Source organism: Ixodes scapularis, unplaced genomic scaffold, assembly GCF_016920785.2.
Source record: "Ixodes scapularis isolate PalLabHiFi unplaced genomic scaffold, ASM1692078v2 PGA_scaffold4__175_contigs__length_147842914, whole genome shotgun sequence".
Lineage (NCBI taxonomy): Eukaryota > Metazoa > Arthropoda > Arachnida > Ixodida > Ixodidae > Ixodes > Ixodes scapularis.
In genome coordinates, this window is record NW_024609879.1 from 92375875 (window position 1) to 92436822 (window position 60948).

A 60948-nucleotide genomic window follows, 5' to 3' on the forward strand; every position below is an offset into this window, starting at 1 on the left:
GACCATCAGCGCTACGTCGAGCAGCGCCAGGAAAAGCACGCACAGAGCAGCAGAACAATGAGAGAATTCTGCCCCGGCGACAGCGTGTTCGCTCGCAGCTTTGCGTTGGGACGTCCACGCTGGGTTCCCGCCGTCGTCTACTCTCGCAGTGGACCGGTATCATATCAGGTGAAGCTGCAAGACGGCACGTCTTGGAAACGGCACGTTGACCACATTCGCCGACGAACGTCGGACATGCCGGACATTCCTGATACGCGTGATCGCGCTCCGGATTCTGGTGGCGCGGACCTTGATCCACAGGAGACTCGTGACGACGCCGGGTCGGCTGCAAGGCGCAGCATGCCGGGAACGTCTAGGACCGAATCTGAGGAAACACCTGCCGAAGCCAGATTGACCCCGGCCGCTGCTCCTGGGTCACCCTCGCCCGCTGCTGCGCGATCCACAGATTCATCCGAGAGCAACAGCACCTCACCGATCGCACTTCGCCGATCAAGTCGGACAACGCGCCATCCCGCCCATTTGAAAGAATTCGTTTAGGGGGGAGGGGTGTTGTGTATTCGAGTTCTCGCGCCCCGGTCCTCACCGAGGAGTCGCGTATATTGAGGTTCCCCTGCGTTGTACCAGATGGAACCACGCGTCCGGAGAGCACCGAACCGGGCGCGTGTCAGGTTTCGTTTTCGCGTGCCTCGCGCGCCTGCGGACTCTGCGCCCCCGCGAGACCGCGCACGTCCTCGCCGAGCGTTGGAGCGACCCTCCACAATGTAATCAATGTAATCTCGGCCAGCCACACGGGCTGGATATATTCTATAATAAAGTTGCGTTCTTACGTATCAAGGACTCAACACAGAGCTTTAGTGTGCACTATTCTAAAACACCCCACTAGTGGGTTTCAGAATAGTGTGCACAAACAATACCGTCGTCGCCACTGCGCTTGCGCTGAACGCTAAAGTATAAACCACATGCAAGCGATTTGGCGAGCAACGAGACAAGCGATGGCGACCCGTTTTGCTGTCGCTCAATCAGTCGCGCGACGAAGCAAATCGCATAAAAGCGACGGGACTGAGCGACCAAGACAATGAGCAACGTTTTCTAGAAATTCAGAAACCAAGCGATGCAACGAACAACAGTGAGAAATCTCTGTCGCTCGTCGCTGTCACTGTTGCTCGTCCTGTCAATTGTAAAATTGCTTACATGCGATTCAATTGTTAACTGCGGTTTGCACTTTGCATGGGCTATTTTGCGGAAATCGTGTGCATACAGTCTTGACACTCCTCCAAGGAAGATTCGTGGTTATAAGTTGGCTAAAACCAAGAGGAGCACAGTGAAAAAATGGTGGCTCCCAGGACCGTGGCTGCAGCCGATTTGGCGGTGTCATGAGCGCGACATCACGTTAGTGGTAGGGTGCGTACATGTTTCCGCACCGCTTTAGGGTGGCGCCAACTTCTTGTTACCCTTTCCCAGATCCTCTCCCACCGCCATTTTTTCCCACTTCTTATTTCGCTAAACGTAAACAACGTTGAGTTTCTGTAGTCTCGACACACCGGCAACACTGTGAGGCCACTTCCGTTTCCGTTCATGAGAGGAGTCGGAGGCTCAGCGCGATGGCGGTTGTCGTGGCTGTCGCTCTCTTTATTCGGGTGTTTCATATATTGAAGTTGCGAGCAGGAAGTGTGCGTTGCTTTTATCGAAACGCGAGTTCCCGCGACAAAATGGAACGCAGCAGACCGGCATTGAACGCCGAAACCTCGCCGTCGGAACGAGAGCGGTGATCGCTCCCTAGCCCTAACGCGGATTAGCATGAGGTCGAGCGCACGACCGGCGAGTGTGACAAAATGGTCGACGAAACCAGCGGAGGTTGCCATGGTGACGAGGTAGGCAACACTGGTTTGTCGGCAACAGGTATCACAAACGTTGTCGCCACCCTAAACAGCGGAGCGGCAGAAGCATGTAGGCACCCTAGTTAGTGGCATCCTTGCAATTGTGATTTTCAACATGAGACGACATTGCACTCCTATTCCACCATACTCCTCACGAGGTGAACGTCACAAGTAATTTGAAGACCCAGCAAGGTGGGCAACAATCGCCAGCAACTTGCTGCTTGCAACGCGCAAACGTTTCTCGGAGAAGGTATGGTGTGCGAAGGTCAGTACACGAGACCCCTCTTGCCGTTACGATGCAAGCAGACGTAACCGGTCGACTGCTCCCGTCGCATTTTCGTATTTAAATGAATCTAAAATGTTACCTTGAACCAAACAATTCCAGCATTTCGTGTGCGAAATAAAAATTGTTACTGTATCGTGGTCGCATTACAAGTGCGAGATGCTTGAGCTTTTGCGTCACGGCGGAAGAATTCTATTCTACAACACACGCATAGAGTACACTAACGCAAGCACTAAATTTAGTGCTAGCGTGCGCTAAATTGCCTACATTATTTTAAAACTCTCTGTTGTGTCTTCGCCCCTCAAGTTGCTTGTGTGATCAAAGCGCAGATGGCGCTTTACGTTTTGCAACAGGTCTATTCTTGGGCCACTTTCATCCTTGCATGCGAGTTGCCGACAAAGTTTTAAACCTATTAGCCTTACCACGGATGCCTAACTCGACCTCATGCTTGTATTTTATTCCATTCAGCAGCGTAATTGACACTTGTCCTGTACTTATTTTTAGCAACTGTGGAGCTAGGCCAAACAGTGCTGTCCTCGTGTTGTGTGCGACAGAGCATGTAATAGAGCAAGTATCAAAGCAAGCAAGCGGAGCTAGAAGCCCTGAAATTGGGGAAACGTAAAAAGGGGGCAATGTAATAGGCGAGCTACAATGTCATGAAAAGGCATCTCTTAATGGCGCATCTGTTAGTTGTATGCTACAGTTTTGCTGCCTGTGCTTTCAGGTATGGCAGGTACGAGATGAAAACGTGTTCTGCACGCAACCAGGGGCCAGCGGAGACTGATGGTGAAAACCAGTATTTTTCTCTTTGGTCCCTAATGTTCAGTGGGAACCAAACTGCGCTTTTACACTGTGCAGCAGTGTTAGCATAAACATGACATCGATTTATTTTCTCATTTTTACTTGTGTATTTGCGGGGACAAATATTTACCGCTTGTGTTAGTGCCCGAAATCAGCACTTTCCATCACACTAGTAGTTTTTATGGCAGGGTTTTGATTCTAAATGAAAAACAGAAAAAGAAACCAAGAAAGAAAAGTGATTGCTTGTTTGCACAAGCAGCATCATGCTGTTTTTATTGCCATGTCCTAATATTCATGTGAAAGTGATCCATTGCCTCTAGGCCTCAATCGCACTGACTTTGACATCCATCATTGTTTGTAAGGAAAATGTTCTCAATACCCCTAAAATGCCATCATGGGCATGCATATAATTTTTTTGTTGTGTTAATTTATTGCAGATTCTTTTACACTGGACAAGCCATTAGGAACGCTGGACTTTCACATTTGTTGATCATCAAACATATCTTTTGGACTTGTTAGTCTCACATTGGCATTGCAGACGTGATTTTGACTATCTTAGTTCATAAAAATGTTTATTTGCTATGGGACATTTTAGAGCGCAGCTCTCAGGGGCCCGTTCCCGGCTTGAGCGGCGTCGCCGTCGGCGTAATCAAGGTCACGCGACCCCCAGGGTCACGCGAACCCCAAGGTAACCGCAAGGTCACGTGACCCCCAAGGTGTGACCCCCCGAGGTCACGTGACCACCCCCAGGGTCACGTGACCCCCCGCCGAGGTCACATGACCTCCCCGATGACGTCATTGTCACTGATGACGTCACCGGCATCCGCATCGTCATCATCACTGATGACGTCATCAGTGACGTCACTGATTACCTCACCGGCATCCACATCGTCATCATCGCTGATGACGTCATCAGTGACGTCACTGATGACGTCACCGGCATCCGCATCGTCATCGTCATCATCACTGATGTCACTGATTACCTCACCGGCATACGCATCGTCATCATCGCTGATGACGTCATCAGTGACGTCACTGATGACGTCACCGGCATCCGCATCGTCATCATCGCGGATGACGTCATCAGTGACGTCACTGATAACGTCACCGGCATCCGCATCGTCATCATCACTGATGACGTCATCATCACTGATGACGTCATCAGTGACGTCACTGATTACCTCAGCGGCATCCGCATCGTCATCATCGCTGATGACGTCATCACGAATGACGTCATCAGTGACGTCACTGATGACGTCACCGGCATCCACATCGTCATCGTCGCTGATGACGTCATCGGAGTCCGCATCGTCATTGTCACTGATGATGTCATCAGTGACGTCACTAATGACGTCATCGGCATCGTCACGTGACCCCCAAGGTCACGTGACCCCCCCCCCCCCAGGTCACTTCACCCCCCCAGTACCCTTCCCTCCTCCTCCTCCTCAAGAGCTGCGCTCTAATTCGGTGTTACAGGGAGTTGTAAACGGCTTTCACTTTTTTTTTATCTTTTTCTTTTTTCATGTCGAAAAATGTTTGCAGTTCTTGTACTTCATAAGTTTCAGCAAACCTTAAACTTTCTATTTTGGTTAAGAAATCTCACTAACCATTGTATTCGTCTAATTTGCCAAATCACACACACACAAAAAAAAAGTGGGTCTTTTAAAATTTCATAGTTCTAGAGGCAACCATTTTATATGCTACAATGTCAAACTTTTCCTTGAGCATCAAGGTTTTGGTTTCAGCTAATGCATTCATTATGTGAAATAACCAAAAAATTGTGTTTTACAGTGTGAGCAAAGCAAGGACGACCAGAGACACACCCACGACAAGGGTAGCTTGAGTTGGACAGCTTTGGTAGCTTGAGTTGAACAGCAAGCAGAACCGTGAATCTCCACTGGCTAAATGCGCAACTTTTTTGTTTGTGTGTCTTTTGCGTTTCACACTCTTGGTGATGTTTGCAGATCAGGTGAACCTCCAGACCACTACGTGGACAAATTATTGTAATCCTCGATGGAAGAAACATTGAACCATCGCCACTTGTCACCTCAGTGTGACAGTGGAATGACATTGTTACGAATGTGTTATGCAGTCATACACTTCAAGGCATGGGGTGAAAGCTTTTGTGGGGTTTTGTCCTCTTGTATCTACAACTGGCATCACTGGTCCTGGCCATACTTTTTTATGAATAGACGCGGTTTTCTGTCGCGTTACGACAGTCGGGCAACTTGCTTGGTGCGCAACAGAGTTGGCGCAAACATGACAGCGGAGTTTTCTCACATTCTGTTCAGACAGGGTATTGATGAGCCCCAAATTGCAGTGCTCAGGTACTGTCCAAAATGAGCACTTTCTTCTAGATTAGTAGTTCTGATGGCAGCTTTTTGATTCCAAAAGAATAACGGAAAAAAACCAACGACCGCTTGTTTGTGCCAACAGGGCCGTGGTCAGTATAGGACTGGCAGTGAGTCAGTTGGCAGTCCATTCGGGTATCTTATCAGCAGTATGTGCAAAGCTAATTCCATGGTGTTTATGATATGAGGGGATCTCTCATTGTACGCTATTTGTGGCTGGCTTACTCTGGTGTCAATTTCAGATGTGTTCTGTTATCATGTTCACTAGGATGTTCTCTCGTCTCATGGTCTGTCTCTCATTGTGCTGTTTCAACATGTTTAATCTGTGGTATGTTTATGATGTGAACTCTGCTATTTTGAATGTGGTCTGCTTCTTTATGTTTTTCACTTTCTGTCAATGCATTGTAAGTCATGTGGAGTAGTAGTTTACTTCTCTGCCTTTATATGGCCTCTCCTTCTCTCAAAACAATGCATTTTCAGGAAAGGTCGTAATTTTGTGTTTTTATACCTTTCCCCTTTTATATTCTATAAGTATATGATGATTAAAAATTAAAAGTGAAGCATAAAGAATGAAAGGGGAAGCACTAACTGAAAGATAATGGTAACTCCCTCCACGCCCAAGCCCATTGTAAACAGTTGAAGGAAGGACATGCATCCTCTCCGAATACGTGGTAAATGGCTTTCTAAAATTTTGTATTGCATGTGCATCCTTAATCTATTCAACTTTACTACAAAGGCATTATTCAGAAATAGTTCTTCCCTAAGTAAGAGGGATAGAACAAAGAAAAACATGTGCCTACTATGTGAACAGGGTGCTGTGCTCTGGGACTTTGCATCCCTCAAAGTAACACCCCTCCCCACGCAGATGACTTGCAAATTTCACCTTTCCATACACAAGACCCAACCCACCCATATTCTCTTTGTTACGATTGGCCTTCTCCGGAACACGCTGCCCAAACTTATCAGTAACATTAAAAAAAAAAAGATCCACCTATGTTTGCCATTTACCACCCTTTGTTTTGATCTTTATCTGATCATGTTTATTGATCTTTCCACATACTGGCTCATTGTTCCACTTTTACTGAATTTTGCCCCCTTCCTTCCTAGTTTATGAAAGTCTGGCAGGAATGACACATGCTGTAAACGACTTAATTTTCGTGGGCTCAAATTTTCGCGAATCGGGCCAAAGCTGAAAATTTTAAATTTTTTGCGGGTTTTAATTTTCGCAAATCGAGTGTAGCTTCCGTAGTGTTCACATATTGCCCAAATTGTTCGCGGGACGTGTTTTTCATGAATTTTAGGCGATTCGTGAAAATTGGGTCCTCACGAAAATTTAGTCGTTTACAGTATTTGATTAGAAGTATGGCCAGAAATACGAGATGGGCTCGCAGCCTTACAAAAGACCTTTTTCGAAACCCCGTAGAGCAACATTGGCAGGTCACCATTTCTTGGGCACGAAACACGCGATTGGAACCCAGTCCTTGCCGAACGCTGTTGAAGCCCTCGTGTCCAATACATACTCACAGTGGGTGATTGAATTATGGTGGTCTCAGATGATTGGAGCAGCAGGAACTGTGCCCTGTTGCAGGTTAAAAAGGCAGTGCAACCTCCTCCCCAAAGCCCTAGACTTCTTCCACTTTAGCAGGGTGAACATGAAGAGGAGGCAGGTCCCGCCTTGCATTTTCTTGCCTCCTCTGCTGCGTTCGCTCTGACAAAATGGAAAGAGTGTAAGGCTGTGGGGGGGAGGTTGTCCTACTTTTCTCATCCTGCAACTTAACCTGCACATTCTTGAAAAAGGTCTATCGAGCCAAGAGCCAAGCTGATTGCCCTTGCATTGTGCCCTTTGGGCTCTCGAGGAAAAATTGATGACGGTGATGACGATGATCTTTTACAGCAAAGCCTAGGGCCATCCTCTTCCCCGCGGCAGTCGGTCTCTTCCCGTGCGACGACTGCGGCGGCCAGTTCTCGTCCCAGACCTTCCTAAGTGCCCACTGCAAGTCTGCGCACACGGAGGTGGAGCCACCAGAGATGGGCCTGCTCCGCCACCCCTCTTGCCCCTATGCCACCCGCAGCGAGTACGACACGGCGAACCATGAGAGGCTTCACCCGGACGAGAGGCCGTTCGTCGCGCAGAAGCGCACGCTCTCCGAGCATGTCAAGACGCACTCAGGCGTGCGGCCGTACGGGTGTGGCGTATGTGGCGACACGTTCGTGCAGAGGTCTGAGCTGCAGTGTCACGAGAGGAAGCACATGGGGAAGAGTCTGTATGTGTGCGAGGAGTGCGGCCAGGGGTTCTGCCGACTGGGCGACTTCTTCATGCACGAAGATACGCACGCGAAGGACTGCCCCTACGTGTGCGGGGTGTGTGGCAGGGCCTTCCGCCATCCTTGAGGTCTGCCCTTTGTGCTTCAATCGGAGCCAATCAGAGCTCGGCGTTCTGACGTCACCGCAACCTCCGCAAAACAAGCAGATGAAATTGTGCGCTGCCCGAAAAACTTTTTTCAATGTTATGAACGACTGTGTCTCGTGGATAGTTCGCACATTTGATCTCTCAGATACCGCAGAGCCTTCGCCCTAGTGAAGTGTAGTTTCAGGGCCACCTCATAGATGGTGCCATCGTGCCAGCGTGTTGCCCCGTTGTTGGAGATTGCGAGAACTCGGTCGCATGCAAACGGAAGCGCGTTTATTCAGTTCTCAAATGTGGCCCTTCGATTTCTGCCCGAGGACGTCGTGGAGGCGCAATACTGTGATCCCGACGGCGGGGCAGTTGGAGTCTGCTGATGCCCATTTTTCTGGGCCAGTCCACGGAAGCTTCGGCTGCCGGGAATCGGGATGCCACGACGACGGCGACGCTCGCATTCGTTGCTTTCGCTCACACTTTTTGCCGGAATTTCCACGACCGATCGCTGGGATCGCGACATCCAACAGCACGACCGGCTCATTCCGGCAACGTCGCTAGTTGCCACTTCGGAACCACTTTCGAAGCACGGGCGGGATATAGGACGGTAAACGCACCGTTGTCTCTCCACGTTTGCGGATTATTAGAGACGATGAATGAGACGTAGCAACCCGGCAGCCACGTCGCACGAGGAGCTGTCCCAGTGCGAGCGTGCAGCCCCGTGCGGCCGAGAGGAACATTTATTAACTGGAGAACGTAGCTCGTGCCAGTGGCTTACGTATCGTGCACACTTTGAGGATGTGTTTTGAGCACCGTAACAGGGCCCCAAATTATGTTGCGGGAGTGGGCACGTTGCACCGTTGAATGCCGCGATCCCGGCGCTTGGTGCCAAAATTTCCGGCTGAGAACACGAGCGAATGCGAGCTTTGCCGTTGTTGCGGCATCCCAACTTGCAATCACAGAAGCTTCTGTGGGCCGTTTATAGCTGGAAAGTGGTCTGCAGTCGCCCTCCGGCTTGACGGTTGACAAAAATTGCAAGAGCCACAGTTTCGGACGTCACGGCAACAGCGACCCCTCTATATTTTTCAGCGCTTCAGCAACCCACCTCCTAAATTTTGAAAGCCTATGGCGCGTTACCAGGGTGGCCCTAATGACTTAGTTTGTTGCTTCCTCGGGAATCCGTTGCATGGGCAGTAGGGAACACTAGTGCCACTAAATAAGCTACACTTCAGAGTAACGACACTTGGCCATATTGTGGCTTAAAATCACGGCTGCCAGTTATCTGAAGATCTATCTGAAACCACAGGAAACGCTTTTCCGTCCTCCACAAATGTTTAAACAGTTTGCGACAGAGTAAATCAATATTACAAGAGCTTCCTAACACCGAATATTATGCTGAGGAAGTCGCACTTCCGAATCAAGACGATCGGCAGTTGCGTCTGCTCTGCACAAGCCCCAAAATGGCGGCGCCCACAACAATGTCGGGGAACGGAGTGCCGATACTCTAAGCGCAGCTCATTTAGTGGCTCTAGGGAACACTACAGACACTAGTTGGAGATACGTTTCATGCACCATGGTTGTACTGTACTATATATAGTCCGTTGCAACTCAAGAATGTAATGCGAGGGAAAGGAAGGCCGGGGAGGAGGAAGCAGACAAAACGCTAAAGAGAGGACAAGGTTTCCCCCTCTCTCCAGCTCTTCGTTTGCTTCTTCCTTCTCGACCTTCCTTTCCCTTGCCCTACCTTCCTGAGTTGCAACGGACTATAGCCAATCTACAGTGGAGATGAACGACTTTTTCAGTGCAGGTGTACTTCTTACTGTATTGACATTCCCAAAATATTTGACTCGAGGCAGAAGTCACAAGCAAGGTGCATGTGCTTCATCAAGGTAAATAAAAGGCCTCCAGTTAATTACTTCAGTCTGTTTGTGTACACTAACTGGGTTCCTCTGATTCGTGTCTGTGTGTGTTTGTGGGGGAGGAGAGGGGATGTGTGTAGACCTTTGCGAAATTCTTCATACCTGGAGTTTATTTTGCTTGAGTTGCAGGAACTGTAACGCATGCTCGAGTCTTGCCTAAGTTGGCACTAATCTATCTTTTCGGTTTTTGTGCTTTGTCCTTTGGTTAGCCATTAAAAGACAATGCTTAGCTCATTCAGTTTCTTTGCCAAATTTTCTTCTGACATGTATTTTAATTTTAAGGGCTTTGTTCTGAACCTTAGCAAAGAGCCAGAGTGGAGGGTGTAGTTAGGGTCCTTGCATTATCGCGTGACTTGTTCCAAGGTCTGTTGGGATTGGGACACTGAGGTAATTTCGTCCACCATTTTCTTGTGAGCTGTCTGGCGTCTGCCAAACTCGAGCATTCCAAGGTTTTACATAATCTCTCGAATGTGTAGTGCACAGAAGCTTATGTCTTACCACGCTGACATCTCCTCAGCCGGTTGCGATGTAATCCTTCAAATTAGTAAATTTGAAAGAACAAACTCGTAACAAAATGGCAGATTGACGTCGTATGCAAACGCCAAGCTGAGATCGCACTGGAAGCTACGAGCACGGTGTAGCTGTGGCTACGAGAGCGTTTGACTAGTCGTACGTCGATCCTTCTCCACGTGATCACGCCCTCACCCACATCCTCGCGCGGGGTCAGGTGATAAAAGGGAGGTATTTGATTGGTCCGGCCTCCCCAAACATCAGCATCGTTGCCGCAAGCGCGTTTCGCAGCGTCTCACGAGGTAACATTTCTGGGAAATAAAACAGGAAAACTAAAACGCGCAAAGTAAATAATTGACTTAGGCCTGCAAATTAAATGCTAGATTTTTTAAAACTTTCGATATAAGCGCGAAGTCATGGGCGAAGCCCGTAATAGCAGTTTTGATTTTGTCTCATTTCGAAACCGAAAGCATCGGAACTTTTCTTCCTTCTGCTGGCCGGCGTCTTTCGCCCGCATCCGGATAGTCACAAATTCAATCCGATCCAGTAATTTGATGGGGCTTGCGGAGTTGCGAGGTTTGCTCTGTCGTGCGCGATAACGCGATAACGTCGCAGGAAAAGATCAAAGTACGGTACGCCTTTACGCTGGACGATAACCGTGAGTAGGATGCCGTGGCTTTATGCCGTGACTAAATACGGAGGTGTCTGGCGTGTCGGAAAAGCGCACGGACAAATTGACGCGAGAGGTTAGCCATGTTCGGTGACGGTTTTCTGGGGGTGTGATCGGGTCAGATTATTTGATGCTTCGTTGATTTGTTGATCGACTGCAGAGTGCCTCTTCTTTGGGCGTTATTTTAATCGGAGCTCTTAACGTGGTACACGGACGTGCATGTAATAGCTCGCTCGCGTTTTTCGATGGCCAGAGACCTGACTATGGTGCGCCGGATGCGCACTTGCTGTTATTTTTGGGGGGATTTGCTACGGCTGTTCGCGGATCTTTCAAAACAACCGATTTATGTTCTCATTGGAGGTACGAACAACAAGCAATGCTAGCGGACACGCCAAACAGAGCTTGTTGGCAACCGTTTCTAGGCGAGTATCGCCGACATGTCCCCACACACTAAAAAAAAAAAAACTACGATTGTATTTCTGACCAAGCGATATGACTAGCGCTACACGCACGACGCCAAACTTTTTGCGTCTCGCCTGGTTTACGTGTTTGTGTGTGTTTTTGTGAGTGGGAGGGGGGAAACGCACTTCAGTGAATCGCGCGCTAGCTTTCAGCCGCAACCAGATATGATTATGCACTTAGCAAAAAATATTGTACATAAAACGTTTGTAACAGCGTCTCCCTGTGGTAACCCATCCGCTTCACACGCAGCGGGCCCAGAATCGAATCCTGAGGACGGCAGGAGTTGTTTTTCCAGAATCTGGCTGATATCGACAACAAACGTCCTACACTACTGACAACATATTTTTTTTTTTTACAGCTATTGCAGTAAAAAATTATGTCATAGACGAAACGTTGCAGGACAGTAGAAAGCCAAAGTCCACCTCTAAATTAACTAAATGGCGCGAGCCCTCCACGTCGTGCATGTGACCTTTTCCAATCGAGGCGCACAATGTCATGCGTATATGGAATCTGCAATGGTGTTTGGTTTGGCACTCTCTAGCAACCGAAGCAAGAAATGTTTGGTACGCCTGGGAGTGGCGGCTGCATTGTTCAAACTTGAGCTATTACTCCGGTGGCGCCGCTTAGCCTAATGTCTGAAGCAAGAAAAACTGGGTAGGCCAGGAAGCTGTGATCGCGTAACATGCCAGTACGGCGGAAGCTACGGCCCTGGCGGGCCAATGGGAACGTGACTGTGTATCACCGGAGCGCGCCTTTACTCCGAAGAAGTATCAGGTTTTTCGCTGCGTGATGCTCTAATATCTGTGCGTTGCGCTTGTATACGTCGTGCATTTCGAAGCCGTTGGCACACAATATGGGGCTTATCGTTCACCCTTTGCCAGGTCACACGAGACAGGGTATAACCATGGGCTTTCACTCTGCCGGCGCCGCCTGGCTGTTGCTGGCTGGCTATGGCATCTCGAGCTATATGCCGCGCACGATTGGCCGGGATGCCAAAAATCCGACCGCGTTTATTCAGTCTCAAAAATTGGTATTTGCTGTGGTAGTGGGGCTAAACAGCTAAGGAGAAACAAAAAGAAAAACTATCGTTCCCGATGGTGGTGGATGGGTGTTTTAGCTGAGTATTTTAGCGACGTTGGCCGTCATGCTGCAGTTGATGAACGGCAACCGATTTACGGTTGATTCTTTAGTGGTGCCTTTATCACGGTGCCTGGAAGGCTTCTCCGACTGGCGTGTTTACCGCGTCCCGAAAAGTGGTCCTTTGATTTTCGTCCGATGACGTCTTAGAGGTGTCACATTGTTGCTGGTCTCTCTCCGGCTTGACAGTCTATACGAAAGCTTCGCAGCCGGGAGTTGGAGTGCTGCGATGACAGCGACACTTGCATTCGCTCGCGCTTTTTGCCGGTACTCGTTGTGTCAACCGCCAGGATCGCGATATCCAACAGGACGACACTCCGGCTTTCCAGACGTCGTTTGTTGCCACTTTGAGACCACTTTTGATACATGGGTGGGATAGGATGCTAAACATGCCTGTAAAAGACGCATTCCAGGCAGCATATATTTACTGAGCGCACGATCACCTTCATCTCAATCTGTCAACGGCCTTCCTGTGCACCTGGGAGGTTATGAATCTCAGAAAATAATAATATTAAGGGTGGAACGCTTTTCCGGTCACTCATGCCATCTTTGAACTAGCAAATCCATTGAACCGCAAGTGGGTGTGCAAGTATTATTGTCTCTGAACATTTTTTTACAGAAGCAGTTACTCAAGCTTCATACTGCAAAGATATTAAAGGTGTTAAAGGTGGCAAATATATGAAAGGCGTTTTCTTCATGGTCCTCAATTTGCCTGAAAATTGACCAAACACACCATCAAACATCGTTGAACTAGTAACCCAGATATTAGGCCAAAATAAACCTTTTTCGCGGAGTTATTACAGTTACAATTTTGGTCCTCGTCGTGTTTTTTAAGCCGAGTGTACTGACAGCAATGAAAAAGAGATGCCAGCAACAGGCAGGGGTTCACTTTTTAAGCTGTAAAATTCATTCCCTACTGATTACAAGCAGTTTCATGGTGTCAAATATGAATGCTTTCGAATCTCGCTTCAGCACCCCCTTGGAAGCACGAGAGATGCTTGGCGAGCCATGTCTTTTAGACTGCCTGCTCGACCCAAATAATAACTATCTTGAATTTCGCGATACTAGATAGCATACCGGAAAGGGTAAAGGCTGAGGATTCAGAAAACATAGCTAGTTGGGGTAATTCAGAAAATTGCCAGACTCGTTGACATTTCTTCATGAAGCTTGCTGCCACAAGATGGGTGGTGACGGAATTACGTGGTTCCTTCCCGAGAGTATTGTTTCAGTGAGTCCGAGACCGCCCGAGGCTCCGGTCGGCAAGCACAAAGGCCGGTCGACGCCGCCGTGCACCAAGTCTGCGGCCGCAGAGGTGACGTATGGGGTGAGCGAACGGCCAGCCTCCATGTTTCGTTTTTCTGCCGCTCACTCGACGAAAACTTAGCTGAACGTAGTGGCCGAGATGATGAGAACGACAGGCAGGTATTCAATGCTTCCCTCCTCCCGCGCAAGCCTCCTTCCTTCAATGACGGCATTTTGCGCGCAGGCACGTGCAGTGAAGAGTTGTGCATGGCAACGAGCGTGTGGTGGAGGCCGGGCTTCTGAAAGGGACGCCCTGTCATTTTCATCCTCTCGGTGACTACAGTATAAACTCATTATAACAGAACTCTATAGTGCTGAAGATTTTGGCCCATTGTAAAAGGAGCACCGTGATGTCCCGAGAGATGGCCCACCTAAAATTGAGAGCAAATCGAGTGAAAATAAGGACTGGGCTAACTTTCGGTGTGTGACCAACGAAAGTAGAAAAGGTGCTATTTCTTGGTCATGTGACCTGCTAAACTTGTCGTTTCGGCGAGGGACGTTGAGGCAGAGATGACTGTCCCTCCAAGTCAGAAATGTTTGCTTGTCTCCCAGAGCAGCCAACTAACCCCATTTTCGCCAACGTCGTTGTTGACCTCGGCACTGCAATTACTAGAAATAGGCTATCTTCCTGTGTTGTTTTTTTAAAAATTGCATATCATGTCAAAAATATGGGTGTTTTATCTTAGGAGGTGGGGCATCTCTCAGGATACTAGGGTGTGCAAAACGCAGATGCTCTTACTACCAACTTTGACATAGATTATGACTAGAACCTGTTTTAACCAGCGAGACGAACGAAATGAGAATGGATACTACAAAAGAACTGGTTTATTGGGTAGCTACATTTTTATTGAGCTGTACCGACATTGTTACCGTACACTTTCAATCATTTTGAGGCCCATGAGGCACCTCACCTGATGACAGCAGTTCGCAAAATGGATGCTGCTGCCACCGAACCAGAGCCACGCAATGTTCAAAATAACGACCACTTATAATTAATTACATCCGAATGTATGTTATAACAGAATCTGTAATAAGCGAAGTTTGCTTAGTCGCATAGATAGAAAGACCAAGCTAACTTCCCAAATCGGTATGTTATAACCGAATGTATATTGTAACCAGGTCATACCGTTTAACTCACACTAACATATATTATCGCAGCCAATGCGAATTTAAGTGCCGCTGAAAGGTGTGAATCGCTCAAAGTACTCCCGAAGTGTTTCCGGTCTTGTGCTACACTGCCAGCTCTGCAATATTTTCCGAAATGAGTTGCCAGGTGTTCTTCGAGAAATAATCGCTTGCAACATTGTGCAAATATTTTCGTGCCTGTAATAAACAAAAAAATGTGAAAAATGAAAGAAACAACTGACTTGTGCCGATGGCAAATGGGCAAGAAATAACCGATAAACGGTGTCAGTGGGTTTTGTTTCCGAACAAAAAGGGGTGAATGAGCATGGTTGCCTTGCCCCTAATAGAGTGTCACCTTTTTGGTGTGCAGAACTGTGCACTGGGTACCAATTACAACATTGTTAGAACACCTTCGGTGCAACCGCCATTGATACTTTCAATTTTCAACTCAGACATTCAAATGTGTACGTCTTCCCTGACTTGATATTTGAATATTTATTGTGTATCCCTAACAAAATATTTCTTGCAAGTTTTATGGAGACTATTTCATATTTCAATTCTTCACTTGTTCTAGTTTTATTGGTACTTCCTTTGCCAATTACACAGTCATTGCAAGTTTCACGGCCCACGTTGTCATGACGTTGCGTTGTCACGACGTCGCGGAGTGGGCATCGACAACTCAAAATGTGTAATTCCACTTCTCTGCATCATAAAGGCAATTAGCTGTTCTTGAGCACACATAATGCACAGATTTGGATGATGAGCTTCGGTGTCACTAAATAATATGCCCTTTTTTGCCAGGTGCAGGATCATGCACCGGAAGCATATGAACGGCATGCAAGGACAATTTGGTTCGTCTCCAATACAAGTGACCTGATGTAGAAGACAAGTCCCATCACACTGACTGCATAGTCCTTCATCATGTTGCCATTTTTTATCAGTGATTTCAGTGGTAGCAACTTCAAACAATTAGCACATATAAAGGTCTTTTAATGGAGCAGATGGAATCGGCTCTTAAAGGCACACTTCTGGCATTCTTTAATACTATTGTAATTATACGAAAATATCTGCAATGTTCACAGTGACCCGTTTCACATCATTAATCACCACAACTGTGTCGTGTTCTTTTGTGCAATTTGTATTGCAACTCTGCTACAAAAAACTGTCCTGTTGTGTCTTCCAGGAATTGTCAGTATTGTATAATACCTGATCACACAATTAACTTTACACTCTTGCCACACTCACGTGTGATATGATGGTGAAAATGGTGCTAGAACTAGTGACATTCAAGTTGACAGTCGGTGGTGCGACTCTTAATCTTGGTCCTTGTCTGTCGCATTTATTAACATGTGCCTACTAGTTTGATATCTTTGCTTCGTTGCCATTAGCAGGTGAAACAGCCGTAAATGTTGCAATTCTCAGTCTTGAGATTGAGGTATTCTAACTACAAGATACTTTCTCTTTCAGCACACTGTCTCCGTAGGTCCTCATATGCTATCTCTCTCCTGTGACCCCTCTTCACCAGTCCTCGTTGGAACGCATTTATGCGGTTCATCAACTATCACTTTTTGCTATACTCTCGAGCGCCATCAGTGACTGTTTACCTTCGCTATTAGCTGTTTCGTAGTGCACCGAACAAAGCGATACACCTTTTCAGCCGAAATTTAGGCTGTTGCATTCCCGAACTTGAGAAACCTACAAACCCTAGGACGGATGGACGCATCCCAGATGAATCCTTCGAATCGGGCGGTAGTTTGCGCTACATGTAGTCACCGACGGGGTGGAAACGACAGGCTGTCTTCTTTTCGAATGCTTGGCCTCCAGCACGTGCTTGTCATCTTCAGTTGCGCTTTGTGTGCGCGTGCGTGGTCGAGCCTCGCAAGATGCCAAAGAGTGGTCGAAGCGAGGAAGCTCACGCTGGAGGTGGGGCAACCCCTCCCCGTCGTTCTCATCCAATCGGTGACCATGTGTTGCATGTTTGCAGTACAGGGTGCCCCCAACACAATTTACAGGGTTGTTTTTTTTTCACCACAGAAGTGAACTGTGCATTGTTGAACGCTCCTTCTTCGCCCAAATGTAGTGCTAGTGGTCCTAATCAGATGCCAGAGTTTCAGAGCTAACCGATACCTCAATCAAAGGTTGCAAGTGATTTACTAAAATTTTCCACAGGAAATTGGCAGCCGACGGAGCTCTTGATTACATAGAGCTGAATAGCGCCAGTTACCAAGAACGGGTGACTAATGGGCCCCATTTTTCCATTGAAATTTTCAGAAAATCGCTTTTTTAACTCTTGAACGAGATAATGGCCAGTTCTGAAACTGCTTCAAATCGCTAGTGCTACGTTTGGGCCGACAGTCGGCATACAACGAAGCATAGTTAATTTTGCAGTGAAAAATTGCTGTAAATTTTTTTTTTTGGGGGGGGGACACACATTTGCATTTTTAATGTATAGGTGATAGTGCCCCAGAGTTTTCTAAATTGAAATGTTTGGAGTTTGTTATTGGTTCCTCGTTACATTCCCGTCCTGACCCCAGAAATGTCTGGGGGCCGCCTCTTTCCCACTGCAGAGCCGGAGGAAGAGGAGGAGGAGGAGGGAGAGGAGGTGGTGACGCCGGACCTGCCGAGCAAGAACTTTGTATGCGGCTTCTGCAACAGCTGCTTCTCCTCGCTGGCCTACCTGAACCGCCACCGCAAGATGCGCCACCTGCCGTCGGAGGGCAGGCACCGCTGTCGGTTCTGCCCCTACTCCAACCACCGCAGGTCGGGTACCTTCGCCTCAGTAACTGGAACACGTTTTCGACCGGCGCATTTAGCGTTCTGTACAAGTAGCGCCCAAGCAGCAACAGATGGGTTGCAGGAGCCGGTAGTGTCATGCCGTCGGAGGTTGCAACCCCGATGGTCGGTCAAGGAAACGCCAACAAAAAGGGCAAGCATACGCAATGGTTGGTGTCGTCGCGGCGTCCCGTCCCGCGTCTGCTTTGGTTTCCGTCAGCTGCGTGGCTGCGGAGCGGCCTGTTGCAGAACGAGCGTCTGCCGCGTGCTCCTCTGCAGCCGTGACGCCACCAGGATCGCGGCAGATGACGGCACGACGCTTTTATGACGTCGTTGGGCCGAAACGGAGGGAGTACTTCTGGGAAACTGGTAAACGCACCCGTTGGCGACGCGTCCGGGCACCATACTTGCGCTGTCGTTTTTACGACTAAAGGCTTGTAACTGGCGCCATCTGTTAGGTAGCCCTAAAATGCCTCCAATCTGTGCATTCATCATCTTATTTTTTACGCGTCATTCTTTTGCTGTGGGCTTAATGTAGTTATTTTGACACTGTTATAAACGACCATTTACCATAGATACTAGTGCATAGATTTGATCTCGCAAATACTGCAAAACCCTCAGTCACGCGTACGTTGAGGGTGTTCCAGGTTTAACCGATAGATGAAGCGGGTGTCTGTTCTCTTATTGTAAGTGGTTAAAAGTGAGCACAGCACATTCGGAACACAAAGGTGTATACCGATCTTAAATCAAAGTAGTGATGTGGGCGAGTCGGTTCCTGTTGATGGGAGAGATGCACGACAAGCAAGAGACGTGGAACGAGTAAAAAACAAAAAGAAGCAAACGAGACGGTGCTCGGTTCGTCTGCTTTCCTCTTCTCTTGTCCCACGTTTTCTTTTGCACGCTGTGCATTTCTCACGTTTCTACCACTAGTCTGGCCCGATCTAGACGCCTTACTTAAATCTAAACGAGTGGCCAGGCATTTGACTCGGAAGTAGTCGAGGTATATCTTATGTACACACTTTAATCCATCGTAGTCAATGTGAATGTAAACAGACCACCATAAATCTTCGGCAGACATATACAGCCAGCTTTTGAAGCTGTGGTTCAGACGATTGGCTGCCAAGTAATTCGTTACATACTCTCTGAACCCTGTAACAAAGCCAGAGACGGTGAAGACCATAGGGATTGCAGGCATAGCAAGGCACTAGATTGAGTATTGAAGCTCGCTGTCTGAGGGATACGTAGCACCAAAGCCCCTGCTGCATTTTGTTTGTCTTGCATGTAGCATTAAATGCACCAATGTACAAGGCCTCTGCCTCGAGCGGCCATCGGAAGTAAATGGTTGCAAAACGCTCGCTCGTGGGACACGTCTCGCACGTTTGCACAATAACAATGATTTTTTGGTATTTGTAAAAAAACATTAAGCACCAATTTTATCAAAGGCTTTACATGTTGCAACAGGGTTTAATTAACACAAACACAAAGCTCTGCACTCGATTGCAATTTACACATTCAAGTTTACGTTAGACGCCAAACTTCACCACCCTGGTAGGTGTGGCACGGGAACACATTTCACCCTACTGGTCGTTTTGATGGCAACCCATTAGTGGTGTAAGAAAAAAGGCAGCTGTATGTTTCTGCTAACTCCTCTCCAAAATTCAGTGCCATGGAGTGGCTCGAATAGTAGTCTAACCTTCGCTATACCATTCTTGAGTAAAACTTTCCGAGGCCATGCAATCACCGCTAAAAGCGCCCATGCACTCGAAGAACCATGAGCGCCAATCGAAGCTATGCAAGCACAATCTTTACCTCCGAGTTTGCTACTGCAAGTTGTCTCAGTGTTTAATGGTGGTAATAAAAATAATGTACATTATTTCATCACAATTCTTAGATTGACAGATGGTATTTTATTTACTCTTCCCTGTCTCTTCTTATTTAATTCCAGTGGCGACAAAAAAGAAAACAAAAATTGGACTCGGTGAGGTGCACGGATAAAACTGTGTGCCACCAGATTGATTGGACCCAAATCTGAGCCTAGTGTTGATGTAATTTGTGCGTAGCACTGCGCCTTGGGTCATCCTCTTGGGCGGATGCTCAATTTTTTTCCTTCATCAAACACCAGAAGCACCACGAGATGAACACAGTAACGAGACTACAATTTCAGAAAGGGTCTGTTGGGTTGCACTCAATAGTTGTACTTGGAGCATACTTTTCTAGCAGAGTTCCCAACATATCTTTGCCGATAACTGGGTGTGATTAAACTATAAAAACCGACTTCGGCTTATCCCAATGCTAAGCCAACGTCAATTTTGCGAAGTAAAGCAATGTGTTTGCAAAGTAAAGCATTTTATAATTTTATTTAATCGATACTTGGTGGAATGACCGGGTGTAAAAAAGTTGTGTCAAAAGAAGCAGTTGTACTAGACTTTGAAATTGGATTGTGCGTGATGTAGCTCGATTGAATTCCGTTTCATCCTAACACACTTCTTACTTTACCGAAATTACAAAGTCTATCAATATCTTTTCACCTTACCTGGCAATGACAAAATCCGTGACCTTCCGTTCTTGATTGCGATTATTACTCGACGACTTCACTGAAGCCTTCGTGTTATGTCCACAGCTCCATTTCAGCTTTAGGATGTACCACAGTGGACGCTACGAACTCCAGGAGCCACTGCATTGCTCGGAATGTGTAACATGACCTGTCGGTTGGGCAGTGTGACGCACAAAGCATAAACTCACTCGGCACGCGTGAAATATTAGGTTGGCTAACTTGGCTTGTGGTACGACGTGAGGTTCGTTTCCCCTGCTTGTACTTCTAACAAGTCCAACCTAGTGGGTCATACTCACTGATCTCTATGTCTATTTGCTGGATCGCGTTTGACCAGCTCCTCCTATGGACCGGAATGCGGTCACTGGCGGCCATCTTTAGGTAGAGTTATATCATCTCTAGCCATCATAGTAATATGGCGGACAGCGCAATGGCGGCAGGCTGCCATAAAAATAGCCGTAGATCTAGTACACTGTACCGTGGGTGACATTTCGTGCTTGATTGAAGTTGTTCGACGAAGCAGATTCTTGAAACCCGGCGTGAACGGTAGCCTCATCTTTGAGGACCCGGCAAAAGTTCTACGAAAGCGCAGCACCGGGGGAAAACAGCGCAGCTCGCATCAAAAGCAGACTCCGTACCATCGTCTGCTTTCGATGCTTCTTTCGATGCGACTTTCGATACCTGCTGTGCTGCTTTTCTCCCGGTGCTGCGATTTCGTGAAACTTTTACCAGGTCCTCAAGAACCGGACTACTGTTCACGCCGGGTTTCAAAAACATGTTTCGTCAAATAATTTTAATCAAGCACGCAATATCACCCACGCTATTTTGACCGCAGCCTGCCAACCCACCTGCCAAAACGCTATCTGCCATGGATGGATGATAGCGGCTGCAGCAGCTTACATTGGCTAGAGGTGATATAACTCTACCTAAAGATGGCCGCCAGTGACCGCATTCGCGGAGCGGGCAAACGCGATCCAGCAATTGTCATAGAGATCAGTGGTCATACTTGACCAGGAGTTGACCCTTCATTTGTGTGTTTTAGCAATGGGCATGTTTGTCTTTCTGAGGGGAGAAAATGAACAACTGAGGATAAAAAGAAACGAGTTTTGCAAGTGCATTTTTTGCCAAGACCAGCGCATGTCAACGAGACCGAATACTTGTTCCTCGTGTTAAAAAAAGGGGCCGGGAAACAATCTCTTAGTAGCTAAGTAGTTCTCAGGATCAACACTTCGTGAAGCGTTGAACAGGGACTTTTTTTGTTTTACACACTGCAGTTTTTGCATTACCCGACAGCTCTTAACGAGACGGGCGAGGAACCGACAGTCTCTTGGGAGCACGTAAATTTGTTTATAGTCGGGTATTTAGGGGGCTGAGCACGGAGGAGCTGCAAGTCTCAAAAGTTGTAAAGCAAGAAAAAAAGAATGCTCGATTTGACAACTTGCTTGGGAACCCTGCAACGTCACGACAAGACTACCGCTTAGAAAAAGAAAGGTCATCTCGTTCCTGACTGTCAGCTTTAATTTTGCGGTTCCTCGCCCTTAAAGCGTTTCCCTCAAGCACCAGTCAGCCGAAGTGAAAGCCATCGTGGCAAAGGCGGGGGTAACACGGTACGTATCGCGTTCCTTCTTTGCGACGTCGCACAGATAAGCTCGACATGCATTTTGTGTGTCGAGCGTACGGACATTGGTGTGCTTGGCACCCCTGAAAGCTGGCCCTGCCAAAGATAGCACTCGAGCCACATTAAAATGCCAAAGTTGACTCTCTGGCAGCCACATGCCCCAGCTTTGACCCCTCCATTTTGCGTCTCTCCGTTCCCGCCACGGCTCGTGCTTCTCGCTCCACTCACCTTCGGCACAGTGCGCCCGCTGAAAAGCCTTCCTGATAACGAGGCTTTACGGCTGAATTTTTTGTCGCCTAGGTCAATGCAGGATGCAGATTGGCCACAGGTGCCGTGTCGACGTTAGGCTGGAACTCTCAATCACTCGGCAAGGACATGTGTTCCAGACGAAAGCCATTGCAGCACTCTTGTGACACTCTTTTGTTGCAGGAGTGTGTTACGGGGAGTTGCTAGGAGTGAGCCCTGCAACGCAATCTCTGTTAAAAAGAAACGGTTTCCCGGTGTCCCCGCAGGTACAACGTGATCAGCCACGAGCGGAGCCACTCGGGGGAGAAGCCCTACAACTGCCAGTTCTGCGGCAAGGCCTTCAACCAGCGGGGGAACCTGCTGCGCCACTGCCGCACCTACTGCAGCGCCAAGCGCTAGGCGAGCCGGGCACGTGCGGGGAATGAGGGTGCGGGCCTCGACTGCGAGTTTTTTTTTTCTGTCTGGCGCTTGTCCCGCCACTTGAAGCTTTGTTGCAACTCGCACGTCGACGAAGGGACCCCAAGCTGCATTTTGAAATTGATGAAACGAAGGGGTTTTAAATACAAAACCCATACCGTATTCACCTAATCCTAACGCACCCTCAGTTCTAATGCGCATCCAGTTTTTGTACCCAACAATTGTAGTGTGCCCTCGATTTTGCATTCGATTTTAACGGGCAGAGACCTCTTAGGTATAATCTTCTTTTAAAAAAGTGCTCATTAGAATTGGGTAAGTATGGTAGCTCTAAAACCAAAGAAATGGTGTGTGTATGTTAACACACGCTACCCGTGCGTGGTGGAGTGCAGAGTGTTGCTTAGAATCACTGAACGTCCCCAGGTTCCATAGTGGTCTCAGGGTCCAGGAACACTAATGGTGAATTCTACTAGTAGATCCGAAGCGGTTTCCAAAATTCGCGAGAGAGGATTTTGGAAACCGCTTGTCTAAATTGAGGAGCGGAAGATGGATCCGCATTTTCGGAGCGACATACCGGAAATGGTCTGTCGTTCAAACTGACCGCTGCTCAAACTTGCCGAGCCAAACGAGCTCTCCGACGACCAATCGCTTGGCTCATTCGATTTACCCCTACCAGCCTGCACCGATGCAGAAAAGTGTAGCATGGTGCAGGAAAGAGTAGTTCTTCTGGTTGCGTTTCGGGATAGGCTGCACTCGTAAATCGAATACAGCTGTGTGGAGCGAGCGGAGCTGGTGCAGGTAAATTGAACGCAGCAACTACTGTCGCTGTCCAGCTGGTGCAGCCGCAAAAGCAACAAGCGACACGGGTCGGGCGCATTTGTGAAGTCCGTGTCACAAATAGAGAGGGAGAGGTCCGAATTTGCCACTGTCCCATACCTTTCGGCCGCCTCGGAGCGGCAGGGCACGCAGCAATCATCATTGGTGTAGCTCAGATTGCTCATAAGACTTTAGTAAACACAGACGTTACAAACCATCACTTGCCCGGTTATTACCTAGTCCGTTCTTACTTTTGTTGCACTAGAAAACGGGGGGGGGGGGGAGTGCAGTGAGCAATCACTTGCAGCAAGATGAACTCGCCTAACCTTGCATCCGCTTGTTTCAGATTTTCTAGCATTCCTTTCCTCATTCTTCAGCTCAGGATCGATGTCAGTGCTTACGGTTTGCCACACTAAAGTCCTGGCTCTGCACCCAAGATCCGTGCAAGGTAGGAGAGTTTGAGCCATCGCAACCTTGTGTATAAACGGAAAATGGGACCGAATGGATCCGACTAGCAAGGTCCGGTTAGGTGCAACGACCGCACCGCGCATGCACACCGCCGAGCAAAAGCAATCGACGTAGCGCACTTCTGTTGACTTCCGCCAAGCTCCCCCATATTCCTTGGGGCAACTTTAATGGGGTGGGAAGCGCCACACGGGGCGGGCACTGCCTCAATTCCGCGAGCGGAAGATTTCCAAGTTGAGCTGGATCTGCCAGCGGAAGATGCGCACCCCAAGTCTGCGAGCGGAATTCACCATTAGATATGCTTGGTGTTTCCGGTAGCGCTCCATTCCTAGCAAACTCCTTAAAATGTCAGTCTCTGCCAATCTCGTCAATTTGGACAGAGACTCCCATTTTCCGACCCTTCAAATGTGTCGCACAATTTTTATTTGCTCCTTTAGCAGCACGGTTTGATCGTACCGTGTTCTTGTCTTTTTCTGCCCATCTTCGCTCGGCCGAGTTTTTTTTTTTTTCTCGGACTACGATTTTATTGTTCCCTTTGATTGTAACGGAGCGGGGCGGTGCTGCACGCACCGTCGTCTCGTTTGAAGCTCGCTCGTTGCAAAGTGGCATTGTGCCAGTCCTCGTTTCGGGTTTTTTGTATTGTGCCGCAATGCTCGGTACTCGCCAGCTTGCCTCTGTATTTTTTTTTTTAACGTGTCATTTTTGCAGATTTATTTGTGTGGTGTTGTGCAGGATCCTGTTTATGCGTTTCGGGACATCACATACATAACTCGCACCAAATTGTAGCCATTTTACCCTTTTATGTGTGTTTGTGTACTATTACCTCGCAATATTACCCAGCAGATATTTTTATGGCAAACCTGAAGTTTTATGAAGCTTCTAAAGCGTGGAAAACAACCTGGGCGTCGCTTTGTCGTAGCACTTTCACGCGACTGTTTTCTACGCAAATTTACCATTTTGAGAAAAATTCCAAGTGTGTTTACTTCCCGACAATATTAAACCATAATTGCAGAAGTTGCCTCAATTCGCAGCAGAAAGAGAAATGTGTACATCCTCTAAATTATAACCAATGTTTTCGAACATTGGAGAACTCTAAACAGAAATTACTTTTGAATTGTCGTGTCGGATGCCACGCCCTCCACCGACTTGGGCAAGTTTCGTACGAGGCATGCAATGTATGTGCACTTTTGGTGCTTTGTTCTTTGGGTCTCGCCCAGTCCACAGACCCCGTCGAGCCATTGCCTCCCGTTTAATTCATGTACTTGCCACATTGAATAAAACCCTGGAAAAGTCTGAGGTCTTTGCCTTGTGTCACACTCGAAACTATCGATGTCGTGCCGAAAGAGCCCTTATGGTATGACGGGTTGCTCTGTAACCAACTTGATTTTTGCGAGAACCTCATTTTTTTTTCAAATTTCCCGATTTAAAAAGGTACTGCGAAAAATGCATAGCACAAACATATTTCCCTCTGGTAAATGGTGGCACAGCGTACCACTCTCCATTGCTGTGCCCGCGAAATGTTTGAGAAAACTTACCCACGAAATTCGCGACATATTGAGCTTGCAAAGTTAAAGTAATTTATGGTTTCTTATTGTATGATCTTTAACGCACTGTGGTCGCTTACAGAATAAGAACTGGAGGGCGTCTCTTTGCAATACCTGGCCTCCGGCTCGCGCTCTACACTTTTCGTTGCGCTTCGGCTGAACTGGCATCGAAGATTCGAAGCTGGTGCTGGGGGCGGGACAACTGGAAGGCCTTCCTATAGATATTACTTTCACGGCTGCTCGACGAGAGGTGCCTCATACAAGCACTGCGATTATGGGACGACATTGTATGGTAAACTCTGAAACAATCAAATGCAAAAGGTAACGAACGACCAGACACAAAACGCTGTTCCCTTGAGCCATTGAGGCATTCGAGGATCTCTTCAAACCACCGGGAAACAATTTCCCACCTTGCGTCAAGCACTACGCAGGAAAAATGTACAAAGTCCCGACTTGGTTCAAAAGCACGTGGACGGAATTTGGGCTTTGTCGAGAGTGCGCCTGCGCAGTCTGAAGCATTTTTATGGGACGGTGCTCTCGTGCTCAAACTGTCGAAGACCGGTCCACCTACCCTCAAAGCAAGAATTCTGAAATCTGTTAATTTCATTTCATTTATTTACCCTCGAGGCTTGTAGCATTTGAGGGGGAGTGGCAGAACAATTATCACAAATGTACTATCGAAAACAATATGAGCCGAAACAGTGCTCCGGCCTGTGCACGGTACTACCTGCGCCACCTGTCGCATCGCTCCGCAAACACTGTGCACCCCGAGGCTGAGATAAATTCTCACTTGTGTTCACTGTGCCGCTGCGCTCTTCCGGCCGTCTGCTAGCGAAAATATTCGCCGACGGAACCACTATCACGATGCGTGTGCCGTGCAACCCAATGTTCATGAGTTCAGCTAACAGGCATGTCGGTGCATTTCGAGAAAGCGCCGAAGTGTAAAATGCCTTGTCACGCTTGTATCTCCTCAAAGAGCCCTGCCTGACAGAGCTGCCTTGGCCCCCAAAAGGTGCCGGTCTGAATGTCATAGAACACGTTTGGAGGCGCATCAAGGTAGCCAAGTCGCTGCGTTCCCCCCAGCGCGCCACTGCCGACGAATTGTGGAAAGCGTTGAGACGTGAATGGGAGAGGCTTCGGCCCGAGCCAGACTTCGTGACCGCACTCTATGATTCCTTACCAGAGAAGATGAAGAACCGTGGTCGTGGGTTAGGGGAGAATGACGCGGTGTTAACTTATTTCCTAAGTTTTTCTGCCGGCTCAGGATCCTCTGAACAGGACTTCTGCTGATTGGAACAAAGCTTGCTGCTACGTTTTCGACACACTGTTTGACGCCATTAACCAGCGCATACTTTTGTGTGGTGCATCCATGATCCTAATCTTCTTGTAAAGTGCAGTTGAACTTCCACGACGACTATTCATCTTTTGTGTCTGACACTGTCCTCTGCAAATATTCTTTCGATGAAGTTTCAAGTTCCTTCTCCTGGTAAATATTTGAGTGTTTGTCACATTTTATTAAGACTAGGAATTTGTAAATAAAACACTGGTGTCTTGTCAGCAACTTAATTGTTTTGTTTGAAACAAACACTGGGCCCAGTAATGAAGAAATAATCTTTTTGAACCTTTTTATGCCCATCGAGGTTACAAAACCTTCGCATTACCATGTATGGTGTCGTTTTTTTTTTAAACAACTGTGCTCAATGAAGAAAAAAAAGTAAATACCTTGGAGCCGGCCTAAATCCGGTATACAAATTTTGGCCTATATTTTACGATGTCCTACTTTGTGAATGCACTTAATCAAACACAACCTGCAACGTCTTTTGATGCGAGTTTCAAAAACGATAATCGCAGCTGCAGTTTAAGATACCTCTACATTTTTTCTTCACCAGTAAGCATATTTTTATTGTGATTCTACGCGATAGAATGAAGTAAAACAATTGCAAATTGGAGACAACTGTAATATTGTGTCAACCCCCTCCTGCCGCCCTACCACACACACGCCCGCTGTCGCACACGCCGTCTCGCTAACAGACGGCCGAAAGAGCGCAGCGGCGCAGTAAACGCAAGTGGGAATTTATTTCGGCCTCAGGGTGCGCCGTGCGTGCGGAGCAAGGCGACAGGCGGCGCAGGTGCACCGGCCGGAGTGCTGTTTCAGCTCATATTGTCCGCGATAGTACATTAAGGTATAACAAATAGCAGAAAAATTCAGCTTAACAGGAAATACAAATTGCTAAGCAAATAAAAAGTGACAACTTTTTTGCTAACTATCAACAAAACCAAGGAAGCACAATTTGCTAAACAAATACAAGCTCTAAAAAAAAAAAAAAAGCAGTTTATTTTAGAATAAAGTGGCACCTTGCAACCATAATTCCAGCGACACGTGGAAAACCCGGATTATGAGCCGACGTTATTAGAAACGTGAACCTTACATTGACCACCATAAAAAGTTACTTGTCCAGATTTCTGGTTAAAGGACAGTAGTTCCAACGTGACAGGTACGTACAGTTAAACCAGTTTATATCGAACTTGCAAAAAAAAAAACTTCTGCCAATTCGATATAGCGGCTAATTCGATATGAAAGGTTTAACCCTTTGTGGTCATGTGTCGGGCCAGGCCCGACGTCGGAGAAACGCACTTCCGGTCAGGAGTCAAGCGTTGCCCCGACACGAGTTCCTGCGTCCTTTTAAACATGCTCCTTCACTCTTTCTGCTGGATTGGTGGCGCCATCTTTTAGAAAACGCTTCAATCGAATCACTCTTGAAGAGTTCAAGTTTCTTCTCATAGAGGGCAGGACTAGTCATAAAGAAGAAAAAAGGGCATGTTTTATGTCGCATGTTTTTTTTGCGCAACAGAGGAGTGCGCAAATTTCAATTTCCCTGGCACGATGGTTTGTTTGTTTGTTTATTTTTAAACAAACAAATAGCCACATTCCAGCCACGCTCGTTTTATGTAACTCTCTGTGTGATGTAACTGAAAGTGACGATTTCAGTGAAGAGGACGACTATATCCCTCCATCAGATGTTGGAGAGGCGACCTGTGTGACTTGAGTGAAAGTAGTGAATATGAAACAACTGCGCAAGACAGTGGCCGCGGAGCCGCTCCGCCACAAACATTGTTCCAGGGTTTGTACACAAACAATCTCCCGGACTTTCCTGTCCTTACGTTCAGTGTGAGACATTACCTTTGTACTCCGAAATAATTTTACTTTTCCGGGGCCCATGCGCACAAAATAGTTCCCGACCGCAATGACCATTAAGTTGTTCAGAGTATCTGACCGCAAAGGGTTAATGAATTTGACTCAAAAATCCACTTTCTGCCGATATATTACACAATAAAAGAGTCTTGCATGTTCTACTGCTTTTTCTTCATTGCATCCGCGATAACAATATTTTTTCTACGCTATTGATGGACTCCAAAATGGTGAGGCCACTGCCTTCTATATTCGCGCATTTGCGCCGAACTATGCCGAGAGCACGGAACACGTCCGAGCAGAAGCACCTCCTGCAGAGCGCCGTTTGGCTCTGCAAGTTGGCTTTCCCCTAAGGCAGGCGGCGTTGCGGAAAAGCCAGCTAGCAGAGCAAGCTGGTTTTTGTTTTCTTTCGAGCAGCCGCGTCAACCGCACAGAAGAAAAAATAACTCTTTTGCGGATGGAGCGGGGAGAGGGAGCACGGAGCACCTTCGTTCCCTCCGCAAAGCAGTTTTTTCGATTTTTTTTTTTCCAGGCGGTCGACGCGGAATTGCAAATATACAGTTCTGCTACTCGAAAAAAATACAACAGGAAGGTATATAAAAAAGAAAAAGCCAGCGTGCTCTGGAAGTTGGCTTTCCCCCAATGCGGCCGATTTCGTTCGGGGAAAGCCAGCTTGCAGAGCAAAATGGCACTCTTGGCAGTTCGATATTTAGGTAGCGGCTGCTATTTTTGTTTGATGTAACTATAGTTTTTGCTGTATATTATCACTAACATTACTGTGCACAAAACTTGTTCGATATAAGGGATAATTCAATGTAAACGGGTTCGATATAGTCGGGTTTGACTGTAACTGGAAACTGCAATGCCAGTAAATGAACTAAAGATATGATAAAACAACACTCCAAACAATCAATATTGAAAAGTCAACAGAACAAATGCACTAAAAGACAAAAAAACCAGCGCTTTATAGATAACAATATCGCCAGATTTTCTGCAGGCCAGTGCAGTGCACAGAAAGTCCCAGCTGAACACTGACCCAGCACTTGTGCCCAAGCTGGCATCTGTAGGCGACATAAAAAAATCCAGCACTACCGCCCGTGTAGAGCGGATGCACAAAAAAAATATTCAAGAGTGGAATATGCCAAGCAAAGTGCAAAGCTGCGAGAAACTTATGTCACCGTGTTTTAGAGCGCAGCTGTTAGACGCCCGTTTCCGGCTTGAGCGGCGTCGCCGTCGGCGTAACCAAGGTCACGTGACCCCTCCCAAGGTCATCTGACCCCCCCCCCCCCCCCCCCGAGGTCAACGGACCCTTCCCAAGGTCACGTGACCCCCACCCCCCAAGGTCACGTGGCCCCCCTCCACCCCCCCCCCCCCCCCCCCCCCCGAGGTCACGTGACCCTCTCCCCCCCCCGAGGTCAGGTGACCCCCCCGGAGCATATTAAAGAATGAGGGGAGGAGGAGAAGGAGGAGGAGGGGTCTACCCTCCCCTCAGTACCCCTCACTTCTCCTCCTCAAGAGCTGCGCTCCAATTCGGCATTACAGGGAGTTGTAAACGGCTTTCACTTTTTTTAAAGTATAATGTTCTCAATAACTTCTTGAAAGCTTCGAAGTGGCCTGAAAAAGCTAAGCCTTCTAATAAATCCAAGACTTCCAGGTTTTCTTTCAAGTTTCAACATATGTCAACAATCTAAATCCCAAATGCCCAAAAGAATGCTCGGATACATTTGAATAACCTGCAAAAATCCGTTCATAAACTTGCGACAGAGTTAAACGGAACTAACTGTCAGAGTGGTGCCTTATCTTGTGCGACCTAAGGCCCGACGAGTTCTTGAACCTCATCTCGCAGCGGTCGCATGCATAGGGCGCCTCGCCCGTGTGCACGCGCTGGTGGCAGATCAGGTGCACCTTCTGCGTGAACCTCCGGCCACAGGAGTCGCAGCCGAACGGCTTGTGCTGCATGTGTGTCTTCATGTGCAGGTTCAGGCTGCACTTCTGCGTGAATGTCTTCCCGCACGTGCCGCAGCCGTAGGGCCTCTCGCCTGTGTGCGTCCTCTCGTGGGCGTTGAGGGTCGCCATGTAGTCGCTAGAGTAGGGGCAGTAGCGGCACTCAACCCTCCCATCCATCCAGTTGTGCGTCCTCCTGCGGTGCCGCAACAGGAGCTCCCGGGACGGGAACGACTGGTCGCAAAGGCCGCAGCGGAAGTTCTGCAGCGGCATTGCGACGATGGAAATTTCTTCTGCTCCTGCGAGAAAAAATAGAGTAACTAAACGGCAGAGTCCGAGTACTGCATCTGTTTTTCTCTTGCCGCCAACTCCTCTTTGGCCAAGAAGAAATCACGTGCTCTAAAATTATATGAGGACAAGCAGGCGACGACGCAACACGCACGTGCGTGTTTCCCAGGGAGAGGGTTAGCGTCGGTGCATCGTTGCGGCAACATTGAACTTGAATCGACGTGGAGGACCACTACGCTCCACCGCTCCACGAGCCGAGGATTTACGGTTACCTTATAAAACAGTGAATCGCTGCGTCCTCTGTCGCATGTTACAGTGTCCTGCAGATTAGCAGTATCCGGCAATAAAAAAAATGACAAACAAGGCTATAAAAGAAAACACTGCATACTGTTATGCGACGCAGAAGGATTCATAGTATTAACAAAAATAACATTCGAAAAAGAACAAGAGTGCTTTTGTAAAGTGGGAGCTAAGACAATTATGTACTCCAAAAGTAAACAATAACATAGCTATACACCAGCTCAGCTTTCAGACGTCGCGCCGCTGCGGTGGCGCTGCTGTCGGCACTGCACGTACCAAGACGGTTTACCTCACGCAAATCTGGCTCCAGCCAACACATAGCTAACAAAGCAGTAGTGCTGATAGAGATGTCCTCATCAGCGAAGGCAAATGCTGGGAACAGATTAAACAGGAGGATTGCGTCAACGTTCGGCTCAAACTTGAAGCCAAGCGCAGACGCAGCACTCATTTCCAATCTACATCCAGCAATGGCCTTCGCTGCCAATACAAAAATGTCAGCACTACGGCCTCGTCTTCTAGGCAATGTTCTCCATAGACCAGGAATTCAACCTTGCACTCAACTTTCCCTATCCCATGTCCAGCATAAACAGAAAATACAAGTTATCAGCAGAGTCCCTTAATGGTTTTTTCAGCAAAATATTGCACTGACTGTACTGACCAGACTGTGGGGAAACTTGTCAATGACAGCACGGTTTCGCGAAACCAAATTTTATAAAAGAATCAGCGCACCAGGATTCGGGAGAGTATTTGGGTAGTAACATAAAAGAAAAGTCATTCACTGCATTTACAGAAAATATGCAGATGCCGGAGATAAACAGTCGTTAGTCTGCCTCCTTGTAAGGTAAACCCTCTCATAAACATACGGCAAGCCAGCCACCTTACGTTGTAAAAACTTAAACACTATAGTAGTTTCTCAAGACTGATTTGATCCTGCAAATACTATAAAACCTTCGGTCTAGTTATGCGCAAATCAGAAGTGTTGAAATGCAGTCGGATTCAAATGTGTGAACAAGTTAAGGCTACGAGTGATGCCACAGAAATTTTCCGAGAAAGATTTGGCAGTCCTGCGTTAATCCATGGTAGAGTCGCAGCGATAACAGCAACAAGTCACGGCGAGGTCGTTGGGCATCGGCGTGGCGTTCATGCACCAAAAACCATTAGAAACAAAATAGACATCTAACCATTTCGTTCCAAACACTTTTTTTTTTTTTTTGTTTTGGAGCACGTGAAAGTGCGTCTGCCGGCTCGAGTCTTGGCACTGACTGCATGCTATAACGGCATTTTGTTATCGGCTATTTTTTTTTTCCAGAGAGCGCGTGCAGTGGGCATCCGGGTACTACAAGAAACCCCAAGCATAGAGCGGGTTGCTAACGCTATGGCGTTGCACGGCGGCAACTCCTCCGCTTCGCATGCAGCAAACCCAGGTTCGATTCCCGCACGCGGCAGGCAAACTTTTTCGAGGATTTGTCAACATCGACGATGGATGCCCACATCGCCAACTACAACATCGACGACAACAGCTGCAACCACAACATCAACGACGGATGTCGTTTCCAGTTGTGGGAAGAGCCCATAGCAATCGCTATAAAAACCAATGCACAAACATACACATAACAAATGCAGGCAACAACGGGAAAAAAGAATGCAAATGTTCGAGGCACCGCTTCAACAATATTAGGGCTGAAATGAGGAACTAGCACAGCGACAAAGTGAAACCAAAAAATAAGCAAACCCACGCTCGCCACAATTTTGAAAATAACCGACGCCAGATCGAGAAAGGAAACTGCGCTGGACTTTTTGTGGCAACCCCGCATTACCATACCTGTTCGACCATGCAACCTTCCAGAAGAATGCTGTCAATGAAATCAGTATGAAAAATTAGTGTACTATGTTCAAACAAGAAATCGCAACTGCTAATGTTCTGCAATGCAGACTGCAGTTTTTGGTTCCATCTGTCATAACTTTCGAGAAATACTTGTTCTGACAACAGTGACTCACTCTCAACACAATGGTGGCCTTTGTTATGCCACTGCTCTTCAGCAGCACTTAATGTCACTTGCAACAAACTCTTTCTTGGTCCCAAAACACAAGCAGAAAAGGGTTTGGTCACAGACAAACACTTGCCAATAATCCTAGCGTCTGGAAAAAAAAAAAGAAAAAGGATTTGATCGTTTCTTATGTTTCGCAAAGGAATTGCAGCAAAAGCCGAGGCATTGTTCAAGCACGGTGCTGCACAAATGTTACGCTGCCGTGCTTAATTCAGTATAGCGGATATACAGTGTGTTTCTTTGTGAGCTTAACAGGTTTGTTTAAAAAATGCAGTGAAAGCTGCACTAATGCGGTTTGTGCAGGCAAGTTATACGGCCAGGAAGACATAGTATGGGGGGCTAATCGTCACTATGAGTCGAATAACTAGCTCAAATGTGTTGATCAACTTTTAAACTAGTGAAAATATATATTTAGTTCCAATTAAAAACTTGCTGAGCGACATTGAAAACCACTAAATAAGTAATTTTTAGAGACCGAGCACATGGAAAGTGCAGTAGTGCGCTAAAGTTGCTACTCGCGTAACAGGCACAAGGCTTGGATAAGAGACGAAAAAACTATGCAGGTATGTTGTTGCACCAGTAGCCTTGCTTCTGCTGCATGAGTGGTAACTGTAGCGCTTCATCGTGCTTCCTACGTGCTCAAAGTATACCTAATATCGACTGATTTAGTAGTTTTCAATGATGCTCGGCAAGTTTCTAATTAGAACCACTCGTTTATTTTCAATAATTGAAACATTAACATTTTTTAGTCAATTAGCCCACCGATCGTTAAGATAAGACCCCTATACTATGTCCCTCTGGCCGTATAACTCACCTGCACAAACAGTATTAGCATAACTTTCGAGGCTTTTTTTTAAACAAATCTGTTAAGCCTAAGAAAAAATAAACACCCCGTATGTCCCACTAAATTCAGTAGACAATTATGCTGCGACACTGTTGCGTTGCACGACATGGCCACGTGTCACCGCGACACTGACGTCGCACGACACGGGGTAGCCATCATAATGCCACGGAACCTTTCCCACTTCATCTAGCGAAGAAACTGTGACGACACACTGGCACGTGACACTGCAATTCCCTGCTAAGTTTAGCGGAGAAATTTTCGCGCCAAGTTCAGCGGGCCACAAAATACACACCCAGAGATCTGCGGTGAAACCTCGCCAAGAGCGGCTGTTGCGGTAAAAAAAGACAACCTGTAGCAGGCGTGCGCCTTCTGGTGCCTCTTCAAGCTGCACTCCAATGAAAACAGTCGCGAACATCCGTCGCACTTGAAGGGTCGCTCTCCGGTGTGAATTCTCAGGTGGTCTCTCAAGTGTCCCCTCCTCAAGAGCACCTTGCCACACTGCTCACAGACGAAACGCTTGATGCCACGCGTCCTCTCGCGTAGGGTCACCGAGCCCTCGTGCGTACTTTGGTGCTGGACCACCGCGGCAGCGACATCGTGAGAGTACGGACAGAGGTGGCACTGGTATCGGCCTTCCGCCCTGCCCCAAGGTACAGTTGTGCTCTGGCAATTCTCCTCTGGAGTGCTCTGGGAGGTGCCCCAGTTCTCGAAAGGAGAGACCTCGACCTTCACGGCGTGTGCGGTCTCTTCGAGCTCTGTGGGGGAAAAAGTGCGGAGGAAAGCCTGCTCGTTACCGATTTTCGCAGACGCTGCACGCTTCTCAAAGGGAAACGGAAAAACGATTCTCGGAAAGAGAGAGTACAGTTGAGCCAAAGAGAGTTTACTGTCGTGTAAATAAGCTCGAGACAAGTTCAGAAAGTTAAAAATTAAACAAAAATAAAAGAGGCAACAGAAAAAGTGGCAATATTTAAAGTTTGCTGTTCAGTTTGGGATGTCTGTCTTCTTGCAGTCTCTTTCACCTGTTAACTTCTATTTTCTACCCCAGTAACAAAAGATTCAATGGGGAAGAGAGCAAGAAAGATAGACAACGTCCAAGACTCAACTTGGTTTGAGACCTTTTTTTTCTTCTGTCTCCCACACTCGAATTTTCGTTATCTAGCCTAATCTCAGTTTAATTTACATCATGATCAAGACAGTTTTATTCAGCTCATTTGCAAACAGTTTTCAGCTTCCCTTGCATATCTAAATAGACTGTGCCTCGATCCAGCAAATGCACTTTGCCGCAGTACAATTACCTTAAAGTTTTTTTAGAATATTCAGACCAGTATATTTTGATGTTACATGTTTGAATAAGTGTAAACTTTGAAACTGAATTTCGTGTTTCTAAGGTGCAAATGAAAAATCAAAACCCGTTTGCATCTGAGTGACAAGTCCACACAGCTGGGCACAGAAAGTTGGCACGCATGCCAATAGGAAATGTGGACCAATTTTGACACACTAGTATTTGTGAAGCAAAAATAGCATTTTTGCTTCAAAACACTCAAAAACGGCACGAAAACCACAGCAATCTCTCGAAAAAGAAAAGGTGGGACTATGTCGATTCGTTTCTATGGTTGATTTCCCTGCTAGTCTATTTGCAAGACCACTGCAGTTATAAAAATTTATTATTACTTCCAATAACAATGAAACACTGGCACAAAGTGTGTGTGCTAAGCTTTCATCCAGTGAAATGCATGAGTGGTGCAATACACATTCTGTATGATAAAAGTCAACTCATGAACAGAAAGACAACCTGCTCCAGCAGGGGTATCGACACAAACATCAAATGCAGACAGACGTACAACCTCAATCTTGTGCGGGGCAAAACATCCTCAGAGTTCTCTCCCAAACCATTATGGTAAAGAGTGAGTAAAGGCAGGAAGAAGGCAGGGCACAGCTCCAAACACTTAATGCTCCAAGGAAAATAGATCAGACCTTTATACAGAAAACTGTAATTGTTTTCATTTAAATCAAAATACTTTAACTCTTGAGAAAGAAGGGATAAAGGAGGCAGAAAATATGAAAAAGAAGGAAATGATAAAAAGTAGAAAGTGCACTTGCACTTCTGCCTTTTAAGACAAAGCTGGTGTTGTCACTGGATCTGTCGTGTAAATGACACAGTCTTTAGACCACATTTATGTGCCTCCATACAGAAAATAAAATAAAACCTATTGATCAGTATATAAATAAAAAAAAGCTGAATGCAATGATTATAGTAAAAAGAGAAAACACCCTGGCAGTGAGAGAGATTGCTCGACGCGCTTCAGTAACATATGTGCACAACAACCTGACAAGGACTCAATGCAGAGAATGCAAACAAACAATGAAGCTCATAAATTCCAGATTGTGCACTTTGCAGAAAGATGCGGCACCCCAAAGAAGTGCTACAACTTGACTTGTGAAGATGGGGACATTTGGCAGGTCATCACTGCCAGCAAGTGGAAAGTATGACAATTTAAGCTATTTTTCACTCTTCGTCTGCAGCACAGCAGAAGTGCCAAGGTTCCACGGCTGTTAACTAGACAGAAATACACTTCGGCTTCCTCAGGGCCATGGACGAGAAGCCCAAGCTGGAAGCAGTTGGACTAAACCTGAAAAAGAAAAGAAAAAAAAAGAACCAGGACAATTGATTGCACAAAAAGACAGTCTTGAGACAGTCTTCATGAATTTCTTCGCTAAAACAGAAGCTAGAGTTACTTCAGCATTGTCACTATAGTGCTTTCAAACTTTTTTTAAAATTTAGAACTTTAAAAAAGTTTTAAAATTTTAACAGCACTTTGTTTTACTTTTTTCAGCCCTTTCAGCACCACCTTGCCGTGGTTCTTTCACAAGAGCATCTCTTCTTTACATCACACAATCTTCCTATCAAAATTTATTTTTGCTGTCACTCACTAGATCTTACGTAGGGCTGTTGGTCTGCACAAAATTAATGACTAAAACAAGCTCCAAATATTACACCGTTAGATATAAATAATAAATATGTTGTGCGCATGGTTAGAAAGCTGGAAGTTAGCAGCATCCATGGGTGTGTCAGATGTAGACGATAAATTTAGCCAGTGGAGTACAACTGCCAGCCTGGGCTGTTTATTGCGCACCAGACAGTAGTGATACAAGACTGCACAGTACTACGATGCTCATTCAGCTTGGAAAGGACAGGGGTGAAGATCGAGCCCCCCAGGATCCCTGGGTTCTGCAGCGCAAGCTTTTGCTCCACACGCTCCGAGCAGCAGTGTGTTAATACACTGTGCCATTGATCCCCCCACACTCCTGGTTGGGCGAAAAGAAAGATGGGTACCTAACATGCTGCCAGCTCTTTGGCATTTATTTTTTACCTTGTACCTACCACTCTACATGTCGACATTCCAGATTTGATTGCATCATTCATTTGTCCCTTTCCAAACATATGCAAGCACAAAGGATTGAGCAACCAAACAAAGCTGAGCACGCTCTCAAAAAGAAAGATCCATTGGTGGATCCTTAGGAAATGCGTTAGCATGACCCTTGGGGAAACACCACACACGGTCCCTTTGGGAAACGCCAACGTTGACCCCTTCACTCTTATGCTTCCTCTATCTTTTGCTTCCTCTTTTTGACTTCATTATGGGGTCAGTATTAGCGTTTCCCAAGGGTCATTCTATTACATTCCCTAAGAATCCACCAATGGATGTTTCTCCAAATTTTTTTTTTTTTTTTTGGCTTTCGGTGTTTTCTTTGCTAGGCACTGCTCAGGCTCCCGTGTCTCGTTCGACCGCCTTGCACGCTTAGCAGCACCATCCGCTGTCTGACGCTGCTTTCGCCATTTACTGGCCCCCGCAGCCCGTTCACAATCATATTCACAACCACAATCGGTCTTCTTTTGTTTGTACCAGCACTAGTATTGAATTCACACTCCATTTTGCAGCACAAGGCAAGGTGTTTGCGCTCAACACACCTGCAAGTTAAGACTTGCCCCAGCATCCGAAGTGGCTTCCGCCCAATGACGTTGCCTCCCTCTCGCCTTTATCCTCCACTACTCTCCTCCTCTCTAAGAGGTGCGCTTCCCTTTCCGCTGTTTTGTCTGTGGACGGACGCCGTCAGCCTTTCCTTGTCGTGTGTACTTTGATGCTAGAGTATTAATAACACCAAAGGTCCATTTAAAGACCAAGAGTGAGACAGTGGCTGGGCAGTACATGCAAATTGGGGGCAGTTTCGTGACAACTGTTTATGTATTTTGGTTGTTTTACCATGTTCCTCCTCCTGATCTAGAATCACACAGAAGTGTCAGAAAAAAGCTAGTATCGTCTAGGACGCATGCTTGGAGAGAGAGAGTATGCCTTCGTTGGCCAAGATATGACCTGCGTCGCCCAGTCCGGTTGCTTGTCACGCTTGTGATTACAAAAAGCTCCAATGGCTCGCCATTTATCAGTGACAAGGAAACTTGGTGGGCTATTCATGCTTGTATAGTCCATGCGGGTACACTATAAGTTTACTTCACTACCACACCTTGTTTTCTCTTTTCACTTTTTTTTTTCCTGTACCTGTGCAGGATAAAAATAAGTAATCTCAGATGTTATCCAGTCAATTAGATATGCTAAATCCTATGAAAAATTAACACAAATAATGAGGACCGCAATCTTAAGCTGCAGCACTGGCATAACACCCGTTACAATCCACCAATAAAGAACCAACAGCTCTAATAAGATGCAGCACTGACATCACATCCGTGTACAACCCACCGTTTAAAAAAAGATAATTGCAGATACCCTAGGGAACTCTGATTATTACCTCAAGTGATGTACAAAGATAACACCTCAGATTTGGCTCGTGCAGGTTAATGTTGATTACCAAACTATGTGTCAAGCTTTACAACATACAGATACCCATTGCAACATACCAACGCCCTGTGTAAACAAGATGCCCAACTATGCAGCTCAGAGGACAAACTATGTAGCAGAAAAGAGACATTCAAGTTACTATATCGTGCATGCAGGCACGCAAGGCCTTTGTTTAGCAAGAAAAGGTAAGTTAAAGGCCTCGAGTTGCTCTCTCGTCAGTCTGCAGCCATGCTGTATACCAAACCTAATGCGGTGACCAACAATAATTTGGCTCCACGTCCGACTCAATATTTGAATGTGAACAGACTGTCGCTTGTCTGCACAAGGCAGGTAAATGTGCCAGATGGTGAAATCACCAGGAATACTTCAAAAGAGCAAGCTGCTGTTATGATCTTTTTTCACAGTTTCGAGCTAGATGGCTGTACAGCGCGTACCCCACAAACATTTGCCGTGTTTTTGTCACCGCAAAAATAAAGTATGCATCGCCGGACACTCGGCCTTTGCCCGAACGTAGCGCTAGCGGTCTGGACCGGATGTCAAAGTTTCAAAACGACCGTAGAATACTGCGCATCCGCCCATCCCACACTAAGTGCCCATTCCCGAATTTGTAAGATCTGAGGAAATATGCACAGTAAATTGATATGTAAAACTGATGACCGGACAAGCACCCCACCCCCCATTTTTCCGCAATTACGTCTCAATTTTGAGTAGGCGCTTGCCCGGTATTTTACGGTGGCTGTTATCTTATTCAAAAGTTACAAATGATGTTCTGAAAATTTGAGTGGGAAAATCGGGCCCATTCTTGGTAGTTTGTGCTATTCAGCCCCATGTATCTATGGGCTTTGTCGGCCACCATCTTACCATTACACCTTCTGAAAATCACACAACTTTTTAACAATAAAATGGTTCATCCTGAAAATCTGACATCTGGCTTGGGCCGTTAGTGCTACATTCGGGCAGCAACTGAGATTTTGACGATGCATACTTCGTTTTTGCAATTAAAAAGCATTAAACTTCTTTTTGTGTCTGTGGAAACTTTGTGTTTTATTAAACTTGCTGGAGTGCATCTGAATGCAATAATTCAGGGTTCTACGTCGAGATGAGACACAGCAGTCTCTTGCAGTCATCCTGGGGGAACTGTAAGACTTCACTAAATGATACATGAAACATAATCGAGGCACTTGGTAAGCAATCTATCAAGTAAATTTTAAAAGAATGTACACCAGTTATCTCCCCATACTTTTCTACTCTAAAGCATGACGCAGCACAAACGGCCACCACCGGTTTTTCACGCTGGAAGGCACCTCTTCTGAGGCTGAAATTCTGTTGTCAAAACTAGTGCAGTGTCAGGCACGTAGCCAGGGGGGAGGCCCAGCTCCCCCCCCCCCCCCCCCCCTTGAAATCTTTCATTTTGCTGGGACCTCCTCTCCCCCCTCCCCCTAATACAACATTTTGTCATGCCCCCCCCCCCCCGAACCAAAATCCTGGCTACGTGCCTGTGCAGTGTGATGTGCCGGTGCAGGGTCAAAATGCAGTAAGAGATTGTAGTACACAATAACAGAGGAATATAATGTGAAATTGTGTTCTCACTGGCTGTGTCATGTGGTGTTCGCACATGGATGCACAAAGCAACACTGAGGCACCTCATATCAAGCTCCAACCTGTTTGGACGATGCAAAATGAGCACTGGACTATGCCAAGTTTTACCAAGACAAGGCACAAGCGTTGAAAAGCAGTGAGACTTTTGACACTTCTAAAAGGATGACGCCCAATTTTTTTCAAGAACAATTAAATACAGTATTTCAGATTATGCTTCAAACACTTTGGGGGATTTATGGGGGCTGAACATGCATCCCACCTTTTGCCTGAACTCAATGAATCGGAAAGGAATATGGCACGTTGCAGCATGCAAGCTGAAAAAATATTTATGTGTATGGGAAGGGCTACCAACTACGTTTAATGCTACAATCCTCTTCAACTTGCTGTACTGGTTGTGATTCTGCTTCAAGAAAGCATACCTTCAAGAGCGTTATCATTCTGGAACACTGTTTTATATTTTTTTGCTTGTTCCCCTCCCTCTCTTTTCTCTCCCACAACAAACATGCTGGATGGATGGATGCTAATGGCTGTACTCTTTATAACGGGAGGTAGCTTGCACCACCTAGGATCGGACAAAGAAAATAAAAACATCACTCCCTGCCTCCTCCGCCCGGTGAGGGAGTTTCCAAGTTTCCTCTGGTCAAACCTAGTTAGCATCACCCCAACACCGGGCCCAATGGGAGACAGGGTTGAGACTTTGGGCCGGAGCCACGCGGGATGGGGGTGCGAATTGTCCTCTGTTCCATCCGTCCCCAGCTGTGCTAGTTAGTTTTACTTAAATTTTCCCTGGATAACTTCTAACGATCTTCTAACCTCCTCTTTGTGACTGTAATCCTTTCCCCCTCCTATCTTCCACGTTTGCCACTAAAACCTAGTGCCCCGGCAGATCCGTTACCCCTTCAGGGAGGGTGGGGTGAAGACCTGTGTAGTTCAAAACCAAATGTTCTAGTGCCTCACTCTGACTATGGCATACACCACATACTGTTTATCTCTTGAAATTTAGCCTTATGTCTTTGTCTTTAACACTTGCATTCTTGCCTCAAAGAGCAAAGGACTTCCACGTGAATTATCCTTGTCCTCTCTTATGTTGTTTCTGTAACCTGTACATTGTTAAAGCTGATTTTTCTTGCATGCTTCCCTCCCATGCTTCGAGGTAAATATGTGATGCCAGTCGGGAGTCATGTTCGCCCATCTATTTCTGTTCCTTCCCTACGTGTAACTACGTACAAACCTGCGAGCTCGTAGGCTTTCCGTTGTTACCCAGGATAATCTAATCAAGCACTTTTAATCTGTGTTTCGATGTCTTCTTCACTGCACTTCGTACTTATGAGTACTATCGCAGATAATATACGAGATGAAACAGTCCCTCGTGCTTCTTGGCACGCCTGCCAGTTTTTGAAAGATCCGTGGTTCACACTAAGAATGGAATGCGAAGTTAAGGCACCATACTACGGAATACTCGACAAACTGAGAGATAATAGAGTTTGTGGGACTGTAGACGCAGAAAAGAGGTCAGTTAGGATGTTTCACCTCATAATGGCCGTGGGATGTAACACTGCCAAAGCCACTGGCGCGAGAGCATAGCACAAGAGCCCGTGCCAGCAGTTTTGGCAGCGATATATGCACACTAAAGGCATGAAAGAGAGCATAGACTGCACTTTAAATTACGGTGGAACGAAGTCGGCGGGGAATCCTCATCCGGGGGAATAACGGGGGCGCGCGTTAACCCACCTCCCCGCGCTGCGCTTACGCCGCATCGCGGCGACAGTCTGCGGCGGCTCATTACAAAAATGTGAACCCACTTGGCCCACCTGTAAACGCCGCTTCGCGGCGCCCAACTATTCGCTAACGCTAAAGAGGAATTAGGTTTAGAATTCAGTAGCGAAAAATCGGCAGTCATGATTTTTAACGAGGATGAAGTTGAGAGGCTGAAGATACAGAATATTACAGTTGAGAGAGCTAGTAAATACAAGTATCTAGGAGTATGGATATGTGATGGTGCGGAATATCTCAGAGACCATGAAAAGTATATAATAGGTAAGGGCAACAGAAATGCAGCTGTAATGAAAAATAGAGCACTTTGGAATTACAACAGGTATGAGGTGGTGAGAGAGATTTGGAAAGGGGTCATGGTGCCTGGCTTGACTTTTGGAAACGCAGTGCTATGCATGAAATCCGAAGTGCATGCGAGACTAGAAATAAAACAGCGCGGAGTAGGTAGACTGGCTTTGGGGGCACATTGCAAAACGCCAAACCAGGGAGTACAAGGAGACATGGGATGGGCATCATTTGAGAGCAGGGAAGCGGTGAGCAAGGTAGAATTTGAGGATAGGTTGAGGCAAATGGACGGGGAGCAATGGGCACGAAAGGTTTTCAGCTATTTATACATGAGGAGTGTAGACACAAAGTGGAGACAGCTCACTAGGAAATTAAGAGGAAAATTTTTGGGCTATAGCGAAGATACGGAAGAGCAAGTCTCAGTTAAGAAGAAAGTTAAGGCCACAGAAAGAGATTGGTGGCTAGAGGGAATGCAGACAAAGACGGCTCTGGAAAGCTATAGATTAAACAAAAGAGTTATTGCCAAAGAAAGCATTTATGACAATTCTAGGGGAAGCTCATTGCTGTTTGAGGCAAGAACGGGTGTTCTGCGAACCAGAACATACAGAGTGAAGTACCAGGAAATTGATACAGTGTGCACTGCTTGTGGAGAGGAGGACGAGACGGCTGAACACTTGATACTCTACTGTAAAGGGCTTCACCCTATGCCTACCGAAGACAACATAGATTTAATAAAGTCATTGGGTTTTAGAGACAGCGAAGGGAGAGTGGATTTCAAGACTGTAGAGATTACCAAGCAAAGATTAAGTGAATGGTGGCAGAAATCGAGAGAAAACTAGGTATTTTCTTATCCACTGATGGCAAGGGGGTTTCATAGCCTCACTTTCTTTGCACTGCGGAGTGAATATAGATTTCACATTTAAATATTCTAAGCTTAAATGGTAAAACAAAATGGCTAGGTGGCGTAAGCTACCGCCCGATCCAAAGGGCTCAGCCGTATTCATCCATCCATCCATCCATCCACGTGTCATTTGGTACGGAGTCATGCGGTTTAGAGAAGCTCGTTTTAGCGAACGCCGTTTTACCGACCCCAGTTCATCGAATGCCTTCATAAAGAAACCAAGTTTAGAGAAAATGGCGATGAGCCTCCTTTTAGCGAATTCGGTCGCCGCGAAGCGGCGTGCGCGGATAAGTCAGGTGAGTTAACATTTTTGTAATGAGCCGCCGCAGACTGCTCAGGGGAGGCTTGGGTTAACACGCGCACCAGTGATACACGCGCGGAGTAGAAAATCCTTCCCATTTGGTAAACCACCCCTTTAGCTTGAAGAGGCTCCGCCTTATTACAGGTCAGCGACATCAAAGCCGAGTTGATACTATGGAATATAGAACCCGTTCCCGAAAGCTAGTACTGGAAGTGAAAGATATGAGCACGAACTGACGACTTTGGAAGCGGCTAGCGCGACGCATGTGCTCGTGCAACAAACCGTTCGCAGCTTCCGTTGCAGTCCGTGGAATGAAAGCAAGACACCGAGAACGTAGTCCCGTTGCCCGGTGCGACTTACAACTGCGTTGTCATTGTTTCTTTCTCTGTTTCCGGGAACAAAAAGTTGACAGTTTGAGGACACCACCAGAATACCGCACACATGGAACATTCTTATCACGCACGCCACGCAGACGCCCAGGATCCGAACTCCAAACTCTCAAACGCGTAAACTGCCGGCGCCATTGTTGTTGTGTGAATTGGCTTGGATGTATACTTCGATTTTAGTCATCCAAATGGATAGGACTAGGGATCAGACTTTCCTGTGTTTTGGTTTTGGTTTAGTGCGCCGCGTTTTTAAGGCTGTAGTCTCTACACAGTCAAAAATTAAAAAAAAAAAAACCGCAACACAGAGAACACTCTAGACGGTTCGCGTGGACGTAACGTTTTCTGGCAGAGCAACCGATAACTATGCAGTGCCTTTCCTTTGGCTTTCAAAGAGATGCAGTTTTGGTCCATATCAGAAGAGCGAATGACATATTTGAGCGAAAGGCGACATTTGAGCGAATGGTCGTTTTAGCGAATAACGGGGGCGCGCGTTAACCCATCCGTCGCGCTGCCCTTTACGCCGCTTCGCGGCGACAGTCTACGGCAACTCATTACAAAAATATGAACTCACTTGGCCCACCCGAAAACGCCGCTTCGCGGCGTCTGACTATTCGCTAAAGTGTCGTTCGATGAAACGTGGGCGTTCGCTAAAACGTCACTCGATCAAGTGAGTGCCTCCCGGCTGCAACAACGATGTGTCGGCTGCGCGGGCTGCACGCAAACATTTTAATTTTTTTTTTTTTTCCACATACACAGACTAATTTTTTTTGCAGAAGAAAACTGCGAAAAATAGAAAGAAACAAGACTATTTTACTTAGTATTTTTAACATCGAAAATGCCAACCTGCATTATAGCCAAAATTCCCTTACGATTTAAATTTGCTATAATACATTTCTCACATACTTATTGTAGTGAACAGACAGGATGGTACTGGTACTGCTATTTCTATGTTTGATCCTGTTCCATATTTTTTGCCAAATCACTAAAGTAAAAAGTAAAATTCCTCACATAGTTCTTTCGAAAGGGAACCAAAAAAATGCCCATAACTAAAGCTGGCAATCAAACTCTTTTGCAGTTTTGGCTTGAATAAGGATACATTAGGTCTTGCTAACAGGTCCTGACATGAAAACAGTACCACCCTTTGCAGGGGTGGCCAAGCTGACCCGGCCTAAGGGCCGCAAACAAGATTATAAAACTGCCAAGAGCCGCGGGGGGGGGGGGGGGGGGGGGGGGGGGCAAACTTTCGTCCAGGGCAATAAACGAAACCCGAACTACTTCCAATCTATCCGAGTCAAAAGGAGTCCAACTGGCAGGAGTAGCACAAGACTACCTAAAAGCAACCTGTCTTTCGATTTAAAACGCGTTCCATTTCTCTTTTTGCGCAAGTGCTCGAGTGATCGGGAAGGAGGCGAGGGAGTGGGGGGGGGGGGGGGGGGGGGGGATATGGGAGGGAGCCAGCGGCGTAGACTTTCTATTTTTCCGGGGGGGGGGGGGGGGGGGGGGGGAGGTGCTGCACGTTATTTTTTCACCAGAACTGGAGATTGAAGCTAACGAAAACACGCTGGAATTCCATTTCCCATGTATTTTGTCAATAAAGGCAATGTGCGTTATTTTGTTTACATGCCGCTACTAGAAGCTCGTTACATGGCACGTAAAAAGCGTCTCGGTAAGGATCATGGCCTGGGCTCGGGGGGGGGCTCTGCCCCCCCCCTCAGATTTCACCAGGGGGGGCACGAGCCCCGTTGCCCCCCCATAGTCTACGCCTATGGAGGGAGCCACCCCTGCTTTAGAGCATTCTTGCCTATGCATAAAGTTTCCACTGTAAATAATTATAGTCGGCTTATTCATGGTTCTTAAAGACACCAGAAAAATTCTCAAACAAGAAAACTAGTATTGTTTGTTTTAGAATTTGAGACATTCCCCTCCCCATGTTTTCCCACTTAACACTTTCAAAGCTTTTCTCGTCGCTCTACCAAGTCTCGGGTGGAATTACGACATAAAACAATCTGCCTTTTGCCAACGCAAACGTGTACTTCTCATTCAACACCATTTATTATGCATCAGGTAGAAGAATTTGTTACAATGATGTGGCACTAAGCACAGCATGAGGCATTACATTTCCGTTCGTCAATTAAATAATGCTTAGGGTACTGCTACAATGACTGCAGTGACTCAACAATCCTTAAGCCACGGTCACAATGCTCATATCATACAAAAAGATAATCTGAGGCAAGCTTCATCACTGCATGATGGTCAGCCATTAGATCGGTCATACAAAAATGGTCTCCAGACAAGTTGCATACATATGTATGAAGCAAACATTTGAATGTGCTTGAGGTTCGTCTGGAGACATTTCTGTCATCATCTCCGCAGCAAACACCGCGTCTCTTGACCATGTATGAGCAGTATGACTGGAGCTCTAGACATAGCAGCGAGAAAAAAGTTACTGGTGTCTAAAATAAAAGGACAAACGTGTTTGCTGTGGCGAAGTCTGCTCATTTCTGGACTCTCAGGTAAACTCACCCAAAGCTGAAACGGATTGCAATGGTGCACAACCTGTCCCAACAATGGGAATTTATACAACCGCAGTACATTCAAACACAGAGCAAACATCCAAAACAAATCTGGGTCAGCCCACGAAACACCTACAAGATCTAGCATGAAAAACGCACACATGAAAACAGTGGGATGCAATGAGTTTGGAACAGCAGTTGTGTAATCACTACTGCATGATGCACACCAGTTTAAGTTAGACGCTGCAGTTGTACTGTACTGTCTAACTTATGCTCAACAGCGTTGAACCAGGGTCGCATACTGTCGAGACCGGTTATAACGAAGTCAACGGGAATCGGAAATCACTTCACTATATCCGCTATTTCATTATAACCGACTTCGGTTAACAAAGTGCAAAAGGGAATGGGAAATCGTGATCACTTCGCTGTAGCCGCTATTTCGTTATAGCCGACTTTGTTATAACCGGTCTCAAAAGTATCTCGAATATATCTACTGCAGTGTCCAACTAACCTTTTGCAAAGCGTGCAGTGTCCTTAGTGGCGTGAATAGTCGAGAAAACAAGCACACCAAAAGAAAGAAACTCGGCCCCTTTTTAGATAAAAATAAAAAAGCAGGAATTTCTGCGGGCCAGGGTAGTGCACGGATTGGACCGTAAGTTTCGCGTCAGCTTAAACTCTTGTCCTCCCCGATTTTAATGCAATTCCCAGCCGAACGCTGACCCAGCACTTGTGCCAAAGCTGTGCCCTACACTGGCCCGTGTAGGCGACATAAGGAGTCCAGAACTACCACCCTGTTACCATCTAGGTGTCGAGCGGACACACGAAGCAATATTCAAGTCCAGAATATGCCAGGCAAAACACAAACCTGCGAGAAAGGTGTGCCACCGTGCACTCAAGAACATTCTCGAGAACCTCTTAAAAGCTCCCGAGTGACCCCTTAACAAATCCGAGACTACCAGGTTTTTCTTCTTTTACCAAGTTCCAAGATACATCAACAATCCGAATCCCAACTGCCCAAAAGAGCACTCAAATACATTAAATAACCAGCAAAAACCTGCCCATAAGCTCGCGACAATGTTAAACGGAGCTAACTGTCGGGGTGTTGCTTTATCTTGTGCGACCTGAGGCCCGACGAGTTCTTGAACCTCATCTTGCAGCGGTCGCATTCGTAGGGTGCCTCGCCCGTGTGCTGCCGCTGGTGGCAGATCAGGTGCACCTTCTGCGTGAACCTCCGGCCACAGGAGTCGCAGCCGAACGGCCTGCGCTGCATGTGCGTCTTCATGTGCAGGTTCAGGCTGCTCTTCCGCGTAAATGTCTTCCCGCACGTCCCACAGCCAAAGGGCTTCTCGCCCGTGTGCTTTCTCTCGTGGGCGTCGAGGGTCGCCATGTGGTTGCTAGAGTAGGAGCAGTAGCGGCACTCTACCCTCCCGTCCATTCGGTTGTGCGCCCTCCTGCGGTGCCGCAACAGAAGCTCCCGGGACGGGAATGGCTGGTTGCAGATGCCGCAGCCAAAGTTCTGCCGCGGCACCGCGACTAGGGACATTTCTTCGGCACCTGCGGGGAAAAGTAGAGTAACTAAATGGTAGAATCGGAGTGCTGCATCTGTTTTCCTCTTGGCGCCTATCCCTCGTTGGCCGAGAAGGGATCACGGGCCCAAAAATTATTTGAGGTCAAGCGGGGTGACGACGCAACACGCATGTGCATGCCTCCCAGGGGGAGGGTTAGCGTCGGTGCATCGTTGTGGCAACGCTGAACTTGGATCAACGTGAAAGACTACTGTGCTGCTCTGCTTTTTTTAAGCCGAGCATACACAATTACCTTACAGAAAAGTGAATCGCCGTGTCCTCTGTCGGGACTCACAACGTCCTGTGGCTTAGCAGTATCGGGCAACAAAAAAGGACAAATGAGACTATAAAAGAAAACACTGTGTATTATTATGTGATGCAGAAGACTTAATAGTATTAACAAATATAACATTCTAGAAAGAATGACAAGAGTATGTTCGTAAAGTGGAACCCAAGACAATTATGTCCTCGAAAGTAAACAAAAAACATAACTATACACCAGCTCAGCTCTTTGACGTCGCGCCACTGCGATGCTGCTGTCGGCATTGCACATAACAAGATGCTTTACCTCGTGCAAATTTGGCTTCTGCCAACACCTTTTAGATAACAAAGCCGTTGTGCTGATAGAGATGTCGTCATCAGCAAAGGCAAACGTTGAGAACAAATTAAACAGGAGGATTGCGTCCACGTTCGGCTCAAACTTGACTCGAAGTCGAGTGCTGATGCAGCCCTCATTACCAATCTGCATCCAGCAAGGGCCTTTGTTGGCGACGCAAAAATGCCAGCACTACGGTCTTGTCTGCTAGGCGGTGTTGCCTCCGATAAAGCCCCTCTATCCTGGGAAAAGTGGCTCCATTCATTGTTGTAGAAATGCTCGAGGCACGTGCCGCGCGCCACTTCTGGGAAATTCATGGCGTCTGAAATCTAGCTCAGTGCTGCGCTGTGCCGCCATGATCTTCCCAAGGACTGCACGTTGCATGTGCCTCGTGCATCGACGCACCTTGCGCTACTTTTGAATCATGAAGGGGCTTTAGCCTCCGAGCACGCGCAGTGTGGTGTGGGCAAACGACTTGTTTGTAAAAGGCACGTTGGTGTATATCAAGATGGGAATGCAGTAACTGTTTCAAGTTTCATTGAGTAGTTAAAAAAAAGGAAGAAGGCGCAGAAACAATTTCGGTTTGTTCTGATAATGTACCATTCGCGGAAAGACAGTGAGCTTAACAGCGTACGCTTCTTTTGCACATGTGTTTGCACGCTTTCAGAGGATGATCTGTGCAGGGGGGACACACGGGTTAAGTCTCTTCGACGTATTGTTCTCCGTTGATGCCAGCTCTACCAATAAATATGTTATAAATAGGGCTCCGTGTTTTCAGAGTTTATTTTTCGCCCAATTCGGAGGGTGTATTTCGGAGTTTATCGGAGTTCATATTTTTTTTTATTCTCGATTCTCCGAAATTCTGAGTTTAATTTCGCTGTGTTTTCTATTAAAAATAAATAAATAAATAGATAATAACCGAATGTAAACGTATGCCAGATAAAATATAAAACGCGCTTGTTTCAACTGAAAAACCTTCAGTTGAATTTGGCGTTGGTGCCACTGCCATTGGCGATACTCATTTATCCACGACAAAAGTCACACGAGGGGCGCTTCGGTAAACGCCGATACCTTAAAATCAATAAACTCCCGGAGGTAGTCGATAGGAAGCTCGTAGTCATCCCATCCAATTCCATCAATCTAGCCCGCGGCCGCACGAGGTGGAGTGGTTAAGGAGGTAATAGAGAGTTTGAACTGCCGCTCTTCTTAATTTTATACAATCCCTATGGTCCATAGCTTTCACTGTTACTAAAACATACCCTCTCCTTTCTCTAAATCACAAATCGCGTGGCCCAAACTGCAAACCAAGAGTGGCTTTTGTCGTCACCCGAATGTACAACGAACGACCTGTTGCCCTGAATAAACCTTGAACAGACAAGCAGCAAGACCCCTTTTGACAACGATCCGAGATTTGAAAAATAATTACGGTGGAATTTTTCAGGACCATTGAATTGGCTCTGTGCTGATCAAACTGTAAGAAAAAAAAAAAAAAAGTTGTTTACTTTTCTTTTTTTGCCGGAGGGAGGGGGAGTGGCATTGAAACATAAATATTTTGAGTTTATCGGATAAATCCGAATTGACAAATATTTTACCAACGGGCGTTTTTCGGAGTTTTTCGGATTTATCCGAAAACACGGAGCCCTAGTTATAAACCAAATGCAGCCCGAGGTAGGTGCCGGCAACTTACCACATGGATCGGAAGAGCTATCAGAGAATCATATTTGCCTGACACAAGCTGTGCTGCATGTTTCTGAATTTGCTCAGCCTTTTCTTTGTACGTAAAGGAGCAAGCACATTCTAATATCGACACAATCTGTAACCTTGTACAGGACTGCGACACGCAGTTCTGAGGAAATATCAGTCAATGGAACAGGCTTCAAGCTCTGCATATCCACTCCATTTCAATACCATGGGCAAAGAGTTCAACCTTGAACTCGACTTTTTTTATCCCATAAACAGAAAATTCACTCATCTTTGCCTATCCATAAACAAAAAATTCAACAAATCATCGGCACAGTCCCTTAGTGTTTCTTTAGTAAAACATTAACTTAAATCTCACGTGTACTTACTCTGTCCAGACCAGACTTTGGTGAAACTTGCCAAATGCAAAATATTTCTTGAAACCAAATTTTACAAAACAATTTGCACACCAGGATCCAGAAAAGTATATTTGGGTTGTAATTTAAAAGAAAAGTAATTCACTGCGTTCACAGAAAGTATGCAGAAGCCAGAGATGAACAAACATTAGTTGGTCTGCCTCCTTGTGAGGTAAACCTCCTCGTAAGGATGAGGCAAACCAGCTACCTTACATTGCAAAATATTAAACGCTTGCAGCTTCATGAGAGTGGTTTGATTGGATTTTGCAAATACTGTAAAACCTTCAGTCTAGTAATACGCAAACCAGGAATGTTCCAGGGGTACCTGATGGGCAGGGCCAGTGTGTGGTCTCGTCGTAAGCGACTACAAGCATTGAAATGCTGTCATTCACATTGAGACACAAACGTGTGAACTAGTTAAGGCTAAGACAGATGCTACAGAACTTTCCTGAGAACGAGACCACGGCCTCCACTTCCGTTTCTTATCACAAAGGATGCAAATGGTGTGAATTGTTCCTGCATTTTATGCATACAAGCGGGACACTTGCGCAAGTAATTCATCCATTTTTACGCTTTGTGAAATGGGTTATTCGTGTGAGAGCCATCAGAAATACAATGTCAAAATTGGCTTTAGTGTACTTTTAAAAGCACAGCACACAAATATACACATAACAGGTGCAAGTAAAGAACATAAAAAAAGAATGCAAACATTTAAGGCATCTCTTCAACGATATTAGGGCTGAAATAAAAAAACTACCACTATGACAAACTTGGGGGAGGGAAAAAAAATGCAAACATACATTTTACACAAGCTTGCCACATTTTCATTTGTTGACAAGTCGCACATGTGGCGATCCCACCGTTGAATAACCGACGCTAGATCGAGAAAAGAAAGTGGGCTCGAGATTTTGCGGTGACCAAGCGTTATCATACTTTTTCAACCATGCAACCTTCCCGAAGTAAGGCCTGCTTCAGACGTGGCCACTTTGTGAGAAATTTTGGGGTTGCTGGTGGGTTGTTCCCTAGCTTTCCCTAGATCGACACAAATTGCTCAGATCTGGTCCAGCTCGAAACAAGCAAGCAACTCGAAGCAATTCGAAGACGTTTAAAGCGACAGCAGGCCAATCAGGGACGTGATATTTTCATGTGATATCCTGAGCCCGTGATGATGACAACTAAATACTTTGTTCCGGTTTGAAATTGATCGTTCTTGGGAATAAACTGTCTCAGAAAGATGAATTTGTATTCTCAACGCCATTTAAATGTATAAAAACATGTTTACAGCACGTAATTGTGTCTAAATAGTGCAAGAAAAATAAGATGTAACAATGATGATACAGTAAACTTACGTTAATTCAACCTCGACGGGACTTTCAAATTTGGTCTAATTATTCGAATGATTGAATTAAAAAAAGGAGAGAAAAACGGTTAAAATTAAACTTCCTTGTTCAAAGTATTCACGAATGGTCTGCTGCCGTCTGCGCTTAAAGGGATACTTCAACGAAATTTAAAATATTCCCGTCGTGTTCAAAAATAGGTTGAATATGATTCACAAAATCTGTAAATGACAATCGCACCTTTGTATTTTGATCCTGGTGGCTGTATTTTTCGTTATAAACGGCCCACTCTGGCAAGCGCTCGGAAAAGGCCCAGCGGAGACCACGTGATATCCAACGCAATCGTGACGTAGGTCGTCTCAGGACGAGCAAAGCTACGGCGAGGCTGACGTCGAGAGGATAGCCTAGTTGTTCCAGCCACCGAAGCGGCTACTTTTGTACGAATTTTGAGTGACGGGTTAATCTTCTGTAATCTTGTAGGGGGACAATAGCGACTTCTGAGACACACAAAAGGCATTCTAGGGAAGAGGGGAATTCCTCCTTCCCCTCTTCTTTCGTCGTGGCCGGAGGCGAGACAACCTCCGTCACTAGCTGTCAAGGTTCCTAGACGGGCATTACAAGCGAGGCGTTAGCGACATCCACCAGGTGCTCTTTGCTAATCGTTTAATTCGTTTTAAAATTCCTTTTCAAGACTTTTTTTAACAAGATATTGGCATGTTTGATATGATGCTGCTTTTTTGAACACATATAGACCAAAAAATGAGCGCCGAAATTTCGTTGTAGTATCCCTTTAAAACGCCTGTCCAAAAGCATGCTCCGGAGAGCAGCGTAACTAAACGTCACGTTCTCAAAAAATTGCAAAAAAAAAAGAAGGTAAGTTTTGCGAGCCGACTTTGGCGCCGAGCAACCAGGCCGTCGGCGACAAAGAAAAATAACAAAAAAAGGAAAAGAGAATTTGCGCTTTCCGATGCTCAAGATGGACCGCACAAAAAGATACAGAAAAGCGCTTTGAGAGCGCGCACTGAGAAAGCTTTACAAGGCGACTTTGGCACCGAAAAACCAAACTGTCGGCGACTAAAAAAAATAAATAATAATAATAAAAAATTAACAACAAAAAGAAAAGGAACAGGGAATTCGCGCTTTCCGGCGCACAAGATAGACCACACACGATGCTACAGAAAAGCGCTTTGAGAGCGCGTGCTGTCTCCGCGCCCGACCACGTGCTATGTTCTCCGCGCTACTCCATGCCAAATTGGTTGCGCCGGCTCGTGTCATTCGCTACGGACCATCTCAACGGCGTAGAGGAGCAGGCGCATATTTGCGCACATTCGGTTTTGCACCAAAGGGCCCGTGTTTTGCCGTACGTTCATGGTTTTCCTGCCGTGGTGCCGTGCAATATGAGCCCGCGCGCATTCGCTCGAGACGAATTATCCGATGCGGAGTCGTCCCGAGTTCAAACTATCGAACTTTTCCTCCCATAGAAATGTATGGGCATTCACCGGGACTTTTGAACAGGATCGAATTAAACGAAAAGTCGAATGAACCGAGGTCGAACTAACGAAAGTTTACTGTAGCAAATTGCAGAAATTGGTTGCTGCATGTGAACACGGGCGGGCCGTGTTGCTGGTTTTGTGACGTCAAGTTGATGGGAGAAGGTGCCCCCTCTGAAGCGGGCCTAAGAATGCTATCAATGGAATGGGCAAAGTAAATTAGTCTACTACGTGTAAGCAAGACTGCACAACTGCTAACGTTCAGCAGCACAAATTGCAGTTTTTGTTTCCGGGTGTCATAACTCGACATACTTGTTTCGACAACAGTGACTCACTTTCAAAGCAATCGCGCCCTTCGTTACGCCGCATGCCTTCACCAGCAGTTCTTATCACTCGCAATAATCCTTTCTCGGTCTCATCACACAAACAAAAAAGAGACTGCTCACAGAGAAACAAACATAAAAGAGGTTGCTCACAGACAAACACTTTTCAATTGTCCTAGTCTCTGGAAAGAAAAACAAATTGATGGTTCCTTGTTTTGCCTTGCAAGGGAACTGCTGCGAGAGCTGACACACTGTTCAATATGTGGGGTCATGTGATGACAATGTTTTGACATTTGACATCAAACAACCTGGTCATGTGATGCTGACATCACTCGACACCGGGAAATCGTATCGTAATGTCACGAAAACGTTCCCACTATATTTAGCGAATGAATTGAGATGAAACATTGTCACGTGACGCTGAGATTCACTGCTAAATTTAGCGGGCCACAAAAGACACACAAACACACCTTGAGACCTGCCGCAAAATTTCGACGATTGCTATAGCAGTAAAAAAAGAAAACCTCTGGCAGGCGTGCGTCTTATTGTGCCTCTTCAAGCTGCACTCCAACAAAAACTGTCGCACACATCTGTCGCACTCGAACAGTCGCTCTCCGGCGTGACATCTCAGATGGTCTCTCAAAGGCCCCATTCTAAAGAGCACCTTGCCACACAGCTCGCAGACGAAGCGCTCGAAGCCCTGCATGTCCTCTCGCATAGGGCCGCCATACCCTCGGGCATACTTTCACGTTGGGCCACCACAGCTGCGACTTTGTGAGGGTTTGGAGAGAAGTAGCACTGGTACTGACCTTCCGCCCTGCCCTCAGGTGCAGTTGAGCTCCGGTGGCCCTCCTCTTGAACGCTCCATGAGGTGTTCCAGTCCTCGAAACGAGAGACCTCGACTTTTACGGCGCGTACCGTCTCTTTGGGTTCTGTGGGGGAAAATACGAGGAGGAAAGCCCGCTCGTTACCGGTGTTTGCAGACGTTGCATGCTTCTAAAAGGGACGGAAGATTCTCGAAAAGACAGAGTGCAGTCAAGCTGGTGAGAGTTTACCGTCATGTAAATTAGCCCGAGACTGGGTCAGAAAGTAAAAAAATTAAAAAAAAATGGAAGTGGCAGAAACAAAAAAAAAAAAAAAACCACCGAGAGTGCCTCAAGTTTGCTTAAGCTTGAGATGTCTATCAAATACTTTACTAGGGGGAATACAGGACACTCCCTAAGAATACATGAAAAAAAAATTACAACAAAGAACTGCAGAAACACTCGCGACGGTAGCGGCGGTACTGTCTTCGCATCAGCGACCCCGTCAAAGGCACTGCATTCCGAGGTGTTGCCTGGTCACGTGCTCTGGCAGCGAGAGGAAAGGGGAGTGGGGGGAAGGGCGTCACCAAATAAACCACTCCACCAAGGGAGAATTCGGTGCAGCCGTTGTTCTGTCTAATAGGAGAGTATAATGTATTCCCCCCTAGTAAAGCATTTGTGTCTATCTTGTTATCATTTCTTCCACTTCTTAACTTTTATTTCTTACTCCAGCAACAAAAGATTCAAAAGTGGAAGAGAACAGAAAAAGATAGACAATGTTCAAAACTCCATTTCGTTTGAAACAACTTTTTTGTTTTTCTCGTCTTTTACGTTTTTGATTTTCGTTTTCTAGCCCAATCTCAGCTTGATTTACATTGCAATCAAGACCACTTCTATTCACCCTATTTCCAAATAGTTTTCAGCTTCCCTTTTGCCTTCCTTAGAGACAATGTCTCTAAATAGACTAAGCTCGATTTAGAAAATGTGCTTCACCCTAGTACAAAATGCTCAGAGCACTACTTCTTGATGTTACATGTTTGATTGAGTGGAAACCTTGAAACCGACTTTTGTGTTTCTGAGATGTGAATGAGAAATCGGCTCATTTGAGTGAAAAGTCCACACAGCTAAGCACTGAAAGTTGGCATGCATGGCAATGGGAAATGTGAAACAATTTAGACATTCTAGGAGTGTCGGAAATCACATTTTCTTTTCCCTAATAGAACACTTGAAAACAGCAAAAACACCACAGTCATGTTTCGTGAAACAAAGGGGGACTAGGTCAACTTGTTTCTATGGTTAGTTTTCCCTGCAGGCCAATTTGCAAGACCACCGTAGCTGTAAAAATGCATTACCGTAAAATGGTAATATTTCCAATATCAATGCAACACTGGCACAAGCTGCATGTGCCACCATCCAGTGAAATTCATTAGTGGTGCAGTACACATTCTGTCCGATAAAAGCAGACTCGAGAACAGCAAGACAATCTGCTCCAGCAGGGATATCGACACAAACATCAAACGCAGATGCACAACCTCCATCTTCTGCAGGGCAAAACATCCTCAGAGTTTTCTCCTCTCTCAAGTTTTTATGATAAAAAGTAAAGGCACAAAGAAAGGAGGGTAGGGCTCCGTGCACTTTCTGCTTCAAGGAAAATAGATCAGACCTTTATACAAATAATCGTAATTGTTTTCATCTAAATCAAAATACTCTTGAGAGAGAATGGATAGAGGTAAAAAATGTGGAAGAGAAGGAAATGATAAAAAGTAGAAAGTGTCCAGCCACCTTTTATGACAAAGCTACTGATGTCACTGAATATGTTGTGTAAATGACTCCGTCTTTACACTGCATTTATATGCACACATACATACAGAAAATAAAATGAAACCTATGTGGAGAGGAAGTCGTCTGTTTCTTGCGCAGGAGTTGCGGTGACCTCAGAACAACGCCGAGCTTTGATTGGCTTTGACTGGAAGGATAGCGGGTAGGCCTCAATGCTAGATGCCTTGACAGCTACCCACTATTTTTTGTCAGTCAGTCAATAAGAGCTCAGCGCTCTGACATCATTGCAACTCCTGTGCAAGAAGCAGACAAACTTCCGCACTGCATTGCTTAGCACGTGAATAAAAAAGCTGAGAGCAATGATTATATAAAACAAGTATCCTGGCAGTGAGAGAATTTAGTAACATATATGCAATCAACCGGACTCAATGTACAGAATGCGGACAAACGATGAAGCTCATACATTCCGGATCGTGCACTTTTTACAAAGATGCGGCAGCCCAACTAACAGTGCTACAGCTAGACTTGCGAAGATGGGGCATTCAGGAGGTCATCACCACCAGTAAGCGAAAAGGTATGACAATTTAAGCTATGTTGACTCAAGTGCAGCAAAGCAGAGATGCCAAGGTTCCATGGCAGTTCATTGCGCAGAAATACATTTCGGCTTCCTCAGGGCCATTGACGTGAAACCAAAGCCGGAAGTGGTAGTACAAAGTCTGAAAAAGAAAAAGAAAACCAGGACGACTGATTGCACAAATAGACAGTCTTCATGAATTTGTTAACTAAAATAGAAGCTAGAGTGATTTTAGTATTGCCACTATAGCGCTTTTAATTTTAACAGCGCTTCTTTGTTATACTTTTATCGACCCTTTCAGCACCACATTTTCGTGGCTCTTTCACAAGAGCAGCTCTTCTTTGCGTCCTACAATCTTCCCATCACATTTATTTTTGCTGTCACTCGCCCCAAGATTTTACGTAGGGTTATCAGTCTCCACAAAAAGCATGATGAAAACAAGCTCCAAATATCACACTGCTGGTTATAAATAACAATTATGTTGTGGGTATGGTAAGAAAGCTAAAAGTTAGTCAGCTTCCATGGGCGTCTGGTGTCTGAAATGTAGATGAGAAACTTAGCCCGAGCGGTACAACTGCTAGCCTGGGGTCTTCTCCACACAGTGGTGATTCACAACTGCACGCCGGAATGATGCTCATTTACCCTGGAAGAGACAGGGTGGGGATTGAACGCAGGATCCCTGGGTTCTGCAGTACAAGCTTTCGCTCCACGCACTACGAGACGTGGTGCGTTAATACACTCTGCCACCAAACCCCACTCCTGGTTGGGCAAAAAAGAAAGAGAGATGGGTACCAAACATGCCGCCAGCTCCCCGGCATGTATTTTTATCCTGTACCGACCAGTCTACATGTAAGCATTCCAGAGTTGATTAGATCGTTCATATGTCGCTTTCCAAACATATGCAAGCACAAAGAATCGAGTAACTAAACAAAGCCAAACAAAGCCGAGTGCTAACTGTCTGGACCGGATGCCAAAGTTTCAGAACCAATAACTTTTCAAAAGTTACAAGTGATTTTCTGAGAGTTTCAAAGGCAAAAAAGTGCCCGTTCTTGGTAGTTTGTGCTATTTAGCCCTATGTATTCGTGGGTTTTGTAGGCTATCGTCTTGCCATTAAACTTTCCGAAAATCACTTATAACTTTTTAATAATAAAAGGGTTCATTCTGAAAATCTTGCATCTGGTTTGGGCTGCTAGCACTACATTTGGGTAGAAACTGAAATTTTGTCAATGTAAAATTTATTTTTGCAATTTTTTTTTTTTACATTTTGTATTTGATTGAACTTGCCAGAGTGCTCCCTAATGCAATAATCCAAGGTTTTACTTCAAGATGAGATACAGCAGTCTTGCAGTCCATCCTGGGATAACTGTAAAAGCTGCACTAAATGATACATGAAATATAATCGAGACAAGTGGTAAGCCATTTAAGGAGCAAGCTTAAAAAGGATGTACACCAATTATTCCCCTGCCCTTTTCCATTCTAAAGCTGGACACAGCACAAATGTGCCTTCACCGGATTTTCCCACTGGTAGGCACTTCTTCTGTGGATGAAATGCTGTTGTCAAAACTAGTATGGTGCAATGTGCCGATGCAAGGCGAAAATGCAGTCAAAGATTGTAGTACACGATAACAGAAGACTATAACGCAAAATCATATTCTCACTAGCTGCGTCGGGTGGACAATGCAAAACGAGCAATGGACTGTGCCAAGTCTCACCAAGACAAGGCACAAGCACTGAAATCAAACTTTTAATACTGCTCAAAGAATGAACCCCAATTTTTGTCAAGAACAATTAAAGACTATGTTCTGAATCATGCTTCAAACACTTTAGGGGCTTCATGGGGGGCTGAACATGCATCTTGCCACTTGTTTGCATTTGCATGCTGTAATTTTTGTTACAGCATGCAAGCTGTAACAAATATTTCTGTGTATGGGTTGGGCTATCAACTACATTCAATGCTACAATCCTCTTTAACTCGCTGTACTGGTTGCGATTCTGCTTCAAAAAAGCATGCCTTCAAGAGCAGTATGATTTCCTGTCCCCCTCCCTCTCTTTTCTCTTCCGTAAAAAACATGCTTCAAGGTAAACAGATGTTGCAAGTTGGGCTCATGTGTCTTTGTCCGTTGCTGTTCTCTCTCTGAATTTACGTATGGACCTAAGCTCGGAGGCTTTAATCCCAGGATAATTTAATCAAGTGCTTTTAATCCATGTTTCTATGTTTTTTTCCACAGCACTTCATAGTTACGAGTACTATAGAGGTCACCACACAGCTTACATGCGACGTCATTTGCAGCCATGCCGGTATTTCATATGCGGTATTTCTTTACACCACAGAAGTTGAAGTTAAAAGAAACCAGCAAGTAGAAATGACCGTCAATACCCAGCAAAGGCGATGCTTGCAAGCTATGTACAGGTTATCCGCCCCAAAAAATTAATGTTCTTTTTTTATCGCAAAAATAAACTATGCTTTACCGAGCCTTCATTCTCCTTTGAAAGGTAGCGCTAGGGGTCCGAATCATATGCCAAAGTTTCAGCCCGACCAATATCTGTTCAAAAGTTATGCGATTTCAAAACATTTTATTGGGAAAATGATGGCCAACGCAGGTCTCGAACACGTGGACCTCTATGGCGCCAGAAACCAAAAACGGGCGAAAATGTGCCTTAATTTCCCATTGAAAATATCATAAAATCACTCGCAACTTTTGAATAAAATATCGGTTTGTGCTGAAACTTTGGCATCTGATTCGGACCTTTAGCGCCACCTTTGGGCAGAAAATGAGCAGTCGGCGATGCGTAATTTATTTTTGCGGCAAAAAAGAACACCCTGTAAATTTTTTTTCGGGGACACCCCGTATGAGGTGAAACAGTCCTTCGTGCTTCTTAGGCATGCCTGTCAGTTGTTGAGCAATCTATGGTTAAATCTAGGAATAAAATGCAAAGTTGAGGCCCCATACTTCGGATTATCTGACAAACTGAAAGATAATGAAGTTTGTGGGGACCGCAGGCGCTGAAAAAAGATCAGATCGAATGCTTCAACTCATAATGGCCGCGGGGGTGCAACTGTCGAAGCCACTGGCACGAGCGCACTGCACAAGAGCGCGTGCGAATCAAGCGCTAAATCAAGGCACAGGCTCGTGGAAGCAGCTTTGACAGCGTTGTTCTTTAAATTACGGTGAAATGAAGTCGGACACCAGTGAAAGGAGAGCTCACAATGCAAAGCCTTCCGCCCGGGCCAGCCAACCGGTTCTCGAAAGCTAGTTCAAGAAGCGAAAGAAATGAGCACGACTTTGGAAGCGGCTAGCGCGATGCATGTTCATATGCTCGTGCAAGAAAACCGTTCGCAGCTTCCCTTGCAGTCGACAGGATCGACTCACAACTGCAATGTTTCCTTTCCTGTTTGCGGGAACGAGAGTTGACACCACCAACGTACCACCATAGCCCCCTGTGTATGATACTGCACACATCGAACATTCATCATGCATTCATGTCACGCACACCAGACGCAGACCACAATCGCAGACGATCAGACCACCGTCAACCCAACTGGCGCCATTGTTGTGTGAATTGGCTTGGATAGGCTTCGACTTGGACAGGACTAGGAACCAGACTCGCGTGTTGTAGTTCTGTTTTTGCGCGCCGCGTTTTTCAGGCTGTAGTGAGTCAGCAAATTTTAAAGAAACTGCTACACAGAGAACACTCTAACCGGTTACCGTGGATTTGTATATTCATCATAATCATTTCACCTGTTAACACACAGCCGAGGAGGCAGCCAGCACTTAGTTGTACGGGCAGTACGGGCTTCTTTCTGCCTTTTGGCTGCCTCAGGCACTCGGCTGACTAGGCTGCGTGGAAGTTGTGCTGGTTGGGGTCCATATCACAAGAGCGAATGACATTTTAGCGAAC

At 46.2% G+C, this 60948-nt stretch overlaps 1 protein-coding gene and 1 pseudogene across 1 annotated transcript; one reads left to right on the forward strand and one right to left on the reverse strand.

The window, feature by feature from the left end:
* The first annotated feature begins 10710 nt into the window (after positions 1 to 10710).
* LOC121837568 lies at positions 10711 to 25010 on the forward strand (annotated as a pseudogene).
* Positions 25011 to 46006: 20996 nt separating this feature from the next.
* LOC120850191 (zinc finger protein 1-like) lies at positions 46007 to 60611 on the reverse strand. Its single transcript, XM_040222623.3, has 3 exons — positions 60476 to 60611; positions 54702 to 54824; positions 46007 to 48040 (listed from the first exon to the last, which is right to left on the reverse strand). Exons 1-3 carry the CDS (start codon positions 60525 to 60527, stop codon positions 47574 to 47576), a joined length of 642 nt encoding a protein of 213 aa, XP_040078557.2. The 5' UTR covers positions 60528 to 60611; the 3' UTR covers positions 46007 to 47573.
* Between the last annotated feature and the right edge of the window lie 337 nt (positions 60612 to 60948).

What these genes read in the sequence shown, in the direction of transcription:
- LOC120850191 (XM_040222623.3), bottom strand. Translation starts at nt 60,527, where the DNA reads ATGCATGATGAATGTTCGATGTGTGCAGTATCATACACAGGGGGCTAT. An exon ending in ATACACAGGGGGCTATGGTG is followed by an intron (nt 54,825 to 60,475) that starts GTACGTTGGTGG and finishes TTTCCCCCACAG; the next exon opens with AACCCAAAGAGACGGTACGC. An exon ending in ACCTGAGGGCAGGGCGGAAG is followed by an intron (nt 48,041 to 54,701) that starts GTCAGTACCAGT and finishes TTTTCCCCGCAG; the next exon opens with GTGCCGAAGAAATGTCCCTA.